General features: G+C 47.7%; 1 long non-coding RNA gene across 4 annotated transcripts; it reads right to left on the reverse strand.

Annotated features, from left to right (window-relative positions):
* Window positions 1-13812: 13812 nt before the first annotated feature.
* Window positions 13813-26144, reverse strand: LOC103650116 (uncharacterized). Of its 4 annotated transcripts, none has more exons than XR_563920.3 (2): window positions 25775-26144; window positions 13813-14115 (listed from the first exon to the last, which is right to left on the reverse strand). It is a non-coding gene; the product is annotated as an uncharacterized lncRNA (long non-coding RNA). The 4 variants fall into 4 exon arrangements; XR_002267999.3 differs by having other exon boundaries at window positions 13813-14124; XR_563921.3 differs by lacking the exon at window positions 13813-14115 and adding an exon at window positions 24362-24646.
* Between the last annotated feature and the right edge of the window lie 45945 nt (window positions 26145-72089).

Raw genomic sequence — 72089 nt, forward strand, 5'->3', positions numbered from 1 at the left:
TCATCCAGAAGCTTATACTTCGATGATCTGGTCCTCCACAAGCTTGCTACAGGCCTTCTTCTTTTTCTCTATAGCAGGAACCTTACTGGAACACTACCCCACTTAAAAAGAATGAGGGTAGAACTCTTGAATCTCGGGGATTTGAACTCCTTGAAGTACCACATAACAAGGGTGTTACGGGGCCTTCTTCTGTTGTTGATGCTGGAGCAGGCTGTGGAGAAATGACTGACACAGGGTTGATTCTAGGAGAACCTTCTTCTTATCTTCTCTTCACTATCTTCTTTTCACTGACCCTTTCTTTCTCTTTGCTCTTCCCACTAGAGGATTCTATCGAAGAGTATTACCATCATACAGATGAGGAAACCGAAGACTATGAACCATGTACAATAGTCTTCAACCCAAGAAACACCAAGCATTGTGATCTTAGGGGCGAGGGAGTGGAAAATGGAGTTCCTTGCTATTTACTAGAGGGGATTTATCAGCTGTGTGCTTTGCTTTGAGCGAGATGGGAGTTGAGGGAGCTGGTGGGGGGAGTTTTATAGGCGAGAGGTGGTGTTTGGTTGTGGAGTGATGATGATGGAGCAGGTGACACGCGACAGCAAACACGACAAGGGGAGGGGGGACGGTGTTGCTGGCGGTGATGGCGGTGGTGGGTGCGCTGCAAAGGGGGGGTGTGGCGATGGTAGTGCGCGTGGAGGCGGGCACGTATGCAGGGGGGCATGGGTGAGTGGTGGGGTCAATGACCCTGATGTTTGTGGTCTCTAGTTCCAATAATCTTTGCCTCTCTGTATGGTAATAACTTCTTCTGTCCTCTTTTCCTGTTTACTTTGACTCAGGGGCAGTGCTTTGATTCTCACGGTCGGTCCTTTTGACTGAGCGGCTGGATAGGTTTCTTCTGTAGCTTATTCCAGGCTTCAAGGGTAAGCTTCCCGGTATCTTCTTGGGTAAGGTGCTTTTCTCTTGAGATGGGTTAAGATGAGAATGGAAGCATAAGGTGAGGATTGGATCTAATTTGTGATCTATGTTTTTAGAGAAAACCTTTCTTAAAAGAAAGAAAACACACAAGCTTAGCAATGATAAGCACAAACAAATCAAATGTTTTGAATAAGGGAAGAATAGAGTTTTTCCAAAGCATGGACTACTCAGATTCGGGGGCTAAGCATAACTACTATTGCTCGACTCCTAAACTGAGAACTATGCTAAATGCGACTTATGAGCACTAACGTTAAAGCATCACATATGCACTCAAAAGGGGAGAAAACATCAAGCGAAATTCATTTTGAAATGCCCTAGAGGGCCACACAATTAGAGTTTTGCAAAACACGAGTCTACACGATTACCTTTCATACATGCAGGGCTCTAGCCAAAGTGAAGAAAAACTTCACTACCCAATGCATGCAGAGGACTGGGCATAACTAACTTCAGACTAGGCAGCTTCTCTTCTGGCAAGGCTTGCACACAACTTCAATCTGAGACATCTCCTGGATGGGTCAAGAGGGAGCTGATGTTGATGACTTCTTCTGGCGGCGACTGATATGGCAGAACGGGATCAAACTCTTCTTCAAGCTGGACTGGCTCTTGTAGCTCCTCAGAGGGCGGCGGGACTGGCGGGGTGCTTGCAGCTTCTTCCTTGACCTCAAGGGATGGTGCCAGAATCTTTTTCATGGTGAGGGGCTCAAACAACTCTGGCGGGGGATCTTGGGAGGACTCGGGGTGCTCTTGCTTATCCATAGTTTGAGGAAAGACTTGAATTCCTTCCAAGACTATGGCTCCTTTCGGGAGTTCCCAAGCCTTCTTTTCTCCTCTGATAGAGACTGGGTGACCTTCAAGAATTTGGGATCTTTGACTCTCATGGGTTGAACTAGGTTGGATGAAGCGGGCTCTTGGACCCGCAAGGATCTATGTTGGTTATGGGTTACCAAGTAGGCCTCCATCAACTTCTAGACATGCTCATCCTTGGCTTGCTTCAGGGCTTGAACAGCAATGACTTCATGACTTTCCAAGGCAGTTGCACGGGCTTGAGCTGAGGTGAGATCAACATGGAGCTGACGGTTGCGCTTCTCTACATCTTCTGCTTGAGCAATCATCTGACGGTGGTGCCGAGCCAAGAAATCATACTGGCCATCCAGGGTGAGCAGGTATGCAGTGAGGTACACGACTGTGGGGTTGTCCTCAAGCAGTTGCTGCCCTCCCAATGCATGCATCCTAGCCATCCAAACAGGACAGTTTCTCCGAAAGGGCGGAAAGAATCTGAGCGGGGTGTTGGCCACTTCTTCATAGATCTGACACAGGGCCCTCAATGCCTTGTGGGCGACGACTTGGCAGGTGTCTTTGAATCTGTGCCCAGCAGCAGTGACACTCCATTCCACATTGTGCGGACTGGATCCAATGTATACAGTCACGACACACTTCTCTGTGCCATGCTTGATGAATTCACGACCATCATACTCTGGCTGGCTCCTGATTCTGAGGCAGACTGTGCATGCTATCAGCAACTTGGGGAAACCATCTTCATTCTGGCAAAAGCTGGTTTGGCAACGAACCTCCATCTGACTTCTGAGAGAAGGAAAGGGGGAAAGCATTTTTGAAATGGAGGGATGAGAGCAAGAACTTTTTTTTGAAAATAGTTTTGACTCAAAAACTTTTTGGATCAGGCTAAGGGTTACGTCCTGCGGCCAACCTAACAGCTCTGATACCACCTGAAGCGCCCCAATCCTCTAGGACTCAAATGTGATACACTTACTAGTCCCAGGAGGCTAGTAAACACATTTATACATTAGATTGTTTCAGATCTGCTTAAACGAGACAAACCTATAAAGGTGGTGATCAACTTTAAGAGTTGGTCCACAACTCGGGACATATCATCAGAGTGGGGCTGAAGAAGTCCGATATACGCAGCGAAGCAAATGAGCGGTCCAACAGCCATAGGCAAGGATGGGAACAGGCGTAACTCTTACCCGATCTCCTTTTCTGAAAAACAACAAATAAGCAAGGGTGAGTACAAACATACTCAGCAGCCCACCTTCACCCGCGGAATGGGGAAATTAGATATAATGCATGGAATATGTGGAGCTCAGGATATTTTGCAGAAACATCAATATTTTATGCAGGGTTGTTTTGTAAAACATTTTGTATTTTTCAAAGCGCATCCTCTCCCAAAGGAGCAGGAAGTTTTTCAATATAGAATAAAATCCCCTGGACTAAACCATCCAGGTATCTCAGCAGTATCCCACTGGTTTTTATTTTCAAAAACAGCAACTGGACTTCCCGTCCACCATAGCTCACGGCTCAACCGCCGGACCTTTTTAAAAACCACTTTTCTCAAACGCACCCTTTTTTTTTAAAACAAAACACTAATTGCCATACCACACCAGACTTGTCCATTCCTATGGACACAGACTATTCGAATAGGTTTGAACTCTGCGCAGAGGGGTACACTTTACCCACTAGTCCAGTTTCTGCGATCTCACCATCGTGAGATCCGAATGCTGAATCTCTTTCTTTCCTCGCACGTCCTTACCTTAATGGTTATACTAGAAGGAGTCAGGCCACCGCCATGTCCAAACCGGACAAAACATTCCCCCTCCTTATCCTCCCGGTGCTCCCCAGCCTTCATAACCCTGGGGTTTGGACCGTACGAGTTCAGATTGAGTGACTGCCCATACAGTCTCGAGTGGTTGTACTTATCATGAGTACAGGTAGTGAAGGATGACAAACCGGTCCTTATGTGAAGGGACAATCCTTCTGCTCACACCTAAACCAGTTGAGCCATCACCTTAGGCCCTCCCCTAAACTAGGGAGTCCCTGATCATCCCTGCTCAATGGTGATAAGGGTGAAAACCCTTCATCATACACATTTTGAAAAGCATTTTCTTTTGAAAACTCACACCTTTTCTCAAATCATTTGTAACAAATATATTAAGGATTGATTGCGGCAAGCGGCTGGGTGGCCATAATAACTTGTCTCAAAATCATATCATGCATAAAATAACAGGCTGAGGGTTATGGTTGAAAAATCATAGGTAATTTATGCATCAAAGGGATCCAGTGAGCTTGTCGTGCTTATCCGGCGAAGGGGGAGGAAAGCTCGCGGAACTGGGTTCTGGCTCCACTGCCTGGCGTAGACTTGTAGATCTGGCTTCCACGAGACGGCATGAACGCTCCGATAACTATGCAACTGAATAAGCAAACATACAACCAACAAGTATATCAACAGATATTTAGTATAGTGGTCAGAATAGCGATATATGGATGGGTAGAGTCTTGAGTAGAATCTGTGTCATGTGGTGTTGAGATACTACTAGTGGTGGAGCGGAGGTGCTTACCAGGAGGGTGGACTGAAGCGACACTATGAGTGTAGCCGGCAGAGAGGAGTAACTGAGTGGGTGGGGTGTTTGCCTTGGCTGAGAGTGTTGAGTGTGTGTGGAGAGGGAGAGGGTAACTGGGTGTATTTATAGCTGGGTGTATGTGGTGTAGCACAATGAAGTTCACTGTTGGTGAGAATAGTGACCAATGAATCGTCTGACTTAGTATGAACAAGAGAGTTATAGGCAGAATATGGGACAAGAGTATTTTGGGAGTTTTTTGGAATATGAACCATGCTTAAGGGATGACATGGTTGGATAGGGAATAGTTTTATAAGAATTTAGAAACAAGATTTATTGGAATCGTAGTTTGGAAGCCTGGTTCGAAGGAATCTCAAAGTTAAGCGTGCTCAACATGGAGAAACCTGGAATGGGTGACCAGATGGGAAGTTCCCTAATGGAAGGAAAATCATAGTCACTGGAGTTCGTATGACTGGAATATGGGCCTGGCTGGTCTTAGGTGGACTGGATAGCATGATGGATGAGTAGTTGAAATTTAGGGTGATCGGATGATTGATGAATAGTAACGATGAATAGTAACGGTGAATAGTGATGACGAAAAGTTACCATAGATATCATCGATGAATAGTAACGATGATGAATAGTAATGATGATGAATAGTGTCGCCGAATAGTAACGATGAATAGTAACGATCGTGAATAGTGTCGATGAACGAAAAACTAAGAACAGGGGGACGAACGATCGAAGAACGACCGAACGATCCTTGTGCTAGTGTGTGCTTGTGTGGGAGGTGGAGTGGGCGTGTGTGTGGGGGGGGGGGAGGAGAGTTGCCATGAAATGGCTTGGGGTGGGATGAGACGAGGCCCTTGCCCCTCTATTTATAGCCATGGTGGGGGGATTAGGGGGAGGGATGAGAGGATTAGTGGGAGGATGAGAGGATTAGTGGGAGATTAGCATGGATTTGTCTTGTATAAGTGAGATTAGCTTGTAGAGCTCACCGTATGACACCGGAGGCATACGTATACGTATGAGCATGAGGAAAGTTATGAAGAAAATATTTGTGCGGACTTCAAAAATGATTCTAAAGGTATTTCTCAAGAAGAAAATACTTGGAGATATGTCGGTGGAATATTTGGGCAATATTTCTGGAAAGAATCAGAGAGGATCACTGGGGAAATATCCGGGCAGCATTTCTGGAAAGAATTTGAGGGGGATCACTAGGGAAATATTTGTAGGATATTTTGAGGAGGATTTTAGAGAGAATATAGACAACTATACTTTATTTGTTGATATCAACTCGCAAACAAACATTTTGAAATGAAATTTGAAATTCATTTTGAATTTAGAGCAAGTTTGAGAAAATTTCAAGATTTGAATTTTTGGGATGCTACACACAGCGATTACATAATTGGACATCATCACACATTGCTCAAAGTAAATAGCGGAATGGTACTTTATTACATCAAGATGTCCAAGACATCCATAGAGTCTTTAACAAAGTCATTTAACATTATCAAAGTGCGGAATACAAAACGTAGAAGATAAGGCCTTCATAGGCAGCTGACTGGGGGTTTGCCACTAAGATAACTAGAACTCGTCGTAGTCCTGGAACTCCTCAAAGTCCTCCATGTTGCCAGCATCTCCTCCTGAGCACTGAATACAGTGGGGACAACCTGGGGTGGGGTGGTTTTTAAAAGCAAGAGTGAGTACACATCAACGTACTTAGAAAATGTCCCGTTTGGCTAAAGTGGACTAGCTGTATGTAGAGTTAAGGTTAGTTGCTTTTAGTTGGTCAAGTATTAATTACTAATGGTAGAGCCAAATCTAAGTAATAAACCTAGTTATTACCCAAATGTACTCCCTCCAAGAGGAAATACCAGAGATCATTATAATAACCATCATCATTAAACATCATCATAAAAGTATCCAAAGTTCTTCTAATCGAAGAGGATCCCAAGGCCACTCTTAACCGTGAGCTCGGCTGATATACTAGTTTCTAACACTCTGCAGAGGTTGCACACTTTACCCACGAGTCGTGATTCCCATTCTGCCCGGAGAACATGACTCCCCATTAATCACTACCAAGGTGACCTGACAGGGTCTCACTACGTAGCCTTTACAAAGACTCCCTGGTGCATAGCTGCTCGTTAGGTTTCGCTAGTCGTACAAACGCAGTACACCTCCCCAATGTGGGCGACTAACAAAACCAAATCGAATGAACCTCTGCACCCCCTTGGCAGAGCGAGCACTATGCCCCGGTCCCCATTGACGGCCCTCCAGCAAAGCTAACTACACCCCAGGTTCATCTAATTATTTAGCTAAGGGCGACCCATTCCACCCTCATGGTTGCACTGTTATCCCGGGTGGTCACTCAACGAACAGGTCCTTACGGTGAGGTACTCAGGTAAATGGCCCGAGTCCCCTAAAATATCACAAGATCATCATCGGGATAACATCATTGTATCATAAATATTCACATCATGTTCATTGATTAAGTTAAAGCAATAGCATAACGCTAACCATGATAACCCAAAAGGTAAACAAGGATAAGGTAAATACAGACTAGTCAATCCTTAGGTTCCATAAAGTAATGCAGGAAGGTGAATTATAAAGTAATTAGGACATAATAGGTTAGAGGACACTTGCCTTCACCAGGTTGTTGCTCAGGAAGATCTTCGGCCACTCACTCAGGAACCACGGGCGGCTCGTCGTCTAAATAAAGCGATCATACATTCAATACATTTGGAAAATGACAAATGAACAACACACCAATCATGCACAAACAATGGAACACATCTCAAAAGGAAAACTATAAATCAAAAGGGAGTTTAGGTTATAAGGTGAACTAATCACATTTAGTAGTTTGTTATTCTCTAAGTGTTGTCTATTTCCATGATTACATAATCTGATTCTACTCCTTTTAATGAGACATAAAAGTTAAACCAGGGATAAATCCTTATACTACATATTATTAATCTCACAAGGTTAAATATCCATTTACTACTAGGGTTTCCTTTTATTTAACTTATTAAACAAATAAATTATCACATAAATTAACCTATAGCCTAGGCATAAAATTAGAATACACATACATTGAATGATCATAATTTATTTGGACAGAGAATAATCATATGAACATTTTGCAATTTGAATCACTAAATTTGGAGTTCATATGCAAAAGATATGAAATAAACAAGTTTCGAAGCTTAAAATACAAACTTAGGCCTAAATCTGTGATTAAACAGAAGTCCAGGGATCTGTTTGCAAGAAACCAGGGGTCTGCGCGTAAAACTAAAGGACGACATGTTGATTCCTACAAAACCGAGGGCTTCTTTAGCAAAACTGTCGTGCGGAGGGTTATGGGGTCCCCTCAACCGTCAGATCCACGATCAACGGCCGAGATATAGATCGGTGGGCAAGCGCGCGGACGTGGGCAAGCGAGCGCATCTAGCAAGTGGGGTGGGTGTCAGCGACCTGAGGAGGGAGGAGGGATGACCAGTCGAGCCCAGCGCTAGGGGGCGCAGGCACTGACCGGTGGGGCCCAGGGGCAGAGCGCGCGGGTGCGAACCGTTGCCCATAGATCTGAATCGTTGGATCGGGGACAGACAGTTGCGATCGGGCGCGTGGGGCTTTACAGCTCGGTGACCGACGTTGCTCCCTCCGCGGCGGCGAGGTCATCGGACACGAGGTAGACGCGGTCACCGGGGGGGTCTGGGGTCGCCGGTGAGGGCTGGAATGGGTGAAGAAGGATCGGCAAACTCACTAGCAGGGTCCCGGCTACAAGAACGGGACGAGACATGAGAGCACGACGAAGGGGAGGTGCTCCGGGTGGGTTGGGCAACTCCGGCAAGGAATTCTCGCGGGGGAGAGGGGGTCTAAGGCACGCTAAGACCTAGACTAGCTATGATAGGGTAAGGGGAACACTACAGACCAAAAGCAGGGGCACAAGGTCGGGCTAATTCAGCCAGTCACCGCGCGGGTGCGCCGAACCGGCACGGCCGAACTCCGGCGAAGCCGACTTGGCCAAGACAAAGCGGAATTGGGGAGAACCGAGCATGGTAACAGATGTCTCACCTTGGGACAGAGCTCGGGGTGGCTTGGCGTGGCTTCTGGCGAGCTGGACGGTCGGCAGCGCGGTCGCTGAACTCCGGCGAAGCCGAGCGGCGAGAGCAGAGTGCGAGAGAGGGTGAGCTTGTGCGAAATGAGTCAGGGGAGGGAGTGCGGGCGGTGCTCAAAAGGGAGCTGGGGTGCGTGGGCAGGCAACGTGGTCGGGGATCTCGACGTGCGTGCGCGCTGGTCCACGGCGGTTTGCGGGGAAGGCGGAGCTGACAGGGCGGCCCCACGGCGCAGCAAGGGGGAGCGGGCGTGCGGGGGGGTGGGGGGACGACTCATCGCGCTGACGAGACGGGCCTATGAGGCAGAGACAGAAAGGAGGCACGTGGGCGAGGGCAACTGGCACCGACACACTGGCCCCACTGGGCAGAGGGAGGGAGAGAGGGAGAGAGAGCGCGCGGGGGAAAGAAACCGCTGCTGACAGGTGGAGCGGGCTGGCGACACGGGCGCGTGGCCCCGCTGGGTTGGACTGGGCCGGTTTGGGCTGAAATGGGTTTTCTCTTTTTCCAGGGAATTTCTATTGCCTTTTCCTTTTATTTTCTCTAGGGGGTTCAATTCAAATTCAAACCAAGTTTCAAATTGAAACCAAATCAAACATGTGCATCAATTCAAAGAGTATTTTGGGCTCAGATGATGCAACAATTCTTGGCTCACATTAGTTTTGACAAAAATAAATAATAAATCCCTCACTAATTAAGCTAAATCTACTCAAAAGAAAGAGAGAGAGGGACTAAAGAGAGGCAAAGGGTAACACCTGAATTTGGTAGATATTTAGAAAGAAATTTTATACCCCCAAATTCAGGGTGTTACACTCGGCCACTATGTACGTGTCTCCCTTGGGTTATAAAAGGGAAGAGCACACACCCGCCTAGGAGTGAGACTAAGAGAGACCCTTAGAGACTCTCGGAGACTCCCATGCAATACAACTCATAGTGGATATAAGATATTACACTCCAGCGGCCCGAACCACTCTAACCCTAGTGTTCTCATGTTCTTCCTGCGAAACCATGAAAATCCGTAGGCCCCTTCTAGATCTTAGGATTAGGGTGAGTGCAATTCTCTCTAACTCACATTTTAGACCAAGTTTGTGTGGTTTGAGTTAAGTTTTGCATGATCACCTATTAACCCCCCCTCTAGGTCAATTCAATTGGTATCAAAACCAAGTTCTCTTCATCAAGGGACTAACCGCCCAAAGAGATGGATCCTAAAGGCAAGGGGAAGGTGATCGACGAGAAGGAGAACCTCTCCAACGACAAGGAAGGAGAGACTGTCGATCTAGGTCTGGCAAGACCAAGAAGGACAGGAAGAAGAAGAAGAGACACATCAAGAAGAGAGTGTACTATGACAGCGGTGCTTCTTCATCTTCACCAAAGGACGACGATGACATCTAGAAAAAGACGATCAAACAAAATTACTCTAAGACTTCTTTTAATTACTCTCGCATTCCTTATGGTTCAAATGCTCATTTATTATCCATTCCGCTTGGCAAGCCCCCTCACTTTGATGGGGAAGACTATTCTTGGTGGAGTCATAAGATGTGGTCATTTATTTTCACTCCACCCAAGGATTTAAGACATAGTGGAAAATGAAATGCATTATGATGATAATGATGATGTGTGATATCTCCTGGCCCAAGGCTTAATAGAATTAATAGTGTATCCATACCAACAAGGTGCATCTTTTTTTCGGAAGCCTATCTCGAAAGAACCTCCAAGTTAAGTGTGTTTGGCTTGGAGCAATTTGGGATGGGTGACAGACCGGGAAGTTTTCTCGGGTGCGCATGAGTGAGGACAAAGTGCGCACAAAAGACTCGTGTTGGTCTGTGGGGACAATATATGATCCTAGAGAGCTGCCGGGAGTAAGTATCGTCGGTCCAGGGATTGGACGGGGTGTTACAAGTGGTATCAGAGCCGACTTTCGAGGTTTCACGGACGTGTGTTGGCTAAGGGGTTCGGGTATATGGCGCATGGCGCATGTGGGCCTGGAGTGGTCACATGGCATGGCATAGGACGATACTAGACACACAGACGTGGCTAAGAGGGAAGGTTCCTGGATTGGGGTTGACCGACGAGGACGTCGGTCTTCTAACGGGGGTGGATTGTGATATCCTGGCCCCTGGGATGGGATATCCTGGCCCAAGGCTTAAGAGCCGACTTTCGAGGTTTCACGGGCGTGTGTGGGCTAGGGGGTTCGGGTATATGGCGCATGGTGCATGTGGGCCTGGAGTGGTCACATGGCATGGCATATGACGACACTAGACACACATACGTGGCTAAGAGGGAAGGTTCCTGGATTGGGGTTGACCGACGAGGACATCGGTCTTCTAACGGGGGTGGATTGTGATATCCTAGCCCCTGGCATGGGATATCCTGGCCCAAGGCTTAATAGAATTAATAGTGTATCCATACCAACAAGGTGCATCTTCTTTTTTCAGAAGCCTATCTCGAAAGTACCTCCAAGTTAAGCGTGCTTGGCTTGGAGCAATTTGGGATGAGTGACCGACTGGGAAGTTTTCTCGGGTGCGCATGAGTGAGGACAAAGTGCGCACAAAAGACTCGTGTTGATCTGGGGGACAATATATGATCCTAGAGAGCTGCCAGGAGTAAGTACCATCGGTCCAGGGATTAGACGGGGTGTTACATGATGATATTCATATTCATGAGCAAGTTCGTAGAAATTGCCAAGCTACTATTGTGCTTCTAGCATCTCTATGCAGGGATGAATTGTCACACCCGGATTTTAGGGGTCCAAAACCCGGGCGCGAAATAATCGCCAAGTGTGCTAGGACCAAGTCTAACACATATGATGAATCATGGTACATAAACGAATGTCACATCTTTACTATATAATAGAAATTGTGTACAAAATAAATAAATAGTTACATCATAAGGAGACAATGATCCAGCAACCCAAAGTTGACTGGGAGACGATGTCCTAGACCTCTCACGAACTTGCCACACCATCCTCCATGCTCCTCATCATGCGGTACATGTTCTTGACCTGTGGGGGGTGTGAGACAGCAAAAGTGAGCTCACATACATTCATCGCTCAACAAGTTGTGGGGAATAATGTGCATGAACTCGCCAAAGGTGGGTGCTCATGTGAAGTGTAAGGCTTACCAAAGAGGATGGTTAAAGCTGAGCATTGCTTTTAAAGTTGGTCAAAATTTTATTAGCAATTTATAAGTGTAAGTATATACCAACCCAAATAAGTAATAGATCAAAATTTGATAACAACACCTACGATGCAATGCATATGACAAATTGAATTTAGTTCCATAAGTTAATCATGTGAGTGTCCGAGCCGCTCATGACCGTGAGCACGACTGATATACCAGTTTTACACCCTACAGAGGTTGCACATCTTTACCAACAAGTCATGTTACCCATCTGCCAAGGGATCGCGACTTCTCATACACCTCTACCAAGGAAGCGAGGCAGGGTAACACTACAAGGCCTTTACAAAGTTCCACTAGCTTCACAAAACCCGCTACAGTTTCTAGGAAGCTCCAATGTAGGGATCCCTCGCCTGACCGCCATCGTAGCAAAATCAACCCAAGGACCTCCCTACACTAACCACTCCCCTACTACCCTTGCCGCTATCGGGTAAGATAGTCCTCCACTAGCTTTCCTAATTAGTCAGCCAAGGGCGTCCCATACCACCCTTGTGGTAGCACTGTTTTCCCGGGTGGATCTCCATGTTCAAATTAACATAATGATCTTATCATGAACAGTAAATAACAAAGTGATAATAAAAGTATGATCATGAATAATGTGTATCTCCATACCCAAAACCACATAAAGCAATAATAGGTACTACCCAAAAATTCAGTGGTAAACAAGGTATAAAGATAGCCAAACTAGGGTAACCTATTGGGTCCCCTCAAAATTAACCTATGCAGATCATTATGATTAATAAGAACATGATTGGGTAAAAAGAAGTGATCAAGGGCACAACTTTCCTGGGACTTGAGATTCCAGGTATCAGGATGATCTTCAGATGACTCGTAACCTCGCGCTAGTCGTAGAAATACAAACAAACAGTGTATAGGAAAAATTAACATCACACCAAACATAATAAATTCTCCAAGGTTTTCAAAAATTCTAGAAATACTATCATAAATATATCTTTTTCTTTATTTTATTATTCATTTCTTTTTCTACAAATTTTGGGCTTTACAAATCGTACCCCCTTAACAGAAATCTTGTCCTCGAGATTTGTAAGAGAAAGGATGTATACACATATTGTCTTAGAACATATGCACAAACAAGAACCTCATCATGATGCATAACTTATTAGCAACACATAGAGTCAAATAGACCTTATTATTATTCCTAAAATAGTACAATACTAGCTACTAACTAAAGTAATTTTTTAGGTCTTACAAATATTATTCTAAATTTATATATATATATATATATATATTATATAGTTATATGTATTCTACTCCTGTTGTTCATTGCCTTCTTCATCAACTTTTTCACCTTCAACCAACATTTATTCTTGGTTTTCAGGTTAACCAGGTTCAGCTTCTACTTCTGCATGGTTGACCTGACCCCGGTTGACAGATAAGGGCTGACTCTTGCCTGCTGAAGTCTGTCCTTGCTTCATTGGAGCCTGTAACACCCCGTCCAATCCCTGGACCGGCAGTACTTACTCCTGGCAGCTCTCTAGGATTATATATTGTCCCCACAGACCAACACGAGTTTTTTGTGCACACTTTCTCCTCACTCATGCGCACCCGAGAAAACTTACCGGTCGGTCACCCATCCCAAATTGCTCCAAGCCAAGCACGCTTAACTTGGAGATTATTTTGAGATAGGCTTCCGAAAAAGATGCACCTTGTTGGTGTAAATACTCTATTAATTCTATTAAGCCTTGGGCCAGGATATCCCATCCTAGGGGCCAAGATATCACAATCCACCCCTTAGAAGACCGACGTCCTCGTCGGTCAACCCAAATTCAGGAACCTCCCCTCTTAGCTACGTCTGTGTGTCTAGTGTCGTCATATGCCATGCCATGTGACCACTCCGGCCCATATACGTCTGTGTGTCTAGTGTCGTCATATGCCATGCCATGTGACCACTCCGGGCCCATATACGCCATGTGCCATATACTCGAACCCCCTAGCCGACACACGCCTCCTGGCAGCTCTCTAGGATCATATGTTGTCCCCACAGACCAACACGAGTCTTTTGTGCGCACTTTGTCCTGACTCATGCGCACCCGAGAAAACTTCCCAGTCGGTCACCCATCCCGAATTGCTCTAAGCCAAGCACGCTTAACTTGGAGGTTCTTTCGAGATAAGCTTCCGAAAAAGAAGATGCACCTTGTTGATATGATTACTCTATTAATTCTATTAAGCCTTGGGCCAGGATTATAACACCCCGAAAATTCATACTATATTGAGAAGATGAAAACTCCCCACAGTTATTAAGAAAACAACTCTAGGGTGCTACTAGAACTACACTGTTATGCCAAAATAGATTGAATTTTGACACATCACCTCTAAGACAAAGCAAAAGCACTAATTAAAAAAAAGGTAAAACAAGCTAGTTAAAGACTTCTCTTCCATTCACTTAAATTAGTAGCAAGCCAAACGTCGGTTAAAGTGTCATCTATGTGTGTGAAGTGCAGCTACTCCCATCCCTCGAGCAGACATATCCAATTAGCACACCTGAAAAGACTGTGAGGGGTGAGAATAAATCTCAGCAAGTAAATTGTTTCGACAAGTTATTTAAATCACAAGTTAAATTAATCAACAACTTAAAAATATATAATTGATAAGAGGGATACTTCAATATAAATCTGCAAGATAGTACTTCACATTCTGATCAAATCAATATAATATTCCCCTTGCATATTGAAAGGGAAATAGGCTTACACCTTTTCCTAATTGATTTTGCTGGTTGAATTGCCCAACACAAATAATTGGACTAACTAGTTTGCTCTAGATTATATGTTCTACAGGTGCCAAAGGTTCAACTACAACTATACTAAATCGACTGTCCGGAATACCGTAGATTATTCCGGACAGGAGAAGCTTTTTGGAAAGTCAGGCCAAGCGCGGACCGTCCGCGACACCTAAATGACCCTCGGACAGAACCAATGCAAAAACACATGTCTCTACTGCGGACCGTCCGATGGAAGAGCAAGCACCGTCCGAGACCACGCGCGGACCGTCCGGGCTCAGGCGCGGACCGTCCGGTAGGTGAGGAACCGAAAAACCCGAAGGTGACGGGTTTAGCCAAATGAATTATAGCGTCCTCGCGGACCGTCCGGGGTGCACGACCGGACCGTCCGCGACTGGCTTTATTTGACATCTGACATCACATTAAATGCAATATAGCCGTTGATATAGCCGTTACTGCTGACCGTTGCGTTTTCAGCCGTTGATCTGCAGGGGCGGACCGTCCGGTCTAGGCGGGCGGACCGTCCGCGTTTGGCAGAATGGAGCAACGGCTAGGAAGTGGTTGGTGGCTATAAATACAACCCCAACCACCTCCATTCACTTCATCCAAGCATTCCAACCTTCAACATTCAATACAAGAGCTAGCAATCCATTCCAAGACACAATCAAGCCTCCAATCTCTCCAAGTTCCACAATTGAGACAAGTGATCATTAGTGATTAGTGACTTGCGAGAGAGAGTGATCCGTGTGTTATTTGTCGCTCTTGTCGCTTGGCTTTTGCAATCGTGCTTTCTTCCTTCCCATTCTTATTCTCAAGGCACTTGTAATCAAAGCAAGAGGCACTAAGTTTGTAGTGGTCCTTGTGGGGTCTAAGTGACCCGTTTGATTAAGGAGAAAGCTCACTCGGTCTAAGTGACCGTTTGAGAGAGGGAAAGGGTTGAAAGAGACCCGGTCTTTGTGACCACCTCAACGGGGAGTAGGTTTGCTAGAAACGAACCTCGGTAAAACAAATCATCGTGTCTCGTTCTTTATTTGCTCACAATTTGTTTTGCGCCCTCTCTCTCTCGGACTCGTTTACATTTCTAACGCTAACTCGGCTTGTAGTTGTGCTTAAGTTTATAAATTTCATATTTGCCCTATTCACCCCCCACTAGGCGTCTTTCAATTAGTATCAAAGCCCGGTGCTTCATTAGAGCCTAACCGCTCGAAGTGATGTCGGGAACAACCGCCAAGAGGGATCTTGGGATCGGCGACAAGTCCACAAGCTCGGGAAGAACACACTCAAGGGAGTCCGCCCACAAGCACAAGGAGGAATCCTCTTCCTCCATCAAGTCCCATCGGATGGGTGACAAGAAGAAGAAGATGAGAAAGGTGGTCTACTACAAGACCGACTCTTCGTCACCCTCCACCTCCGGCTCGGAATCGGCCTCCACCACTTCAAAGCGCCATGAGCGCAAGAAGTATAGTAAGATGCCCCTTCGCTATCCTCGCATTTCTAGACGCACTCCATTACTCTCCGTTCCATTAGGCAAACCACCTATGTTTGAAGGTGAAGATTATTCAATGTGGAGTGATAAAATGAGGCATCACCTAACCTCACTCCACAAAAGTATATGGGATATTGTTGAGTATGGAGTACAGGTACCAAAGAAGGGAGACAAGGATTACGACTCGGAGGAGGTCGAGCAAATCCAACACTTCAACTCCCAAGCCACAACTATACTCCTCGCCTCTCTAAGTCGAGAGGAGTATAATAAGGTGCACGGGTTGAAGAGCGCAAAGGAGATTTGGGACGTGCTAAAGACCGCACACGAAGGAGACGAGGTGACCAAGATCACCAAGCGGGAGGCGATCGAGGGGGAGCTCAGTCACTTCCGGCTTCGCCAAGGGGAGGAACCACAAGACATGTACAACCGGCTCAAAACCTTGGTGAACCAAGTGCGCAACCTCGAGAGCAAAAAATGGGATGACCACAAAATGGTTAAGGTTATTCTTAGATCACTTGTTTTCCTTAACCCTACTCAAGTTCAATTAATTCGTGGTAATCCTAGATATACACTAATGACTCCCGAGGAAGTTATAGGGAATTTTGTGAGCTTTGAATTGATGATCAAAGGCTCAAAGAAAATCATCGAGCTAGATGGCCCCTCCACGCCCGAAGCACAACCGGTCGCATTCAAGGCGACGGAGGAGAGGAAGGAGGAGTCTACATCAAGTAGACAACCCATCGACGCCTCTAAGCTCGACAACGAGGAAATGGCGCTCATCATCAAGAGCTTCCGCCAAATCCTCAAACAAAGGAAGGGGAAAGATTACAAGCCCCGTTCCAAGAAGGTGTGCTACAAATGTGGTAAGCCCGGTCATTTCATTGCTAAATGTCCTCTATCTAGTGATAGTGACAGGGGCGACGACAAGAAGGGCAAGAGGAGAGAAAAGAGAAGGTATTACAAGAAGAAGGGCGGCAATGCCCATGTGTGCCGCGAGTGGGACTCCGACGAGAGCCCCTCCGACTCCTCATCCGACGAGGACGCCGCCAACATCGCCGTCACCAAAGGGATCCTCTTCCCCAACGTCGGCCACAAATGTCTCATGGCAAAGGACGGCAAAAGGAAGAAGGTAAAATCAAAATCCTCCACTAAATATGAAACCTCTAGTGATGAGGATAATTGTAGTGATGAGGAGGATAACTTACGCACCCTTTTTGCCAACCTAAACATGCAACAAAAGGAAAAACTAAATGAATTAATTAGTGCTATTCATGAGAAGGATGATCTCTTGGACTCTCAAGAGGACTTCCTAATTAAAGAAAACAAGAAGCATGTTAAGGTTAAGAATGCTTATTCTCTAGAAGTAGAAAAATGTGAAAAACTATCTAGTGAGCTAAGCACTTGCCATGATGTTATTACCAACCTTAGAAATCAGAATGCTAATTTAATTGCTAAGGTTGATTCAAATGTTTGTGATGTTTCAATTCCCAATCTTAGAAATGATAATGTTGATTTGCTTGCTAAGATTGAAGAATTGAATATCTCTCTTGCTAGCCTTAGGATTGAAAATGAAAAACTAATTACTAAGGCTAAAGAATTAGATGTTTGCAATGCTTCCATTTCTAACCTTAGAAGTGAAATGACATATTACATGTTAAGGTTGTTGAATTAAAATCTTGCAAACCCTCTACATCTACCGCTGAGCATGTTACTATTTGTACTAGATGTAGAGATATTAACATTGATGCTATTCATGATCATATGGCTTTAATTAAACAACAAAATGATCATATAGCAAAACTAGATGCTAAAATTGCCGAGCATGACTTAGAAAATGAAAAATTTAAATTTGCTCGAAGCATGCTCTATAGTGGGAGACGCCCTGGCATCAAGGATAGCATTGGCTTCCAAAAGAGGGACAATGTCAAACTTAATGCCACTCCTAAAAGATTGTCTAATTTTGTTAAGGGCAAGGCTCCCATGCCTCAGGATAACGAGGGTTACATTTTGTACCCTGCCGGTTATCCCAAGAGCAAAATTAGGAGAATTCATTCTAGGAAGTCTCACTCTGGCCCTAATCATGCTTTTATGTATAAGGGTGAGACATCTAGTTCTAGGCAATCAATCCATGCAAAATTGCCTAAAAAGAAAACTCCTAAGGCATCAAATGATTCTAACATTTCATTTAAGACCTTTGATGCTTATTATGTTTTAACTAACAAATCCGGCAAGATAGTTGCCAAGTATGTTGGGGGCAAGCACAAGGGGTCAAAGACTTGTGTTTGGGTACCCAAAGTTCTTGTGTCTAATGTCAAAGGACCAAAAACCATTTGGGTACCTAAAATCAAGAACTAAATTTGTTTTGTAGGTTTATGCATCCGGGGGCTCAAGTTGGATCATAGATAGCGGATGCACAAACCACATGACAGGGGAGAAGAAGATGTTCTCCTCCTACGAGAAAAACCAAGATCCCCAACGAGCTATCACATTCGGGGATGGAAATCAAGGTTTGGTCAAAGGATTGGGTAAAATTGCTATATCTCCTGACCATTCTATTTCCAATGTTTTTCTTGTAGATTCTTTAGATTACAATTTGCTTTCCGTATCTCAATTATGCAAAATGGGCTACAACTATCTTTTCACAGATGTAGGTGTTACTGTCTTTAGAAGGAGTGATGATTCAATAGCATTTAAGGGAGTGTTAGAGGGTCAGCTATACTTAGTAGATTTTGATAGAGCTGAAATCGACACTTGCTTAATTGCTAAGACTAACATGGGCTGGCTCTGGCATCGCCGACTAGCACATGTTGGAATGAAGAATCTTCACAAACTTCTAAAGGGAGAACACATTTTGGGACTAACAAATGTTCATTTTGAGAAAGACAGGATTTGTAGCGCATGTCAGGCAGGGAAGCAAGTTGGTGTTCATCATCCACACAAGAACATCATGACTACTGACAGGCCACTCGAGCTCCTACACATGGACCTATTCGGCCCGATAGCTTACATAAGCATCGTCGGGAGTAAGTACTGTCTAGTTATTGTGGATGATTATTCTCGCTTCACTTGGGTGTTCTTTTTGCAGGAAAAATCTCATACCCAAGAAACCTTAAAGGGATTCTTGAGACGGGCTCAAAATGAGTTCGGCTTAAGGATCAAGAAAATTAGAAGCGACAATGGGACGGAGTTCAAGAACTCATAAATCGAAGGCTTCCTTGAGGAGGAGGGCATCAAGCATGAGTTCTCTTCTCCCTACACGTACAACAAAATGGTGTAGTGGAGAGGAAGAATCGAACTCTATTGGACATGGCAAGAACCATGCTTGATGAGTACAAGACTTCGGATCGGTTTTGGGCCGAGGCGGTCAACACCGCTTGCTACGCCATCAACCGGTTGTATCTACACCGAATCCTCAAGAAGACATCGTATGAACTCCTAACCGGTAAAAAGCCCAATGTTTCATATTTTAGAGTCTTTGGTAGCAAATGCTTTATTCTTGTTAAAAGAGGTAGAAAATCTAAATTTGCTCCTAAGGCTGTAGAAGGCTTTTTACTAGGATATGATTCAAACACAAGGGCATACAAAGTCTTTAACAAGTCCTCTGGACAAGTTGAAGTTTCTTGTGACATTGTGTTTGATGAGACTAACGGCTCTCAAGTAGAGCAAGTTGATCTTGATGAGATAGGTGATGAAGAGGCTCTGTGCGTCGCGCTAAGGAACATGTCCATAGGGGATGTGTGTCCTAAAGAATCCGAAGAGCCTTCACAAACACAAGATCAACCATCTTCCTCAATGCAAGCATCTCCACCAACTCAAGATGAGGATGAGGCTCAAAATGATGAAGGAGAAGATCAACGAGTTGAGCCACCTCAAGAGGAGAGCAATGATCAAGGGGAAGATGCCCATGATCAAGATGAGGAAGATGAACAAGTTCCAAGACCGCCACACCCAAGAGTCCACCAAGCAATCCAACGAGATCACCCCGTCGACACCATCCTCAGCGACATCCATAAGGGGGTAACCACTAGATCTCGTGTTGCACATTTTTTGTGAGCATTACTCTTTTGTTTCCTCTATTGAGCCACACAGGGTAGAGGAAGCACTTCAAGATTCGGATTGGGTGGTGGCGATGCAAGAGGAGCTCAACAACTTCACTAGGAATGAGGTATGACATTTAGTTCCACGCCCTAATCAAAATGTTGTAGGAACCAAGTGGGTGTTCCGCAACAAGCAAGACGAGCATGGTGTGGTGACAAGGAACAAAGCTTGGTTAGCTCTTCAGAAGCAAGGTATGCCAATTAGTTCAGATGGTGTTCTACCGCCCAGCCCACTTCTTCCATATTTGAAAGCCTTGTCTTCCTATTGATTCCACTCCAATAAATCTATTGCACACCCAGTGGTGAGGTCGGTGATAACCTAGTATTAAAGAGCGGATTCAGCGACTTGTTACACAAATCATTGTAAAGTACAGAGAAAAAGGAGATCTAAATTGGTCAATTTCAAACTCCCGCCACATCCGGGCGAAAGGAGTGGCAGATAAATCGAGAATCCAATTTCGAATGAGCAGAGGAAAGGTGTTTTCCCTCGTTTCTCGCTTTGATTGGCTCATGGGTGGATCGATAGACGGAGCTCTCTCTTTTTCATCTCGTGCCAGATGTAACAAAAGATTAGTCCTTTTTCCTTCTCGCGAACCACGGGAGCGCCCAACGCCCAGAAGAGCAAAGCTCATTTTCAAAACTGGGTCAAGCGGCACATTAAAAAGGGCTGGCCCGTTAAAAGGATGCTTACTTTGCGAACGAAGTTCAGAATCAACAAGGGTTCTCCGAACGAAGGGAGTGAACAACTGGGGCGCAGCTCCACTTTTTTGTTGGAGAGATAGAATGGAGTTCTTCACGAAGTTCGAGACAAAGGAAAAAATAAAAGTTTCTCTATAGCCTCTGCCGACTTGTGGCCAAGGGATATTCACAAGTCGAAGGTTTGGATTTCGGTGAAACCTATGCACCCGTAGCTAGGCTTGAGTCAATTCGTATATTACTTGCCTATGCTACTTACCATGGCTTTAAGCTTTATCAAATGGACGTGAAAAGTGCCTTCCTCAATGGACCAATCAAGGAGGAGGTCTACGTTGAGCAACCTCCCGGCTTTGAAGATAGTGAGTACCCTAATCATGTTTACAAACTCTCTAAGGCGCTTTATGGGCTCAAGCAAGCCCCAAGAGCATGGTATGAATGCCTAAGAGATTTCCTTATCACTAATGGCTTCAAAGTCGGAAAGGTCGATCCTACTTTATTCACTAAAACTCTTGACAATGATTTGTTTGTATGCCAAATTTATGTTGATGATATCATATTTGGGTCTACTAACGAATCTACATGTGGGGAATTTAGTAGGATCATGACACAGAAATTCGAGATGTCTATGATGGGGGAGTTGAAATACTTCTTGGGATTTCAAGTAAAACAACTCCAAGAGGCACCTACATTAGCCAAACGAAGTATATTCAAGACATTCTAAACAAGTTTAGGATGAAGGACGCCAAACCCATCAAGACACCCATGGGAACCAATGGGCATCTCGACCTCGACACGGGAAGTAAATCCGTCGATCAAAAGGTATATCGGTCGATGATAGGTTCTTTACTCTATTTATGTACATCTCGACCGGATATAATGCTTTCCGTATGCATGTGTGCAAGATTCCAAGCCGACCCTAAGGAAGCTCACCTTACGGCCGTAAAACGAATCTTGAGATATTTGGTTTATACTCCTAAGTTTGGGCTTTGGTACCCTCGAGGATCCACATTTGATTTAATTGGTTATTCGAATGCCGATTGGGCGGGGTGTAAGATTAATAGAAAGAGCACATCAGGGACTTGCCAGTTCTTGGGAAGATCCTTGGTGTCTTGGGCTTCAAAGAAGCAAAATTCTGTAGCTCTTTCTACCGCCGAAGCCGAGTATATTGCCGCAGGCCATTGTTGCGCGCAACTACTTTGGATGAGGCAAACCCTTAGGGACTATGGTTACAAATTAACCAAAGTTCCTCTTCTATGTGATAATGAGAGTGCAATCCGCATGGCGGATAATCCTGTTGAGCATAGCCGCACTAAACACATAGCCATTCGGTATCATTTCTTAAGGGATCACCAACAAAAGGGAGATATCGAGATTGCATATATTAACACTAAAGAACAATTAGTCGATATCTTTACCAAGCCACTAGATGAACAAACTTTTAACAAACTTAGGCATGAGCTAAATATTCTTGATTCTAGAAATTTCTTTTGATATTTTGCACACATAGCTTATGAATGTACCTTTGATCATATCTCTTTTATATACTATGACTAATGTGCTTTCAAGTGAATGTCAAAACCCAGTCATAGGTGTATTGAAAGGGAATTGGAGTCTTCGGCGAAGATAAAGGCTTCCACTCCACTCCATAACTCATCTTTCGCCGTCGCTCCGAGCAACTCTCCAACTTTGGTATAATCTTCACTCATATATTGTTTGCCAAAGGAGGAGAAAGTAGTTGAAAGGGCTTATATTTCACTCAAAGTATCCGTTTTTGGTGATTCATGCCAAAGGGGGAGAAAGTATTAGCCCAAAGCAAAAGGACCGCACCACCACCTTATTTGAAAAAGGGAGTTTTTAAAATTGGTATCTTATTATGTTCAAAAGGGAAAGAAAGTAGTGTTTTTCAAAAATGTATCTTAAAACCCTCTTGAACACTAAGAGGAGAATTTTATTGAGGGGGAGTTTTGTTTAGTCAAAAGAAAAGCATTTGAAACAGGGGTAGAAAATTTCAAATCTTAAAAATGCTTCTCAAAATCTTATTCATTTACCTTTGACTATTTGCAAAAGGACTTTGAAAAGAATTTACAAAAGAATTTGCAAAAACAAAACATGTGGTGCAAGCGTGGTCCAAAATGTTGAAAATAAAAGAAACATTCCATGCATATCTTAGGATAATTTATTGGTTCAATTCTTGGTAACCTTTGCACTTACATTATGCAAACTAGTTTAATTGTGCACTTCTATATTTGCTTTGGTTTGTGTTGGCATCAATCACCAAAAAGGGGGAGATTGAAAGGGAAATAGGCTTACACCTTTTCCTAATTGATTTTGGTGGTTGAATTGCCCAACACAAATAATTGGACTAACTAGTTTGCTCTAGATTATATGTTCTACAGGTGCCAAAGGTTCAACTACAACTATATTAAATCGACTGTCCGGAATACCGTAGATTATTCTGGACAGGAGAAGCTTTTTGGAAAGTCAGGCCAAGCGCGGACCGTCCGGGCCTTTGCGGTGGACCGTCCGCGACACTAAATGACCCTCGAACAGAACCAATGCAAAAACACATGTCTCTACTGCGGACCGTCCGATGGAAGAGCAAGCATCGTCCGAGACCACGCGCGGACCGTCCGGGCTCAGGCGCGGACCGTCCGGTAGGTGAGGAACCGAAAAACCCGAAGGTGACGGGTTCGGCCAAATGAATTATAGCGTCCTCGCGGACCATCCAGGGTGCACGACCGGACCGTTCGCGACTGGCTTTATCTGACATCTGACATCGCATTAAATGCAATATAGCCATTGATATAGCCGTTGCTGCTGACCGTTGCGTTTTCAGCCGTTGATCTGCAGGGGCGGACCGTCCGGTCCAGGCGGGCGGACCGTCCGCGGTTGGCAGAATGGAGCAACGGCTAGGAAGTGGTTGGTGGCTATAAATACAACCCCAACCACCTCCATTCACTTCATCCAAGCATTCCAACCTTCAACATTCAATACAAGAGCTAGCAATCCATTCCAAGACACAATCAAGCCTCCAATCTCTCCAAGTTCCACAATTGAGACAAGTGATCATTAGTGATTAGTGACTTGAGAGAGAGAGTGATCCGTGTGTTATTTGTCGCTCTTGTCGCTTGGCTTTTGCAATCGTGCTTTCTTCCTTCCCATTCTTATTCTCAAGGCACTTGTAATCAAAGCAAGAGACACTAAGTTTGTAGTGGTCCTTGTGGGGTCTAAGTGACCTGTTTGATTAAGGAGAAAGCTCACTCGGTCTAAGTGACCGTTTGAGAGAGGGAAAGGGTTGAAAGAGACCCGGTCTTTGTGACCACCTCAACGGGAAGTAGGTTTGCAAGAACCGAACCTCGGTAAAACAAATCATCGTGTCTCGCTCTTTATTTGCTCACGATTTGTTTTGCGCCCTCTCTCTCGGACTCGTTTACATTTCTAACGCTAACCCGGCTTGTAGTTGTGCTTAAGTTTATAAATTTCAGATTCACCCTATTCACCCCCCCTCTAGGTGACTTTCACATATCACTTCACTTTCATAATATAATTTTCATGGATTAATATTCAATGAGTGCATATGAATGCAATGCATACTTCCTTCTGCCTGCTTACCCAACAAGGTATGGAGCTACATCCGAAGATGTTGTACTAGTACGGTTGGACCATAGGTAACGACATAACTTCAATGAAAATGCATTATGATATGCATATGATATGCTACAATTATCATTATATACTTCGATATTACTTTAATTCATTCAAAACGTGATACGAACCACATAAAACATGTGAGAACAATGACAACATAGATTGATATAGGATTACAATAATACTTCATTAAAATTCAAAAGATAATTTAAACCATTCCAATTATTAGTATTTAATGGTAATCTTCAGATTATTAAAGTGTAGGTGATAAAAAAATAACAAGTCAAAACTGTAGCAAACCACCGCTACATTTCCATGCCTTTACCAATAAGGCGACAATGAATTAAGTCTGATACAGAGCACTGCAACCTGCTGAAAAGCATTCAACTCAGTACAAACAATTCACATAATATTTACAAGCAACAAACATAGCTCTTCTACAGTTCAAACCGATAACCCATGAAAACACATAGAAACTCATCTGAACAGCAGCAATTCTGCTTACTTTTTTCTATATCTTTGAAATCATAAATACATTTGCATCAAAAATACGCTACAAGAATTTTTAGTGGCTGAGCTACACCTTTGGTATTCAGAGCATACTCAAATTCTGATATTTACTAGTTCAAAAGCTCCCGAGAATGTAACTATCAAAGTTCTATTCAAAACAACAAACATGCTAGCTTTAAAATTCTGTAACTTCAGAAATACCAAGCCAAATTCAGTGCTCAAGCATTCCACACAAATAGTAACTAGTATACTTCAAAACATTCTATAGATGTCAGTATTAAATCGGCCTCTATGCAAACTGACAATGCATCACAAATCTGAAACTCTTAACTGAACCAGAATCAGCTGAGTCGAATGTCTCACTTCACTCCCATAACTCTCAGCATATTGCAGGAAAACATTCAAATAACCACACTATGGAAAGGTCATAAACTTTATTTCCAATGGTTCCATAGCGATCAGAACAAATTCGATATATAAGATATTCTAAAATGCCACCCAATATTAAAACTTGTAACTGCAATTGTAACCTGATAGATCACAATGGCTAGCTTCATACCTCATAGCTCTTAGAATTCTCATCAGAAAAATGCCAATAAGTACTTGATGGAAAGCTAATAAAGTACTCTAAAACTTATACTATTATGAGTTTCCTTGAGTCGGATACAAGGACCTTCAAAAACATCCTGATCTGCTACTGCAGAAGACTAACGGACAGAACAGACCAACAACAATATTTAGAGATTCAAAACTCTTGAAATACGGAATAGAATTCTGCGAGTAAATACTCGTTGGAAAGAATGTGAAATTATCTAAAACTTTCACTATAACAAGTTCCTCTGAATCGGCCTCAAAAAAACTTAAAAAACGACCCGATCTGCTACTTCTACAAACTGATCATTCTGATCTTGACAGGATTAGGGTTAAACAGGAATGATAAACCACAAAAAAATCATGGGGAAAGAAGTAATCCATCTATGTAAATACCTCAAGGAGACCACGACCTCCTCCCTTCTCTCCTTATTTTCACCTAGCTTTTCCAAAGCCAAGCTGCAGCACAATTCGAATATAAGAACAAGGAGCAGCAATATGAGGGTTGGCCACTCCTCCAGACTTCGGTTTTTGTTGGGCAGACCAGATCTAGCGACAGGAGCAGGCCCCTTCTCTTCTTCTTCATTTGTTTAGATAGATCAGGGAACGGAGGGACATGACGGCTGGGTAGGGAAGGCTCATGTGATACCCAAGATAACAAGAAACGATGGTTGCCTCCTATACCCTAATGCAAATCTAACGGCCCAATAAGAAATACTCATTCCTGACTCGTTTGGACCCCAAATCGTGTGTATGACTAATCAAACGGATTCATATCGACAAGTTCTACATATCTGCGACCTCGGATCGTCCATCTGAAGAACGACTCAAAAAGTCAATTGTTGGTCAACTGTAAGATCTCGAGTAAAACATAATATTTTTTATGTATGTTTTTTGGGATATTACAAGGATATCCCATCCCAGGAGCCAGGATATCACAGAGTCGGGATAGTATAAGCAGCCCTGTTGGGACAGTAGTTGGCATAGTGTCCCGACTGACCACACTTGAAGCATGACCTATTTGTAGATGTATTAGGTACAACAGGTCCCACTGGGGTGCTTGCTTGAGGAGGAGCAGTTGGTGTTTGTTGAGTTTGCTACCCGAAACTGCCACGAACAGGTGTACTTTGAGTAGTATTATATCGGGGACGGGAACTACTTCCATCCTGTCCCTGGTTAGCAGCCCTTCTCTTCTCTCCAAACTCAAACGACTTGTTTTTCACAGCAATGGCTTTGTCAAGTAGTCTCTGGAAGGACAGAAATGTGTGTGATACCAGTTGGTATTTGTTGGGGGCCTTTCTCTTCCGAAGGTCCTAAAAAATGTGACTAACCATATGTTTTCTGCATGATTATGAATAGTTACAGGAAGCTTCGACTTTAGGATGAAGAACTTCTCTTATGACGGAATAAAGTGAGCTAAAAGAATGGGCGACGAAGCTAGAAGCCAAGGACCTTCGACTTAACATATTGACGAAGTTCAAGCATGAAGATGACTGAAAGAGGCTAAAGACCTTACAGTCCCGAATAGTTTATGTTAAGATTATAGGCAGTTACAAGAGATATATATGTACTTTTATCCGGGCTGCGTCCCATGCCTATAAATAGATGAACAGTAACACCATACTGTTCACGCTAGATTGTAATCGCTCTCGCACCATTCTCGCTCTCTCACCTTTTGGCAAGCCGAAGGTACCATTGTAATATGAATATTGTTAATGTTTATTCATGTTTGATGAAGATAGTAATAAATGGATCATTGATATATAACAATTATTATCTTAATTTATATGTATTCCTTCATTTTTCCTATTTATGTTCATGTTTATATGATAAAATGATGAAGGTGTGTCCTTCATGACCTTCGTCTGAAGATCATTACATCCGAGAGGAAATAATGCTTCGAAGCACAAAGGTCTTTAACCATTAACAATTGTGTTGCCTTGTTCTTGACTTATAGCATTTGAGAACAAGTGACCAACATTGGCGCCCACCTCCGGTGAACTCATTTCCACAACCTTCGGAAGAGCATCCATCTTCGACATGCCACCGAAGAAGGCAACGGTGCTAGGGGCTGCCCTACAACCACTAGACACAAACCAAGATGCTCTCTCTCTGTGAGAGGCCAGGAACCAAAAGAGAAAGGCCACCAGCCCAACTCTTCAGGAGGAGCAAATTGATCAGGAAATCAGGGACCTAGAAGCCATCCATCAGCAAGTGCAAAGGAAAAAGGAGAAGATGGCCCGGCTGGCCGACCTTCAGAAAAAGATTGACGAAGCCACTGAAGAAATGTGTCATCTTACTCAAGATGACCAGGACCGAAGGCCTCAGCAAAGGGAGCTTCGTCAGGAGAGCTCATTCAACGAAGATGAATGGTACGATGACTTCCATCATGGTAACTTTACTTTTGATGATGCTTCTCCTCTGGCAGCAGAATTGCAGGCTATTCCATGGCCACAATCCTACAAGCCACCCAGTTGCCCATGTATGATGGGCACTCGGATCCAAAGCAATTCTTGATGAGCTACAAGGCAACAATATCCTCGTATGGAGGCAACGCCGCTGTCATGGCAAAGTCCTTCGTCATGGCAGTCCAAAGCGTGGCCCAGACATGGTACTCCTCTCTTCGGCTAGGAACAATTACATCATGGCAGAAGCTCAAGTACATGCTAGTCACCAGTTTCCAAGGTTTTCAGACGAAGCCAGTTACTGCTCAGGCCTTGTTTCAATGCACGCAAGACCATGAGGAATATCTTTAGGTGTATGTCCGAAGGTTTTTGCGCCTAAGAGCACAAGCGCCCACAGTGCCCAATGAAATTGTCATTGAGGCCATGATCAAGGGACTTCGGCCAGGACCTATAGCCTAATATTTTGTTAGGAAGCCTCCACAAACCCTGGAGAAGCTCCTTCAGAAGATGGATGAGTACATCCGAGCTGATAATGATTTTCACCAAAGAAGGGAGGAAGCCTAAAGGTTTTCTGAAATGACCAGGGGCTTCGGTGGGAGACTTCATCCCAGGCATGTCCGATCAATTCATAACTCCAATGCCAATGATGAAAGGGCCAGCAAAGTTCAGCATAGCCATCACAGTTATCAGTCTTCGAGCATGCAACAGACTTCTTTCAGACCACCAGCTCTGAGAGGCAGAGGAGGAAGAAGTTTCAGTGGAGGAAGGTTCGGCAATCAACCCAGAAAGTTGTACTGTCTTTTTTGTGGAGAGGACAAGGGCCACACAACAAGGACATGCTAGGTCACAATTCAGAAGCAGAAGGAAATTGCTGAAGCCGAGGCGTGGCAGAGTCAGTCGAAGCAAGTCCTCCACACTGCTTCGTGTTATTCTCCATACATCCTAGAATACGTAGGCAATCAACAACCTACGGCTTCTGTTGCTTCTGCAAGCCATTCACGAGCTTTCTGGCCTCAGCTGCCACCTGTAGGATTACGGGGAGGCTACACTAGCGCAAAACAAAATTTTCAACCCCATAATACCAAGAACGACTGCGGTTATAGGTCATGGAATTACCACTAGACGCGCAGAGCAGCGGAAGACGTCTCGATGTAGACGAACGCGTCGAGCAGTGCCGTGCAGTCGCCGGCGTCCTTCACGTCCTCGCACGGTTCGTCCAAGTGCTCCAGATGCAGCACCTCCGAAGTATCCACACGTACAGGGAGGAAGCGCCGCGTACCGAACTGCTAGGTTCGCGATGGCGGCTTGGCGAGGGCGAGAGGCGAGCGGCGACTGCTGGTTTGCAGGTGGCGAATTAGGTTATCACTTAACCGCGCCCCCGCCCCTCATTATATAGGCGATATGGTGGGCTTCTGACGCCGAGGCCCATCATTAACCCTAAAGCCCAGTCTAATTTCGGATCTAATCCGAATTAGGCTTCCTTCCCCTTAAGTGTGTGACCCTATAGGTTCACGTACAAATAGACATAGCCCGAGTACTCTTACTTGGCCCAATAATTGACAGCGGCCTCTAGCAAGACATGTCAACTCCTATGTGTACGTAAAGATCATATTAGACGAACCATTGCGACATTACGTACATGCTATTCCCTTTGTCTCACGATATTTGGTCTGGCTCTAAGCTGACCTCTCTTTCTCGATACTGTGAATTGGAATCCTTTCAATGGTTAACTCTTAACCCTAGCACGGTCATGCATTTCTTGATCCAATCACTCGAGGGGCCCAGAGATATCTCTCTCACAAAGAGAGGGACAAATTCCATCTTGACTGACCATGCCTCACAGCATGCTTCCTGACAAACCCAAAACTACCTTTATAACTTCCCAGTTACGGGATAGCGTTTGATAGTCCCTAAGTAAGTCAATTCACATCTTGAGAACATGCGACAATCTCAGGTCTAAGGATACAGTATTCATGTTGCAAGAAGAGAACTATATTACAATATCTCACGTTGGGTCGGTCCAGCCTCATGTCATACATGCGCCCACATTATTAGTTTAACATCTCCATGTTCATGACTTGTGAAATGTAGTCATCAACTAATACATGTGCTAGTCATCGACTCTGACTAGGGACATCATTTAGAATGACCATATAAGTAAAGAATCTCACAAACAATTCACATAATTGCTAATCAATACAAGGTGCCTTCCATGGATATTCAATTAAGCAATATATATATCATGGATACAAAGAAATATGCTCATCTCTATGATTATCTCTAGGGCATATTTCTAACAGTCTCCCACTTGCACTAGAGTTAATCTAGAAGATATCTAATACCCATAGATCTCACGTGTGCCTCATGCTTAGGTTGTGGAAGAGGTTTTGTCAAAGGATCAGCAACATTCAAATCCGTATGTATTTTGCATATCTTTATCTCACCCCGCCTAATGAATTCCCGTATGAGGTGAAACTTCTGTAGTACGTGTTTGTTTTTCTGGTGGTTCCTTGGCTCCTTAGCTTGCGCAATAGCCCCATTGTTGTCACAGTAGAGGTTCAATGGGCTAGATGCATTAGGAAACACACCAAGCTCGATGAGGAACTTTCTTATCCAAACACCTTCCTTCGCAGATTCAGAAGCTGCAATGTACTCGGCTTCTGTTGTAGAATCAGTCACAGTCTCCTGTTTGGAACTCTTCCAACTAACAGCACCACCATTTATTGTGAACACAAAACCTGATTGCGATTTTAACTCGTCTGGGTCAGTTTGGAAGCTAGCATCGGTGTAACCAGTTACAACGAGCTCCTCCTTACCCCCATATACCAGGAACATATCTTTAGTCCTTCTTAAGTACTTAAGAATGCCTTTTACCGCTGTCCAGTGATCCTCACCTGGATCAGCCTGGTATCTACTCGTAGCACTTATAGCGTATGAAACATCTGGGCGTGTACTTATCATGGCATACATGATTGATCCAATCGCTGAGGCGTATGGTACCTTACTCATGTGCTCCCGCTCATTAGCCGTCGCAGGACATTGCATCTGGCTAAGGTGTTTACCATGTGACATAGGTATGAAACCTTTCTTGGACTGTTCCATGTTGAACCGTTTCAAAACCTTGTCAATGTACGTATCTTGACTTAATCCTATAAGCCTCTTCGACCTATCTCTATAGATCCTTATGCCCAAAATATATGCTGCTTCCCCTAAGTCCTTCATAGAAAAACTCTTTTTCAGTGAAGCCTTGACGGACTCCAGCATAGGAATGTCATTCCCAATCAATAATATGTCATCCACATACAAGATCAGAAATACAACAGCGCTCCCACTTTCCTTCTTGTAAACACAAGCTTCTTCTTCATTCTGATGAAAACCAAGCCCTTTGATCACTTCATCAAAACGAATGTTCCAACTCCGAGATGCTTGCTTCAACCCATAAATGGATTTCTGAAGTTTGCATATCTTTCCAGCATTGATCGGATCGACAAAACCCTCGGGCTGTATCATATACACGTCCTCATCTAGGTTTCCATTAAGGAAAGCTGTTTTGACATCCATCTGCCAAATCTCATAATCGAAATATGCGGCAATAGCTAGAATGATCCGAATAGATTTAAGCATCGCTACTGGCGAGAATGTCTCGTCATAGTCAACTCCTTGAACTTGTCGAAAACCCTTTGCAACAAGTCGAGCCTTATAGATGTGAACATTTCCATCCATGTCTTTCTTCTTCTTATAGATCCATTTGCATTCTATAGGTCTAACACCATCAGGCGGGTCAACCAAGTTCCAAACTTGATTTTCTCCCATGGAATCTATCTCGGATCTCATGGCGACATGCCATTTCTCGGAATCTGGGTCCATCATCGCTTCTGAATATGTTGCAGGTTCGTCGTTGTCTAACAACAACACTTCCCCATTGCCCAACAATAGCACTTCTCCTCGTGCCTCGCGAAGCCTTGCTGACCTTCGTGGTTGTGGTGGTGATTCTCTTGCCATAGACGTCTCAACTTGTTCTGCTACATTAGCATCACTTGTTGAATCTTGTCCCACTGGCTCATCCTGAACTTCTTCAAGATACACCTTTTGTTTACTTTTCTCTCTTTTGAGAAACTCTTTCTCTAAGAACACACCGTTCCGGGCGACAAACACTTTGCCCTCTGACCGGTGGTAAAAGTAATATCCTAAAGTTTCCTTTGGATAACCCACGAACATGCACTTGTCCGATTTTGGAGTGAGTTTATCCGACTGTAGTCGCTTGACGTAAACCTCACAACCCCAAATCTTCAGAAAAGACAAACTGGGAGTCTTCCTAGTCCACATCTCATATGGTGTCTTAACTACGGACTTAGACGGTACCCTATTTAGTGTGAAAGCTGCTGTTTCTAGAGCGTATCCCCAAAACGACAAAGGTAGGTCCGACTGGCTCATCATTGATCGAACCATATCCAATAAAGTCCGATTACGTCGCTCAGACACGCCATTCCTCTGAGGCGTTCCAGGCGGCGTAAGCTGTGGAACAATTCCACAACTCTTTAGATGATTGCTAAACTCATGACTCAAATATTCACCACCACGATCTGATCGCAGTGCTTTAATTTTCTTGCCACGCTGATTTTCTACTTCATTCTGAAACTCTTTGAACTTTTCTAAGGATTCAGACTTGTGTTTCATTAAGTAGACATACCCATATCTACTAAAATCATCAGTGAAGGTTATGAAGTATTGGAATCCTCCCCTAGCTGTCGTACTCATTGGTCCGCACACATCAGTATGTATGAGTTCCAATAAATCTAATGTCCTCTCCGGTAAACCCGTGAAAGGCGCCTTGGTCATCTTACCAAGTAAGCAAGCTTCACATGTCTCGTATGATTCAAAATCAAACGAAGTTAAAAGCCCATCAGAATGAAGCTTCTTCATGCGATTCTCACTTATATGACCCAAACGACAATGCCACATGTAGGTAGGACTTAAATCATTAGGCCGAGGCCTTTTAGCACTAATATTACAGATAGGTGCATCATCAAGATTTAAAATGAATAACCCATTCATAATGGATGCAAAAGCCACAAACATGCCATTCTTAGAGATCACACAACCATTGTTTTCACTCGCAAATGAATAACCATCCTTCATCAAACATGAAGGAGACATAATGTTTCGACTCATACTAGGAACTAGATAACAATTATTTAACTCCAAAATAAATCCTGATGGGAGGTGGAGTTGCATCGTCCCGACGGTCAACGCAGCAACTCTTGCATTATTGCCTACCCGGAAATCAACTTCTCCTCTTTTCACGCTTCTACTTCTTATCATTCCCTGCATCGAATTGCAAATATGGGCAACCGATCCGGTATCAAATACCCAAGAATTAATATAAGAATCAGCAAGAAAAATTTCTGTAATGTGAATAGCAAGTGTACCTGCTGCGGTTGTACCCTTACCGCCGCGATCCTTAATAGAGGCCAAGTACTGCTTGCAATTCCTTTTCCAGTGACCAAGTTCTTTGCAATAAAAGCACTCTGCATCTGCAGCTGGTCCAGCCTTGGGCTTTTGATTTGGCTTGGATACTGTATCCTTTGCCTTGCCTTCTTCTTTTGATTTTTACCCTTCTTCTTAAAGTTGGGTTTGTTTTGGACCGCCATCACATGGCCGCTACTGCCAGCGCTTTTCTTTATGTCCCCCTCTGCTGTTTTCAACATGCCACATAGTTCATTGAGGCCCCTCTCCGCCCCATGCATATGGTAGTTCGTGATGAAGTTTCCATAGCTAGGCGGAAGAGATGCCAAAATGAAGTCAGTGGCCAACTCTTGGCTTATTGGGAAGCCTAGCTTCTCCAACCTCTGACTGTAACCAACCATTTTGATTACGTGTGGCCCAACTGCTGCGCCTTCTGCTAGCTTGCATTCCAGAAAGGCTTTGGACACATTGAACCTTTCAGTCCTAGCCTGAGTCTGGAACATATCTTTAAGCGCCACGATCATATCGTGCACCTCATGGTTTGTCTCAAACTGCATCTGCAGCTCAGGCTCCATGCAAGCAAGCATTAGGCAACTCACTTCAAGATTAGTATCCATTGCTTTCTTGTAAGCGGTTTTATCTGCAGCAGTTGCATTTTCACCAGGATCCTCTGGTAGTGGGGTGTCTAGAACGTCTTCCTTTTTTTCAGCCCTGAGAACAATTCTCAGGTTACGGATCCAATCCGTATAGTTTGTTCCATTTAACTTATCCTTTTCAAGAATCGATCGCAAAGTAAATGTTGGTGTGCTAGGTGCCATTTATCTACAACAAAATAATGCAAAATACTAAGACAAAAATATCCATGACAGAGTAAATCATATTAAACATTTAATAGTCTACTCCCACTAAAATCAATATCCCTCTATTGATACTTAGTGATTCAGAACCCACAACTAACAAGTCTACTAGTGAGCTTTAGCATCACCGCTAGAAGACAAGGTAGATCGGTAAGCAACTCCTTGCTAATCATATCATATATATGACTTCTGTTGTTGGGTGACATCTCTATGTCTCGGCTCCCAACCTTATGCCTCAAAGTCCTTAACCATTAAGCTGACTTTGTTTAAGTTAACCAACCCTTTCTGCAATTCGTATCCGATACAAACCTATCTAGTCAAGGAAAACTGGTGGCACCCTAATTTCATAGACCCACCACCAATTGTACAAGACTTATGATAGTGCAAGGTTTGGAGAGGCATTAAAGCTTAAACATTTATGAGGGATCGTCCTACTTATAACATCGCACGCAAGGACATATATGCAATATAAACAAGTAGAACAATAAGAATGGCATTCACACAACAGTTGTGATTCGGTATGGCTTGCTGTCACATGGTGATCCCCATCTCCATTAATCTGTCCATCACGATGATCTCCATCTCCATGATATAGGTATGCCATCCTCCAGGTGATGAGTCCTTCAAGACCTATCTAACGTATGCTGGTAAACAAATTACATATACGCTTTGGATCATCACATGTTGACACGCAGGTCATTACATTAAATTTGGACAATACATGTGGCTCCAGCCGTATTGCCCTGGTCACGACACGCAGGTCATGAATAATTTATTAACATGCATCATATACACAATAGCCATACCGATCACAAGATGTCCTGCAAAAACAGGTTAGACAAACACGTTTCTATACGTTCGCCACTTCAACAGATAGCCACGGCGGTCCCGCTGGCCGGTCAGCGGGCGGGGGGTCGAGGGGGGAGCCGCCCCCCGCGGGTCTCAGGGACTTTCGACCCGAAGAAGATTACACTCATGACGTCGATCTGTTACGTCAATCTGCTGGTTGTGTGCGCAGTTAGCCCCGATGGTGATTCCAGCCGGTAGGGGCAAGTCGCGCATACAACAGAGAAGGACGAACTGATCTCTCTAGTCATATCCGATGTAATCTACTTCAACCCTTTATTACCAATTGATCTAATCAAACCGTGCATCAAGTAGATCCATCTCATGAACCTAGATCCAGACCTAAAACTACGCAGAACCTGGCTCCGATACCACTGTAGGATTACGGGGAGGCTACACTAGCGCAAAACAAAATTTTCAACCCCATAATACCAAGAACGACTGCGGTTATAGGTCATGGAATTACCACTAGACGCGCAGAGCAGCGGAAGATGTCTCGATGTAGACGAACGCGTTGAGCAGTGTCGTGCAGTCGCCGGCGTCCTTCACGTCCTCGCACGGTTCGTCCAAGTGCTCCAGATGTAGCACCTCCGAGGTATCCACACGTACAGGGAGGAAGCGCCGCGTACCGAACTGCTAGGTTCGCGATGGTGGCTTGGCGAGGGCGAGAGGCGAGCGGCGGCTGCTGGTTTGCAGGTGGCGAATTAGGTTATCACTTAACCGTGCCCCCGCCCCTCATTATATAGGCGTTATGGTGGGCTTCTGACGCCGAGGCCCATCATTAACCCTAAAGCCCAGTCTAATTTTGGATCTAATCCGAATTAGGCTTCCTTCCCCTTAAGTGTGTGACCCTATAGGTTCACGTACAAATAGACATAGCCCGAGTACTCTTACTTGGCCCAATAATTGACAGCGGCCTCTAGCAAGACATGTCAACTCCTATGTGTACGTAAAGATCATATCAGACGAACCATTGCGACATTACGTACATGTTGTTCCCTTTGTCTCACGATATTTGGTCTGGCTCTAAGCTGACCTCTCTTTCTCGATACTGTGAATTGGAATCCTTTCAATGGTTAACTCTTAACCCTAGCACGGCCATGCATTTCTTGATCCAATCACTCGAGGGGCCCAGAGATATCTCTCTCACAAAGAGAGGGACAAATTCCATCTTGACTGACCATGCCTCACAGCATGCTTCCTGACAAACCCAAAACTACCTTTATAACTTCCCAGTTACGGGATAGCGTTTGATAGTCCCTAAGTAAGTCAATTCACATCTTGAGAACATGCGACAATCTCAGGTCTAAGGATACAGTATTCATGTTGCAAGAAGAGAACTATATTACAATATCTCACGTTGGGTCGGTCCAGCCTCATGTCATACATGCGCCCACATTATTAGTTTAACATCTCCATGTTCATGACTTGTGAAATGTAGTCATCAACTAATACATGTGCTAGTCATCGACTCTGACTAGGGACATCATTTAGAATAACCATATAAGTAAAGAATCTCACAAACAATTCACATAATTGCTAATCAATACAAGGTGCCTTCCATGGATATTCAATTAAGCAATATATATATCATGGATACAAAGAAATATGCTCATCTCTATGATTATCTCTAGGGCATATTTCTAACACCACCACCACCACCGCTGGTCCACAATCAGCAACCAGAAGGGTGCAATCGTACTCAGCAACAGCGCGACCCTTCAAAGGAGTTCGAAGCTCGCACAGTCAATAACACTGTGCCTGAATCGAAGCATATTTACTAAAAGAACTACAGTGGCTCGGCCAAGGAATATGTTGATCTGATGTATCTTAACTCTTTCTGGCTTTTATATTTTCTTGAAAGAAAAACAATACAGGAGGGATAAAATTTCAACTTGATGTAATAATATGTCGTTACATCATCGAGTATGACAAAATTAAGTTCCGAAGCTACAAAGTCGTTCCTAAGGGAGCGCAGAGTAAGTTCCGGAGCTCAAAAGTTGTTCCTAAGGGAATGCAGAGCCAAAATACCACCTAAATTAAAGGTGAAGAAGCTCCAAAGTCGTTCCAAAGGGGTTGCAGAGCTTAAATACCACCTAAATCAGAGGTGAAGAAGCTCCAAAGTCGTTCCTAAGGGGATGCAGAGCTAAAATACCACCTAAGTAAAAGGTGAAGAGACTCCAAAGTCGTTCCTAAGGGAATGCAGAATCTGGATGTGTTTTCGTGTGGGTGCCCATCTTCGACATAAACATCATATTGCATCATATCATCACATCATTTCGCATAGCATTACATCATACATCATATCGCATCAGCAAGAAAATTGTGGAGAAGGAAAAATGCTCCTCCGAAAATATTTGATGGATTATGAAATAATGTGCTGAAGCACAAAGTATACCTTCGGCAGACACAATTTTACACAACATGGAAATCTTCGTCAGCAATGTTATTATACAACAGCCGTGGCAAAGAATGAGGTATTCAATCGATAGAGGGGGCAATTTTTATTTGCGAAGTATGAAAAGAAGGGAAGGTGTTTTTTCGCCGAAGGCTCAAAAATGGTATGTACACAAATTTCATGAATCACAAAGAAACATAATTACATTAATATACATATAAATATCTAATGTTTGACCCATACACAAATATTACATTTCCTAGTATACAAGAATTTAGTCTTCCTTCAGAATTCTTTCAGCAGCTTCATGTAAAAGTCTGTCGACAACTTCGTCAACAACTTCGTTAGCAATCTTCATAACATCTAAAGCCTCTTTCATAATTGGATCCGACTCAGGGTTGTTGTAACACCCCGTCCAATCCCTGGACCGGTGGTACTTACTCCTGGCAGCTCTCTAGGATCATATATTGTCCCCACAGACCAACACGAGTCTTTTGTGCGCACTTTGTCCTCACTCATGCGCACCCGAGAAAACTTCCTGGTCGGTCACCCATCCTAAATTGCTCCAAGCCAAGCACGCTTAACTTGGAGGTTCTTTCGAGATAGGCTTCCGAAAAAGAAGATGCACCTTGTTGGTATGATTACACTATTAATTCTATTAAGCCTTGGGCCAGGACATCCCATCCCAAGGGCCAGGATATCACAATCCACCCCCCTTAGAAGACCGACGTCCTCGTCGGTCAACCCCAATCCAGGAACCTCCTCTCTTAGCCACGTCTGTGTGTCTAGTGTCGTCATATGCCATGCCATGTGACCACTCCGGGCCCACATGCGCCATGCGCCATATACCCGAACCCCCTAGCCCACACACGCCCATGAAACCTCGAGAGTCGGCTCTGATACCACTTGTAACACCCCGTCCAATCCCTGGACCGGTGGTACTTACTCCTGGCAGCTCTCTAGGATCATATATTGTCCCCACAGACCAACACGAGTCTTTTGTGCGCACTTTTTCCTCACTCATGCGCACCCGAGAAAACTTCCCGGTCGGTCACCCATCCTAAATTGCTCCAAGCCAAGCACGCTTAACTTGGAGGTTCTTTCGAGATAGGCTTCCGAAAAAGAAGATGCACCTTGTTGGTATGATTACACTATTAATTCTATTAAGCCTTGGGCCAGGACATCCCATCCCAGGGGCCAGGATATCACAGTTGTATGGCTCCGGTGGTGGCGAAAGGTCGGCTGTAATAAAGAGCATAATAGTGAATTTTGAAGCTATAAACAAACAATGAGACAACAAAGTTTTTAAAAGGATACCTATAATCATTGTGCGTTCAGCAGCTTCTTCAGCTTCCTTTGCCTCCACTCGGGCATCGTGAGATTATTTTTCACTCTTTTTTATAGCTTCATCGGCCATCTCACGACCGCCCTTCATCCAAACATCGGAATAGAACTTCCCGACCATCAAAGTAGCTTCGGTTGAAGGTTCCTTCGTATCGTCTACAGAGAAAATGGCTTCTGCCTGGGCTGCAGCATTAACATGTTCACAGCCAGTCTTCTCCAAAACTGCTGCAACCCCTCGGGCACCGGCGAAGGCACAAAAATCCCCATGGTCGCTGATAATTTCTTCAAAATCTTTGACCTCTTTGCCGGTCCATTGAATAACTCCTTGGGGATCACCTCAGATAAATTTTTGCTCTGATGAGTATGCACCCACCTTTGCAAAGCTATCTTTTAGTTTCCTTGCACAATCCATGGATACTTCGTAGCATTTTTCTCTGGAATCCCGAAGTTCTTCAATATTTTTCTGCTCCCTTGTTGTTTCCATTTCACTTATTTATTTTTTTGCTTTCGCAACTTCGAAATCTTCATTCATTTCAGCAAGTTTTTTCTTTAAACCTTCAACTTCGGCTTTGTGAGCTTCGGCTTGTGCGTTAAGCTGGGCTTCGCTGGTTTTAAGCCTATCCACTAAGGAGAGCAGTATTTTGTCTTTTTCAAGAGCTTCATTCCTTAGTGTAATGACTTTTGATCGAAGATTTCCGAGCGCTAGCTGGCAGCTTTCATATTTTGCTTTCTTCTGGGCCTTTAAAGCCTTGCTCAGAATTAATCCCTACAAAAATAAACGATGAGCACGTACTGAAAAGGAAATAAACTACAAAAATAATCTGCTTTCTAACAAGTTAAAGTGTTCCCACCTTCAGACTGTTATAGGCAAGGCTATCTGCGAGTTGGTCCTTCGTCATTACAGACAAACCTAAATCAAGCTTCGGATATCCTATATTGTCTGCCATCTCCCGACAGACATGAATCTCTTTATTGTCAGGCAGACAATAAAGGAAGTCATCTTCATCATCTCCATTAAACACCAAGGACCCTCGAGGGTACTGCAGATCCCTGACGTAATGCTGCGCTTCGACAATTTGCTCATTTGATAATTTTGTCCCTGAAGCATGACGCATTATGAAATCCAATTCCTCGGCAGGGGCTCCGGGGGCAGGGAACTCAGATCTTCGGTAGCACCCTCTTTTATTAACATTGATGGTCCCTCAACAGCTTCCGAAGGACTTGCTTCAGCACCCTCCTCAGCGGCCCCTGAAGGTCCCGCTTCGGCGGGGGTTGAGGGCCCAGCTTCAACCGCAGCCTGCGTTGTGCTAGCTTCGGCAGATCCCTTTACAATCTTCTCCTCTGCAGCAGGCGCTGAGGCAGGAGTAGACACCTTTACTGATTATATAACAGCGTCCAATACGCTGGCCATACTCCTCCTTTTTGGAGTTACTGAAGCAATCTTTTGTACCTTCGGTGGTACTGTTCCTTTCAATGGACTCAAGGCTTTCAGCTGCTCCACTGCTATCTTCGGTTTTGACTCTTCGGTCAACTCTCTCTTAGCTTCGGCAGGAGCAGGGTAACTTGACTCAAAAGCAGAAGACCCTTCAGCAGGCCTCGGCTCTTCGACTGTGTCAGTGCGTTTGGGGCGATGTGTCAAAACTTTAACCTTTTTTGGCTTCAGCGTTGTAACACCCCTGGAGTTATTAACACTAAAACTTGAGCATGACATCATGTGCATTGAAATTTCGTATGTTTGTTACACCTAGAGTGCATTCACTAGGTAAAAATTTCAAACAAGTTGTGATGATAGGACTTGAGGTATGCTTAAACCTAGGGTAGGGTACTTAACCCTGAATTAGGACTTATGGGTGAAAGTGAAGCTTAAATGAGTAAAAATCTCATGAGACATGATAAATGATCACAAGGTATCACATTTGATGGACTTTTGTGGCACCAAAACCCGAATGTGCCTAAAACCATAAAAACAAACTTTAGAAACCCTAATTAAAACCCTAGGGGGGTAGATGCAAATTTTGTGCACTTTTGGACCAAAGTGCAAATACCAAAGTAATAGAACACCACAAATCATGTGTTTTTCACATTTGAGGATTTCCAAGTTAAATAGTGGGATTTGTACTTATTTGCAAAAAGTACCCCATGAACCCCATATGTTGAAGTCTAAATTCAGTTTAATGGGGTCAACTTTGGAGCTCTACATCTCAGAATTCTTGAGGATTTTGCTCTTGGTCAATATAGAAAACTTGTAGAGCTATGTAAGGAGAACAAATTTGATTAAGTGAGTAAGTCCTAGTGCTACATGAAAGTGGGAGAAAAATAGACCTGAAGTTGGTCTGTCAGTCGAGTGTAACTCTGAAACTGGACTGACACGGAACTAGGAGCAAGTTTGGGAGCTATTTTGAGTATGATTCAGTGAGAATTTAAGTATGGTTGCTATAGCAAGATTAAAGTTGGATTATAGGACAAGAGCTTTGTTACAGAGGGATTAACGAGTTGCCACATAGAAATCGGAGATTAATGCCCTGCAAATTGCTCTGTCAGATAGACTGAATGGAATTTTGATTATACAATAACTGAAGATCTTTGGTGCATTGCACCTTGCAACCGGCGACCCCCATGTCTGGATTCGCGTCGGCGATATGATTCGTGCCTGTTGGCGCACGAATAACGCCTATGGGTGAAAAGATCTTCACCACAGATGAGACCGTGTAGCATCCCAAAAATTCAAATCTTGGAATTTTCTCAAACTCGCTCTAAATTCAAAATGAATTTCAAATTTCGTTTCAAAATGTTTGTTTGCAAGTTGATATCAACAAATAAATTATAGTGGTCTATATTTTCTCCAAAATCCTCCTCAAAATATCCTACAAATATTTCCTCAGTGACCCCCTCAAATTCTTTCCAGAAATACTGCCCAGATATTTCCCCAGTAATCCCCCTGAAGTTCTTTCCAGAAATATTGCCCAGATATTCCATCGATATATCTCCAAGTATTTTCCTCTTGAGAAATACCTTCAGAATCATTTTTCAAGTCCCTACAAATATTTTCTTCATAACTTTTCTCATGCTCATATGTATACGTATGCCTCCAGTGTCATACGGTGAGCTCTACAAGCTAATCTCACTTATACAAGACAAATACATGCTAATCTCCCACTAATCCTCTCATCCTCCCACTAATCCTCTCATCCCTCCCCCTAATCCCCCCACCATGGCTATAAATAGAGTGGCAAGGGCCTCCTCTCATCCCACCTCAAGCCATTTCATGGCAACTCTCTTCCCCCCCCACACACACCCACTCCATGTTCCACACAAGCACACACTAGCACAAGGATCGTTCGATCGTTCTTCGATCGTTCGTCCCCTGTTCTTAGTTTGTTCGTTCGTTCGTCCGATCGTTCATGGTTCGTTCGTCCGTTCGTCCGATCGTTCGATCGTTCGTTCGTCCAAATAATCTTTTTCCTACCGTTATGCTCCCGAAATTTCGATCGTTCGTTCGTTCATAGTCCCTATTCATCGTTCTTCCAGATAATCTTTGTCCTGCCATTATGCTGCCGAAATTCCGATCGTTCGTTCGTCCGATCATTCGATCGTTCGTCCGTTCGTTCATCCAAATAATCTTTTTCCTGCCGTTATGTTGCCGAAATTCCGATCGTTCGTTCGTTCGATCATTCGATCGTTCATCGTTAGTTCATAGTTCCTATTCATCGTTCATCGTTCGTTCATAGTCCCTATTCATCGTTCTTCCAGATAATCTTTGTCCTGCCGTTATGCTGCCGAAATTACGATCGTTCGTTCGATCATTCGATCGTTCGTTCGTTCGTTCATAGTTCCTATTCATCGTTCGTTCATACGAACTATTCACCATCACTATTCACCGTTACTATTCATCGTTACTATTCACCGACACTATTCACTATCGTTACTATTCATTGTTACTATTCATCATCATTATTATTTATCATCGTTACTACTCATCGATGATATCTATAGTAACTTTTTCGTCGTCACTATTCATCGTTACTATTCATCGATTAGCTGATCGCCCCAAATTTCAACTACTCATACATCACGCTGTCCAGTCCACCTCAGACCAGCCAGACCCATATTCCAGTCATACGAACTTCGGTGACTGTGATTTTCCTTCCAGTGGGAACTTCCCATCTGGTCACCCATCCCAGGTTTCTCCAAGTTGAGCACGCTTAACTTTGAGATTTCTTCGAACCAGGCTCCCAAACTCAGATTCCAATAATTCTCATTTCTAAATTCTTATCAAACTATTCTGTATCCAACCATGTCATCCCTTAAGCATGGTCCATATTCCAGAAAACTCCCAAAATACTCTTGTCCCATATTCTGCCTATAACTCTCCTGTTCATACTAAGTCAGACGATTCATTCGTCACTGTTCTCACCAACAGTGAACTTCACTGTGCTACACCACATACACCCAGCTATAAATACACCCAGCTACCCTATCCCTCTCCACACACACTCAACACCCTCAGCCAAGGCAAACACCCCACCCACTCAGTTACTCTGCTCTGCCGGCTACACGCATAGTGTCGCTTCGCCTCCAGTCCACCCTCCTGGTAAGCACCTCCGCTCCACCACTAGTAGTATCTCAACACCACATGACACATATTCTACTCAAGACTCTACCCATCCATGTATCGCTATTTTGACCACTATACTAAATATTTGTTGGTATACTTGCTGGTTTGTATGTTTGCTTGTTCATGTTGCATAGTTATCGGAGTGTTCGTGCCATCTCGTGGAGGCCAGATCTGCAAGTCTACGCCAGGCGGTGGAGCCAGAAGCCAGTTCCGCGAGCTCTCCTTCCCCCTTCGCCGAATAAGCACGGCAAGCTCACTGGATCCCTTTGATGCATAAATTACCTATGATTTTTCAACCATAACCCTTAGCCTGTTATTTTATGCATGATATGATTTTGAAACAAGTTATTATGGCCACCCAAGCCGCTTGCCGCAATCAATCCTTAATATATTTGTTACAAATGATTTGAGAAAAGGTGTGAGTTTTTCAAAAGAAAATACTTTTCAAAATGTGTATGATGAAGGGTTTTCACCCTTATCACCTTTGAGTAGGGATGATCAGGGACTCCCTGGTTTAGGGGAGGGCCTAAGGTGAAGGCTCAACTGGTTTAGGCGTGAGCAGAAGGATTGTCCCCACATATAAGGACCGGTTTGTCATCATTCACTACCTATACTCATGATAAGTACAACCACTCGAGACTATGTGGGCAGTCACTCAATCTGAACTCGTACGGTCCAACCCCAGGGTTATGAAGGCTGGGGAGCACTAGGAGGATAAGGAGGGGGAATGTTTTGTCTGGTTTCGACATGGTGGTGGCCTAACTTCTTCCGGTATAACCGTTAAGGTTAGGACGTGCGGGGAAAGAAAGAGATTCGGATTCGGATCTCATTGATCATGAGATCGCAGAGCCGGACTAGTGGGTGAAGTGTACACCTCTGCGCAGAGTTTGAAAACCTATTCGAATAGTCTGTGTCCATAGGAATGGACGAGTCTGGTATGGTATGGCAATTAATGTTATGTTTTAAAAAAGTGCGTTTGAGAAAAGTGGTTTTTAAAAAGGTTCGGCGGTTGAGCCGTGAGCTATGGTGGACGGGAAGTCCAGTAGCTGTTTTTGAAAAAGGAAAAACCAGTGAGAAACTGCTGAGATACCTGGATGGTTTAGTCCAGGGGATTTTGTTCTAATATTGAAAAACTTCCTGCTCCTTTGGGAGAGGATGCGCCTAGAAAAATACAAAATGTTTTACAAAATAACCCTGCATAAAATACTGTTGTTTCTGCAAAGTATCCTGAGCTCCACATATTCCATGCATTATATCTGATTTCCCCATTCCGTGGGTGAAGGTGGGCTGCTGAGTACGTTTGTACTCACCCTTGCTTATTTGTTGTTTTTCAGAAAAAGAAGATCGGGTAAGAGTTACGACTGTTCCCAACCTTGTCTGTGGCTGTTGGACCGCTGATTTGCTTCGCTGCGTATATCGGGCTGCTTCAGCCCCACTCTGATGATATGTCCCGAGTTGTGGACCAACTCTTAAAGTTGTTCGCCACCTTTATAGGTTTGTCTCGTTTAAGCAGATCTGTAATCATCTGATGTATAAATGTGTTTACTAGCCTCCTAGGACTAGTAATTGTATCACATTTGAGTCCCAGAGGATTGGGACGCTTTAGGTGGTATCAGAGCTGTTAGGTTGGCCGCAGGACGTAACCCTTAGCCTGATCAAAAGTTTTTGAGTCCAAACTATTTTCTTAAAAAAATCTTGCTCTCATCCCTTCATTTCAAAAATGCTTTCCCCCTTTCCTTCTCTCAGAAGTCAGATGGAGGTTCGCTGCTGTCGGGGACCATAATTAGGGGTACCCTCAAGACGCCTAATTCTCAGCTGGTAACCCCCATCAGCATAAAGCTGCAGAGGCCTGATGGGTGCGATTAAGTCAGGGATCAGTCCATACGAGCGACTCGATCACGCCTCGCCCGAGCCTAGCCTCGGGCAAGGGCAGCCGACTCCGAGGGATTTCCGTCTCGCCCGAGGCCCCCCTTTAACGGCGGACACATCTCCGGCTCGCCCGAGGCCTTGCCTTCGCTAAGAAGCAACCCTGACTAAATCGCCGCGCCGACCGACCGAGTCGCAGGAGCATTTAACGCAAAGGTAGCCTGACACCTTTATCCTGACGCGCGCCCCCCGGCAGAGCCGAAGTGACCGTTGTCACTTCGCCGCTCCACTGACCGGTCTGACAGAAGGACAGCGCCGCCTGCGCCACTCCGACTGCAGTGCCACTTGACAGAGTGAGACTGACAGGCAGTCAGGCCTTGCCAAAGGCACCATAGGAAACTCCGCTCCGCCCGACCCAGGGCTTGGACTCGGGCTAAGCCCCGGAAGACGGCAAACTCCGCTCCGCCCGACCCAGGGCACGTACTCGGGCTAAGCCCCGGAAGACGGCGAACTCCACTCCGCCCGACCCAGGGCTCGGACTCGGGCTAAGCCCTGGAAGACGGCGAACTCCGCTCCGCCCGACCCAGGGCTCGGACTCGGGCTAAGCCCCGGAAGACGGCGAACTCCGCTCCGCCCGACCTAGGGCACGGACTCGGGCTCAGCCCCAAAAGACGACGAACTCCGCTCCGCCCGACCTAGGGCTCGGACTCGGGCTCAGCCCCAGAAGACGACGAACTCCGCTTCGCCCGACCCCAGGGCTCGGACTCCGCCCTGGCCTCTGCCGAACAACCTCCGCCTCGCCCGACCCAGGGGCTCGGGCTCGGCCTCGGCCATGGAAGACAGACTCGACCTCGGCTTCGGAGGAGCCTCCACGTCGCCCGACCTAGGGCACAGGCCAGCCACGTCAACAGGAAGCGCCATCATCACCCTACCCCGAGCCGACTCGGGCCGCAGAGAACAAGACCGGTGTCCCATCTGGCTAGCTCTGCCAGATAGGCAATGATGGCGCCCCGCTAGCCCTGTGACGACGGCGGCTCTCAGCTCCCTTACGGAAGCAGGGGGACGTCAGCAAAGACTCAACCGCTCCGACAGCTGTCCATCCGCCAGGCTCCGTTGCTCCTCCGACAGCCACGACATCACACCAGCAGGGTGCCAAGATCTCTCCGGCTGCCACATTGGCATGTACTTAGGGCGCTAGCTCTCCCCCCGCTAGACACGTAGCACTCTGCTACATCCCCATTGTACACCTGGATCCTCTCCTTACGCCTATAAAAGGAAGGACCAGGGCCTTCTTAGAGAAGGTTGGCCGCGCGGGGACGAGGACGGGACAGGCGCTCTCTTGGGGCCGCTCGCTTCCCTCACCCGCATGGACGCTTGTAACCCCCTACTGCAAGCGCACCCGACCTGGGCGCGGGACGAACACGAAGGCCGCGGGATTTCCACCTCTCTCACGCCCGTCTCCGGCCACCTCGCTTCCCCCCTTCGCGCTCGCCCACGCGCTCGACCCATCTGGGCTGGGGCACGCGGCACACTCACTCGTCGGCTTAGGGACCCCCCGGTCTCGAGACGCCGACAGTTGGCGCACCAGGTAGGGGCCTGCTGCGTGCTGACGAACAGCTTCCCGTCAAGCTCCAGATGGGCAGCCTCCAGCAACCTCTCCGGCCCGGGACGGTGCTCAGTTTCGGGAGTCTTGAGTTCATGTCCTTCGAAGGCAGCTACGACATGATACTCCTTCCACCGCCGCGCGACAACGACAATGGCGGTCGACAACCCGCCCGCCGGCGGCAGAATCGACGACATCTTCCTCGCGTGGTGGAAGAACAACATTCGAGCTCGCCCCGTCCTCTCCCCCGCCAACGGAGGAGGAGGCGGGGCAACCAAGGCCAAGCGGGAGGCCGCGCTTCGTCGGCTGTCGAGCGAATCGACGTCCCCAGCGCCCCAACGAGGGGCGCGTCGGGCGTCGACCTCGCGTTTGAGACGAAGGCGAGCGCCGTCCCTCCGCGACACACCAATCCCGAGCAAGTGGACGACGCCAGCGCGCTCGCGGAGGGCTTGCAGGACGTCGCCCTCGTACCTAAGACGACGGTGCAATCAGTCCCCGACGTGACCATGTCGCTCCTCGTCGACCAAAAGGTACTGATTGATTCCCATCTTGCGTCATTTCGACTCGGCCTCAACCCGCCTAGCGACCTCGCTTTGGCGGGCGCTCTCGTTGAGGCGAGTGCAACCCCTCTGGGGTTTCGTATGCGGTCGCCTTGGGACCGATTGACGGACGTCTCGACCTACGGGCCCTCTGGGTCCGAGGAAGATGACGTTCCCAGCATCTGTTGGGATTTCTCTGGATTTGGCAACCCCGGTGCCATGAGGGACTTTATGAACGCATGTGACTACTGCCCCTCCGACTGTTCCGACGATAGCCGCAGCCTTGACGACGAGGACTGCGGCCCAAGCCGCGAATGTTTCCACGTCGAGCTAGGGGATCCCTCCGAAGGCAACCATCTCGGCATGCCAGAGGACGGTGATCTCCCTAGGCCGGTGCCTCGCGCTGACATCCCGCGGGAGCTAGCTGTGGTCCCCGTTCCGGCGGGGGGTCACGACCCACAGCTCGAGCAAGTCCGCGGGGCGCAGGCCAGGCTCGACGAGGGAGAAGGAGCGCTTGAGTCGATCCGCCGGGACGTCGGGCAAGTATGGGCAGGCCAACCCCCGGCCGGAGAAATACGTCACCTGCCCCAGGGTCTCCAGCACCGCGTCACCAACGACGTCAGGGTCAGGCCGCCACCCGCATCCAGTGGGGTCGGTCAGAACCTGGCAGCCGCAGCGATGCTCCTCCGCGTGATGCCGGAGCCATCAACCACCGAGGGTCGGCGAATCTAGGGAGAGCTCAAGAATCTCCTGAAAGGCGCTGCGGTCCGACGGGCCGAGAGCTCTGCCTCCCGAAGGCAGGGATACCCCTCTGAACCTCATGCCGCGACTTCCCGATTCATGCGGGAAGCCTCGGTCTACACCGGGCGTACGCGCAACACCGCGCCTGCGGCCCCGGGCCACCTCGGCAACGAGCACCATCGTCGCGACCGTCGGGCCCACCTCGACGAAAGGGTGCGCCGAGGCTACCACCCCAGGCGTGGGGGACTCTACGACAGCGGGGAGGATCGGAGTCCCTCGCCCGAACCACCCGGTCCGCAGGCCTTCAGTCGGGCCATCCGACGGGCGCCGTTCCCGACCCGGTTCCGACCCCCGACTACTATCACAAAGTACTCGGGGGAAACGAGACCGGAACTATGGCTCGCAGACTACCGCCTGCCAACTGGGTGGAACGGACGACGACAACCTCATCGTCCGCAACCTCCCCCTGTTCCTCTCCGACACTGCTCGCGCCTGGTTGGAGCACCTTCCTCCGGGGCAGATCTCCAACTGGGATGACTTGGTCCAAGCCTTCGCCGGCAATTTCCAGGGCACGTACGTGCGCCCCGGGAATTCCTGGGACCTCCGAAGCTGCCGGCAACAGCCGGGAGAGTCTCTTCGGGACTACATCCGGTGATTCTCGAAGCAGCGCACCGAGCTGCCCAACATCACTGACTCGGATGTCATCGGCGCGTTCCTTGCCGACACCACCTGCCGCGACCTGGTGAGTAAGTTGGGTCGCAAGACCCCCACCAGGGCGAGAGAGCTGATGGACATCGCCACCAAGTTCGCCTCTGGCCAGGAGGCGGTCGAGGCTATCTTCCGAAAGGACAGGCAGCCCCAGGGCCGCCCATCGGAAGAGGCTCCCGAGGCGTCTACTCCGCGCGGCGCCAAGAAGAAAGGCAAGAAGAAGTCGCAAGCGAAACGTGACGCCGCCGACGCGGACCTTGTCGCCGCCGCCGAGTACAAGAACCCTCGGAAGCCCCCCGGAGGTGCTAACATCTTCGACAAGATGCTCAAGGAGCCGTGCCCCTACCATCAGGGGCCCGTCAAGCACACCCTTGAGGAGTGCGTCATGCTTCGGCACCACTTCCACAGGGCCGGGCCACCCGCAGAAGGTGGCAGGGCCCACGACGACGACAAAAAGGACAATCACCAAGCAGGAGAGTTCCCCGAGGTCCGCGACTGCTTCATGATCTACGGTGGGCATGCGGCGAATGCCTCGGCTCGGCATCGCAAGCAAGAGCGCCGGGAGGTCTGCTCGGTGAAGGTGGCGATGCCAGTCTACCTAGACTGGTCCGAGAAGCCCATCACCTTCGACCAAGCTGACCACCCCGACCACGTGCCGAGCCCGGGGAAATACCCGCTCGTCGTCGACCCCATCATCGGCGACGTCAGGCTCACCAAGGTCCTGATGGACGGGGGCAGCTGCCTCAACATCATCTACGCCGAGACCCTCAGGCTCCTGCGCGTCGATCTGTCCTCCGTCCGAGCAGACGCTGCGCCCTTCCACGGGATCATTCCTGGGAAGCGCGTCCAGCCCCTCGGACGACTCGACCTTCCCGTCTGCTTCGGAACGCCCTCAAACTTCCGAAGGGAGACTTTGACGTTCGAGGTGGTCGGGTTCCGAGGAACCTACCACGCGGTACTGGGGAGGCCATGCTACGTGAAGTTCATGGCCGTCCCCAACTACACCTACCTGAAGCTCAAGATGCCGGGCCCCAACGGGGTCATCACCATCGGCCCCACGTACAAACACGCGTTCGAATGCGACGTGGAGTGCGTGGAGTACGCCGAGGCCCTCGCCGAGTCCGAGGCCCTCATCGCCGACCTGGAGAACCTCTCCAAAGAGGTGCCAGACGTGAAGCGTCATGCCGGCAACTTCGAGCCAGCGGAGACGGTTAAGGCCGTCCCTCTCGACCCCAGTGGCGACACCTCCAAGCAGATTCGGATCGGTTCCGGGCTCGACTCCAAATAGGAAGCAGTGCTCGTCGACTTTCTCCACGCAAACGCCGACGTCTTTGCGTGGAGTCCCTCGGACATGCCCGGCATACCGAGGGATGTCGCCGAGCACTCGCTGGATATTCGGGCTGGAGCCCGACCCGTCAGGCAGCCTATGCGCCGATTCGACGAGGAGAAGCGCAGAGTGATAGGCGAGGAGATCCACAAGCTAATGGCAGCAGGGTTCATCAAAGAGGTATTCCATCCCGAATGGCTTGCCAACCCTGTGCTTGTGAGAAAGAAAGGGGGGAAATGGCGGATGTGTGTAGACTACACTGGTCTCAACAAAGCATGTCCGAAGGTTCCCTACCCTCTGCCTCGCATCGATCAAATCGTGGATTCCACTGCTGGGTGCGAAACCCTGTCCTTCCTCGATGCCTACTCAGGGTATCACCAAATCCGGATGAAAGAGTCCGACCAGCTCGCGACTTCTTTCATCACGCCCTTCGGCATGTACTGCTATGTCACCATGCCGTTCAGTTTGAGGAATGCGGGCGCGACGTACCAACGGTGCATGAACCATGTGTTCGGCGAACACATTGGTCGCACAGTCGAGGCCTACGTCGATGACATCGTAGTCAAGACAAGGAAGGCTTCCGACCTCCTCTCCGACCTTGAAGTGACATTCCGATGTCTCAAAGCGAAAGGCGTCAAGCTCAATCCCGAGAAGTGTGTCTTCGGGGTGCCCCGGGGCATGCTCTTGGGGTTCATCGTCTTCGAGCGAGGCATCGAAGCCAACCCGGAGAAGATCGCAGCTATCACCAGCATGGGGCCCATCAAGGACTTAAAAGGCGTACAGAGGGTCATGGGATGTCTCGCGGCCCTGAGCCGCTTCATCTCACGCCTCGGCGAAAGAGGTCTGCCTCTGTACCGCCTCTTAAGGAAGGCCGAGTGTTTCGCTTGGACCCCTGAGGCTGAGGAAGCTCTCATGAACCTGAAGGCGCTCCTTACAAAGGCGCCTATCTTGGTGCCCCCAGCTGATGGAAAAGCCCTCTTGGTCTACGTCGCCGCGACCACTCAGGTGGTTAGCGCCGCGATTGTGGTCGAGAGGCAAGAAGAGGGGCATGCATTGCCCATTCAGAGGCCAGTTTACTTCGTCAGCGAGGTACTATCCGAAACCAAGATCCGCTACCCACAAGTTCAGAAGCTGCTATATGCAGTGATCCTGACAAGGCGAAAGTTGCGACATTACTTCGAGTCTCATCCGGTAACTGTGGTGTCATCCTCCCCCTGGGGGAGATCATCCAGTGCCGAGAGGCCTCGGGCAGGATCGCAAAGTGGGCGGTGGAAATCATGGGCGAGACAATCTCGTTCGCCCCTCGGAAGGCCATCAAGTCCCAGGTATTGGCGGACTTCGTAGCCGAATGGGTCGACACCCAGCTGCCGACGGCTCCGATCCAACCGGAGCTCTGGACCATGTTTTTCGACGGGTCGCTGATGAAGACGGGAGCCGGCGCGGGCCTGCTCTTCATCTCGCCCCTCGGGAAACACCTACGCTACGTGCTACGCCTCCATTTCCCGGCGTCCAACAATGTGGCTGAATACGAGGCTCTGGTCAACGGGTTGCGGATCGCCATCGAGCTAGGGGTCAGACGCCTCGACGCCCGAGGTGACTCGCAGCTCGTCATCGACCAAGTCATGAAGAACTCCCACTGCCGCGACCCGAAGATGGAGGCCTACTGCGATGAGGTTCGGCGCCTGGAAGACAAGTTCTACGGGCTCGAGCTTAACCACATCGCTCGGCGCTACAACGAGACTGCGGACGAGCTGGCAAAAATAGCCTCGGGGCGAACGACAGTTCCCCCGGACGTCTTCTCCCAGGATCTGCATCAACCCTCCGTCAAGATCAATGACACGCCCGAGCCCGAGGCACCCTCGGTCCAGCCCGAGGTACCCTCGGCTCAGCCCGAGGCGTCCTCGGTTCAGCCCGAGGTACCCTCGGCCCCCGAGGGCGAGGCACTGCACGTCGAGGAGGAGCAGAACGGGGCCACGCCTGATCGAAATTGGCAGACCCCGTACCTGCAATATCTCCACCAAGGAGAGCTACCCCTCGACCAAGCCGAGGCTCGGCGGGTAGCGCGACGCGCCAAGTCGTTCGTCTTGCTGGGCGATGAGGAGGAGCTCTACCACCGCAGCCCCTCGGGCATCCTCCAACGATGCATCTCCATCGCCGAAGGTCAGGAACTCCTGCAAGAAATACACTCGGGGGCTTGCGGCCATCATGCAGCGCCTCGAGCCCTTGTGGGGAATGCTTTCCGGCAAGGCTTCTACTGGCCAACGGCGGTGGCTGACGCCACTAGAATTGTCCGCACCTGCGAAGGGTGCCAATTCTATGCGAAGCGGACCCACCTGCCCGCTCAGGCTCTGCAGACGATACCCATCACCTGGCCCTTTGCTGTGTGGGGTCTGGACCTCGTCGGTCCCTTGCAGAAGGCGCCCGGGGGCTACACGCACCTGCTGGTCGCCATCGACAAATTCTCCAAGTGGATCGAGGTCCGACCCCTGAACAGCATCAGGTCCGAGCAGGCGGTGGCGTTCTTCACCAACATCATCCATCGCTTCGGGGTCCCAAATTCCATCATCACCGACAACGGTACCCAGTTCACCGGCAGAAAATTCTTGGATTTTTGCGAGGATCACCACATCCGGGTGGACTGGGCCGCCGTGGCTCATCCCATGTCGAATGGGCAAGTGGAGCGTGCCAACGGCATGATTCTACAAGGGCTCAAGCCCCGGATTTATAACGACCTCAACAAGTTCGACAAGCGATGGATGAAGGAACTCCCCTCGGTGGTCTGGAGCCTGAGGACAACGCCGAGCCGAGCCACGGGTTTCACGCCGTTCCTCCTGGTCTACGGGGCCGAAGCCATCTTGCCCACTGACCTGGAATACGGCTCCCCGAGGACGAGGGCCTACAACGATCAAAGCAACCAAGCTAGCTGAGAAGAATTGCTAGACCAGCTGGAAGAGGCTCGGGACAAGGCCTTACTACACTCGGCGCGGTACCAGCAGTCCCTGCGACGCTACCACGCCCGAGGGGTCCGGCCCCGAGACCTCCAGGTGGGCGACCTGGTGCTTCGGCTGCGGCAAGACGCCCGAGGGAGCCACAAGCTCACGCCCCCCTGGGAGGGGCCATTCGTCATCGCCAAAGTTCTGAAGCCCGGAACGTACAAGCTGCCCAACAATCAAGGCGAGATCTACGGCAACGCTTGGAACATCCAACAGCTACGTCGCTTCTACCCTTAAGATGTTTTCAAGTTGTTCATATACCTCGCACCCACGCAAAGTTTAGTCATCAAGGAAGGGTCGGCCTCGCCTCGGCAAAGCCCGACCCTCCCTCGGGGGCTAAAAGGGGGGGACCCCCTCTGCGTCGAAATTTTCCTCGAAAAAAGATCCCTTTTAGCAGAATATCTTTCGTGCTTTTTGACTACTTCGAAAAGCGGATCCTGAAAACGACGGAGTACACGTAAGCAGCCAAGGCTGACCGAGCCGAGGGACTCCTACGCCTCCGGGATACGGATACCTCACTCATCACCTTCTGCGATAAGTAACTCGCGTTTGGATAAAGTGATTCCGCAAACCGAACAAGTCTTTACGTTCGGAAGCTCTTCTGCCGAAGCGGTCCTTCGAGCCTTCTCGACTGAATCGGTGACAGGGCCTCATGGACGGGTGAAAGTACGCGTAAGCGGCAAGGCCGACTGAGCCGAGGGACTCCCACGCCTCCGGGATACGGATACCTCACTCATCACCTTCCGCGAGAAGCAACTCTCGCTCGCACAAACATCCCTGTTACCGACAAAAAAGTCCAGATGCTCGAAATAAGAGGAAAGGAGACGCAGCTTTACAACACAGCGTGGGTGTGTTTTCTGGCCTCAGCGGCCGCAGAAGGCACACGCTACAAGACAATCTGATCCTGCAGGCTCGGGTCTTCACGCTGGAAGGGGGCTGTAGCACCCTCGGCATCGACGACACCTTCAGCGAGGTCCGACCCAGCCTCGGACGACGACGCGGTCCAGGGACTTCTCCGGGAATCCGGCCCGAGCAGGCAGCTCGGCCGGTTACCCCAGGGGCCTCGGCCAACCATCTTCTAAGGGCGCCAGCCCGGTCCGAGGCCTCGGCTGATCAACTCCGGCATCGGTCCCGCTGACGGACAACCCGGCTAGGCTCCGGCCAACCAGGTTTTCATTTTCGAGCCAACTCCGCCTCTGTTCGTGCTGATATCGCTACCCCTGGCCTCGGCTCATCGAAGAGCGGCCAAGGGGTCTCTTTAACTAAGCTAGAGGAGCCTCAGACAACAAGGTCGATCGAGCCAAGGGACTCCTACGCCTCCGGGATACGGATACCTCACTCGTCACCTTGACACGTGGCGACTCATGCTTGGTGAAGCGGTTCAGATAATCAACAGGCGAGACTTAGTGCTCGAAAATGAGGAAAAGACACGGCTCCGTGCCAAAATTACATACATGTTCAGGCCTCGACAGCCACAATGAACAAAGACACCGGCATTCAAGGTGCCATTACAAACGGAACTCCGGTTCCCCCTCCGCAGGTACGAACAACCCCACTCCATGGGGGAAGGCCTGCGGAGCAACGGAAGACCGACGAACGGCGCGCCGCCACCTGCTCCAGCAGCGGCGACGACGACGACTTCTGCTCCGGGGGGCCGAACAGCGGCAGCACTGACCTCAGGGCGGATGCTGCTGCCAAGAGGCCCCCGCCCATGCCAAAACTCGTAAGGCAAGGACGGGCAGAAGGTCGTAGAGTTGGAGGTCGGTCCGTGGCCAGCCTTGGCTATCACGCTGGCGGAAGAACCTCTTCCAGCTGCCGTGGCAGACGCCGGCGCCGCGAGCGGCTCCGAAGCCACTCGCGTCCGAAAGCCGGGCACGCTGCAGCTGCCAGCGCCACGGACGACAACCGCTCCTCCCCCCCATCACTGAGTGAAGGAGCGGGCCACCGCCCACGCAGGGGCCAACCCCAACATGGCACACTCCCCTCCCCAGCCTTGGTGATGAAAATCCTTGAGGCTGAGGGAGGGGGAGGGGCCGCAGCCCGGCTCGCTTTCCCCCACCATCAAGCTGGAGGTCACCATCTTGGGTGATCGCCGGTGGAGGGGTGCAGCCAGGCTGCATGATGAAAATCCTTGAATCCGAACGATGGCTGAAAGGTACCAACTCCCACGGAGTTGCGTTCCTCCAACGATGAGGCGAAAAGACGGCGGGTACCCCCCATCCGGGGGCTTGGAAGGTGGAAAGACGCGACGCATAAGGGAGCGAGAAGACATGGTCGCCTTCCGAAAGGGGTCGCCCTCCTTTTAAAGGCAACTCTCCCTACGTGCGCCCCCAAACGTCACGGGCTGAGTCTTCTCCAACACGCTCCAAGGCCCTCCCCTGTGGCGCGGGGGCTGGGTCCCGCGTGTCATGCAAACCGGCTCAGAGCAGAAAAAGCCAAACCGCCGCGCGTGGTGCACACAACCGCCCAGCAGTTACAAGCGACCCCCCACTTTTGCCCAGACCAACGGGCGGAAGGGGCGGGCAGCCATGCAGGCGGCATGCAATCGCGCCAGGTGGACGCGCTTCTCCGACTCCCAACACGCCAGCATGGAGGCCCAGGCCCACGCGTCACGCAACCGGCGCGCCAGATGCTGCATGCAAGCAACTGCACCGCCACTTGCGCCACCACCGCGCCTCTTCGGTTGCGGAACCAATACCGCGACTCGAGGCGGCCCAGCGCACGACCCAGCAGCGCCAGCCTGGTGCGACGGTCAATACGGCCGAAAGTGGGCCGGCAGTAATGACGGTGGCAGGCGGGCGGGAGCAGCGGTCACGTCGTCGGCCAGACTCACGTCCCGTCCGGGGGCAACAAGAGAACCCCCTCTCACGGCGTGAAGACAGGGCGCCCGTGATCCGTTCCTCGAACGTCTCGCGCACACGCAACGGCCGCCCTACCAACAACTCACCCCGTCGCATTAACTCCACGGCGGGACAGGCGGCGCTTCTGGCAGGAGAAGCGGGCGACGCTTCGCCTTCGCCGTAATAACCGCGCCAAAAAAGGTACGCCATGTCATTCGATTTCGTATCCTTTTCCTTTTTTCCTCTTTCTCTATCTCTTGCAACAGGGACCGGGAAAGGGGGATACCCCGAAAAGGATCCTTCCCTGTGAAGGAACCGGGCTCCGAGCCCCCCTACTGATCAGAGGTTCGAAGGCTGGCCCTCCGAGGGGTTCAACAGTCGCCTCAGATCGCGTGGGCCCTACACCCACTACTGGTCAGAGGTTCGAAGGTCGGCCCCCCGAAGGGCTCCACGGCCGCCTCAGGCTACTCGGGCTCCACGCCCATTACTGATCAGGGGTTCGAAGGCTGGCCCCCGAAGGGTTCACAATCGCCTCAGACGACGAGCGAGGGATGACCAGGGGTACGTTCGATACATAACCAAGGCTCGGGCTGCGCTCCCGAGGTACCCTAGGACATTTCCGAGACCAGCGGGAGTGATCTTGTAACGGAATCCCATCGGAGGGAGGCATCGAGCCCTCGGACCCCGTCGCCAGGGGACCGGGTCCGGCAGATCACCCGCAGGTACTTTTGGGCGTGCCTCTGGGCCCCTAGCCGACCCCCAACGAACGGGGCACGGACGTCCACTCGGATTACCCGCTTGCAGCTCACCGGAGACACCATGTTCGGTGCCCATCGAGGGTAACATGGCGCTCTCCCCCCCTCCTCCTTGCGGAAAGGCGACGTAGGGGCGTATGTAAAAAAGCCGAGTCTGTCCCTGATCGCCCTCTCGCCCTGTGCGGAGGCTCGGGGGCTGCTCTCGCAAACCCGGCTCCGGCCGAACCGTTGACAGCGTCAACATACCAGCCCGAGAACTTGGGCCCCGACCGTGCACCCGGGCTACGGCCAGTTCGCATGAGGGAACAACCAGACCAGTCGAAGCATTACGCAAGGCATTAAGACCTCGGGGGAGTGAAACCACTCCTCCGAGGCCTCGGGGGCTACACCCGGCGGGTGCGCTCGCGCGCACCCACCGGAACAAAATGCAACCGAGAAAGGCTGGTCCCCTTGCAAAAAAGTGCGACGAAAGCCTCCAAGCGAGTGCTAACTCTCCCTTCGAGGCTCGGGGGCTACTGTCGGGGACCATAATTAGGGGTACCCTCAAGACGCCTAATTCTCAGCTGGTAACCCCCATCAGCATAAAGCTGCAGAGGCCTGATGGGTGCGATTAAGTCAGGGATCAGTCCATATGAGCGACTCGATCACGCCTCGCCCGAGCCTAGCCTCGGGCAAGGGCAGCCGACCCCGAGGGATTTCCGTCTCGCCCGAGGCCCCCCTTTAACGGCGGACACATCTCCGGCTCGCCCGAGGCCTTGCCTTCGCTAAGAAGCAACCCTGACTAAATCGCCGCGCCGACCGACCGAGTCGCAGGAGCATTTCACGCAAAGGTAGCCTGACACCTTTATCCTGACGCGCGCCCCCCGGCAGAGCCGAAGTGACCGCTGTCACTTCGCCGCTCCACTGACTGGTCTGACAGAAGGACAGCGCCGCCTGCGCCACTCCGACTGCAGTGCCACTTGACAGAGTGAGACTGACAGGCAGTCAGGCCTTGCCAAAGGCGCCATAGGAAACTCCGCTCCGCCCGACCCAGGGCTCGGACTCGGGCTAAGCCCCGGAAGATGGCGAACTCCGCTCCGCCCGACCTAGGGCACGGACTCGGGCTAAGCCCCTGAAGACGGCGAACTCCACTCCGCCCGACCCAGGGCTCGGACTCGGGCTAAGCCCCGGAAGACGCCGAACTCCGCTCCGCCCGACCCAGGGCTCGGACTCGGGCTAAGCCCCGGAAGACGGCGAACTCCGCTCCACCCGACCCAGGGCATGGACTCGGGCTCAGCCCCAAAAGATGACGAACTCCGCTCCGCCCGACCCAGGGCTCGGACTCGGGCTCAGCCCCAGAAGACGACGAACTCCGCTTCGCCCGACCCCAGGGCTCGGACTCCGCCCTGGCCTCTGCCGAACAACCTCCGCCTCACCCGACCCAGGGGCTCGGGCTCGGCCTCGGCCTCGGCCATGGAAGACAGACTCGACCTCGGCTTCGGAGGAGCCTCCACGTCGCCCGACCTAGGGCACAGGCCAGCCACGTCAACAGGAAGCGCCATCATCACCCTACCCCGAGCCGACTCGGGCCACAGAGAACAAGACCGGTGTCCCATCTGGCTAGCTCTGCCAGATAGGCAATGATGGCGCCCCGCTAGCCCTGTGACGACGGCGGCTCTCAGCTCCCTTACGGAAGCAGGGGGACGTCAGCAAAGACTCAACCGCTCCGACAGCTGTCCCTCCACCAGGCTCCGTTGCTCCTCCGACAGCCACGACATCACACCAGTAGGGTGCCAAGATCTCTCCGGCTGCCACATTGGCATGTACTTAGGGCGCTAGCTCTCCCCCCGCTAGACACGTAGCACTCTACTACATCCCCATTGTACACCTGGATCCTCTCCTTACGCCTATAAAAGGAAGGACCAGGGCCTTCTTAGAGAAGGTTGGCCGCGCGGGGACGAGGACGGGACAGGCGCTCTCTTGGGGCCGCTCGCTTCCCTCACCCACGTGGACGCTTGTAACCCCCTACTGCAAGCGCACCCGACCTGGGCGCGGGACGAACACGAAGGCCGCGGGATTTCCACCTCTCTCACGCTCGTCTCCGGCCACCTCGCTTCCCCCTTCGCGCTCGCCCATGCGCTCGACCCATCTGGGCTGGGGCACGCGGCACACTCACTCGTCGGCTTAGGGACCCCCCGGTCTCGAGACGCCGACAGCTGCCAAACCAGCTTTTGCCAGAATGAAGATGGTTTCCCCAAGTTGCTGAGAGCATGCACAGTTCGCCTCGGAATCAGGAGCCAGCCAGAGTATGATGGTCGTGAATTCGTCGAGCATGGCACAGAGAAGTGTGTCGTGACTGTATACATTGGATCCAGTCCGCACCATGTGGAATGGAGTGTCACTGCTGCTAGGCACAGATTTAGGGACACCTGCCAAGTCGTCGCCCGCAAGGCATTGAGGGCACTGTGTCAGGTTTATGAAGAAGAAGTGGCCGACACACCACTCAGATTCTTATCGCCCTTTCAGAGAGACCGTCCAGTTTGGATGGCCAGGATGCGTACATTGGAAGGACGACAGCTGGTTGAGGACGACCCCTCAGTCGTGTACCTCATTGCCTACCTGCTCACCTTGATGCCCAATATGATTTCTTGGCTCGGCACCACCGTCAAATGATTGCCCGAGCAGAAGATGCAGAGAAGCGAAACCGTCAGCTCCATGTGGATCTCACCACAGCTCAAGCCTGTGTAGCTGCCTTGGAAAGTCGTGAAGTCATTGCTGTTGAAGCCCTGAAGCAAGCCAAGGATGAGCACGTCCAGAAGTTGATGGAGACCTACTTGGTAACCCATAACCAACGTAGAGCCCTGCGGATACAAGAGCCCGCTCCATCCAACCCAGTTCAACCCATGAGAGCTGAAGATCCCCAGATTCTTGAAGGTCACCCGGTCTCTATCAGAGGAGAAAAGAAGGCTTGGGAACTACTGGAAGGAGCCATAGTCTTGGAAGGAATTCTAGTCTTCCTCAGGCTATGAATAAGCAAGAGCACCCCGAGTCCTCCCAAGATCCCCCACCAGAGTTGTTTGAGCCCCTCAGCATGAAGAAGATTCTAGCACCATCCCTTGAAGTCAAGGAAGAAGCTGCAAGCACCCCGCCAGCACCGCCGCCCTCTGAGGAGCTACAAGAGCCAGTCCAGCTTGAAGAAGAGTTCAACCCCGTGTTTCCATCTCAGTCGCCGCTGGAAGAAGTCATCAACATCAGCTCCCTCTTGACCCATCCAGGAGATGTCTCAGATTGAAGTTGTGTGTCAGGCTCGCTAGAAAAGAAGCTGCCAGATCTGAGTTAGTTATGCCCAGTCCTCTGCATGCATTGGGTAGTGAAGTTTTTCTTCACTTTGGTAGAGCCCTGCATGTATGAGAGGTAACCGTGTAGACTCGTGTTTTGCAAAACTCTAATTGTGTGGCCCCCTAGGGCATTTCAAAATGAATTTCGCTTGATGTTTTCTCCTCTTTTGAGTGCATATGTGATGCTTTAACGTTAGTGCTCATAAGTTGCATTTAGCATAGTTCTCAGTTCAGGAGCCGAGCAATAGTTGTTATGCTTAGCCCTCGAATCTGAGTAGTCCGTACTTTGGAAAAACTCTATTCTTCCCTTATTCAAAACATTTGATTTGTTTGTGCTTATCATTGCTGAGCTTGTGTGTTCTCTTTCTTTTTAAAAAAGGTTTTTTTTTCTAAAAACATAGATCACAAATTAGATCTAATCCTCACCTTATGCTTCCATTCTCATCTTAACCCATCTCAAGAGAAAAGCACCTTACCCAAGAAGATACCGGGAAGCTTACCCTTGAAGCCTGGAATAAGCTACAGAAGAAACCAGTCTAGCTGCTCAGTCAAAAGGACCGACCGTGAGAACCAAAGCACTGCCCCTGAGTCAAAGTAAATAGGAAAAGAGAACAAAAGGAGTTATTACCATACAGAGAGGCAAAGATTCTTGGAACCAGAGACCATAAACATCAGGGTCATCGACCCCACCACTCACCCGTGCCCCCGCACGCATGCCCGCCTCCAAGCGCACTACCACCGCCCCACGCCCCCTTTCCAGCACCCACGCCCCCTTTGGAGTGCACTACCGCCGCCCACACCCCTTTTGCAGTGCACCCACCGCCTCCATCATCGCCGGCAACACCAGGCCCCCTCCCCTTGTCGCACCCGCTGCCGCGTAGCACCTACTCCATCACCACTACTCCGCAACCGAACACCCCCGCTCGCCTATAAAGCACCCCACCAGCTCCCTCAGTTCCCGTCCAAATCAAAGCACACTCCCGATAAAATCCCCTCTGCCAAATCGCAAGCAACTCCATTTTTCCACTCCCTCGCCCCTAAGATCATAATGCTTGGTGATTCTTGGGTTGAAGACTGTTGCACATGGTTCATAGTCTTCAGTTTCCTCCTCTGTATGATGGTAATACTCTTTGATAGAATCCTCCAGTGGGAAGAGCAAAGAGAAAGAAAGGGGCAGTGAAAAGAAGATAGTGAAGAGAAGATGAGAAGAGGGTTCTCCCAGAAATCAACCCTGTGTTAGCCATTTCTCCGCAGCCTGGTCAAGCAGCAACAGCAGAATAAGGCCCCGTAACACCCTTGTTATGAGGTACTTCAAGGAGTTCAAATCCCCAAGATTCAAGAGTTATACCCTCATTCTTTTTAAGTGGGGTAGTGTTCCAGTAAGGTTCCTGCTATGGAGAAAAAGAAGAAGGCCTGTAGCAAGCTTTTGGAGGACCAGATCATCGAAGCATATAAGTTTCTGGATGAGAAGTGGTCACCCAAGTTTTGTTGATGAAGCACCAGAAGACTAATCAAGGAAGGAATCCATGTGGGACTTCACAAGAGGAAGGTTTGCGTGTTGGCATCGATGCTTCTTCAATAAGCTAGCTGCCAAGCGAAACCTAGAAGCCTGAAGATGATCCTTGAGTAGCCAGAATCAGCGTTTGCAATCGGCAACCAGATGCTCCTCAAGGCCAGATCTTGTTGAAGTTCCGTCTCCTCGAAGAGTTGCAAAGTGAAGATATGTAGCTGAAGTAAAGCTATACCCATAATCCTTCTAAGCCGAATCTCGAGGACGAGATTCCTTTTAAGTGGGGTAGATTTGTAGCATCCCAAAAATTCAAATCTTGGAATTTTTTCAAACTCGCTCTAAATTCAAAATGAATTTCAAATTTCGTTTCAAAATGTTTGTTTGCAAGTTGATACCAACAAATAAATTATAGTGGTCTATATTTTCTCCAAAATCCTCCTCAAAATATCCTACAAATATTTCCTCAGTGACCCCCCTCAAATTCTTTCCAGAAATACTGCCCAGATATTTCCCCAGTAATCCCCCTCAAGTTCTTTCCAGAAATATTGCCCAGATATTCCACCGATATATCTCCAAGTATTTTCCTCTTGAAAAATACCTTCAGAATCATTTTTCAAGTCCCTACAAATATTTTCTTCATAACTTTTCTCATGCTCATACGTATACGTATGCCTCCAGTGTCATACAGTGAGCTCTACAAGCTAATCTCACTTATACAAGACAAATACATGCTAATCTCCCACTAATCCTCTCATCCTCCCACTAATCCTCTCATCCCTCCCCCTAATCCCCCCACCATGGCTATAAATAGACGGGCAAGGGCATCCTCTCATCCCAGCCCAAGCCATTTCATGGCAACTCTCTTCCCCCCCACACACACCCACTCCATGTTCCACACAAGCACACACTAGCACAAGGATCGTTCGATCGTTCTTAGATCGTTCGTCCCCTGTTCTTAGTTTGTTCGTTCGTTCGTCCGATCGTTCGTTCGTCCGATCGTTCGATCGTTCGTCCGATCGTTCATGGTTCGTTCGTCCGTTCGTCCGATCGTTCGATCGTTCGTCCGTTCGTTCGTCCAAATAATCTTTTTTCCTACCGTTATGCTGCCGAAATTCCGATCGTTCGTTTGTTCGATCATTCGATCGTTCATCGTTCGTTCATAGTCCCTATTCATCGTTCTTCCAGATAATCTTTGTCCTGCCGTTATGCTGCCGAAATTCCGATCGTTCGTTCGTCCGATCATTCGATCGTTCGCCCGTTCGTTCATCCAAATAATCTTTTTCCTGTCGTTATGCTGCCGAAATTCCGATCGTTCGTTCGTTCGATCATTCGATCGTTCATCGTTCGTTCATAGTTCCTATTCATCGTTCATCGTTCGTTCATAGTCCCTATTTATCGTTCTTCCAGATAATCTTTGTCCTGCCGTTATGCTGCCGAAATTCCGATCGTTCGTTCGATCATTCGATCATTCGTTCGTTCATAGTTCCTATTCATCGTTCATCGGTCGTTCATCGTTCCTATTCATCATTCATCGTTCGTTCATACGAACTATTCACCATCACTATTCACTATCACTATTCACCGTTACTATTCACCGACACTATTCACCATCGTTACTATTCATCATCGTTACTACTCATCGATGATGTCTATAGTAACTTTTTCGTCGTCACTATTCATCGTTACTATTCATCGTTACTATTCATCGATTAGCCGATCGCCCCAAATTTCAACTACTCATACATCATGCTGTCCAGTCCACCTCAGACCAGCCAGACCCATATTCCAGTCATACGAACTTCGATGACTGTGATTTTCCTTCCAGTGGGAACTTCCCATCTGGTCACCCATCCCAGGTTTCTCCAAGTTGAGCACGCTTAACTTTGAGATTCCTTCGAACTAGGCTCCCAAACTCAGATTCCAATAATTCTTGTTTCTAAATTCTTATCAAGCTATTCCCTATCCAACCATGTCATCCCTTAAGCATGGTCCATATTCCAGAAAACTCCCAAAATACTCTTGTCCCATATTCTGCCTATAACTCTCCTGTTCATACTAAGTCAGACGATTCATTCGTCACTATTCTCACCAACAGTGAACTTCACTGTGCTACACCACATACACCCAGCTATAAATACACCCAGCTACCCTCTCCCTCTCCACACACACTCAACACCCTCAGCCAAGGCAAACACCCCACCCACTTAGTTACTCTGCTCTGCCGGCTACACGCATAGTGTCGCTTCGCCTCCAGTCCACCCTCCTGGTAAGCACCTCCGCTCCACCACTAGTAGTATCTCAACACCACATGACACATATTCTACTCAAGACTCTACCCATCCATGTATCGCTATTTTGACCACTATACTAAATATTTGTTGGTATACTTGCTGGTTTGTATGTTTGCTTGTTCATGTTGCATAGTTATCGGAGCGTTCGTGCCATCTCGTGGAGGCCAGATATGCAAGTCTACGCCAGGCGGTGGAGCCAGAAGCCAGTTCCGCGAGCTCTCCTTCCCCCTTCGCCGAATAAGCACGGCAAGCTCACTGGATCCCTTTGATGCATAAATTACCTATGATTTTTCAACCACAACCCTTAGCCTGTTATTTTATGCATGATATGATTTTGAGACAAGTTATTATGGCCACCCAAGCCGCTTGCTGCAATCAATCCTTAATATATTTGTTACAAATGATTTGAGAAAAGGTGTGAGTTTTTCAAAAGAAAATGCTTTTCAAAATGTGTATGATGAAGAGTTTTCACCCTTATCACCTTTGAGTAGGGATGATCAGGGACTCCCTAGTTTAGGGGAGGGCCTAAGGTGAAGGCTCAGCTGGTTTAGGTGTGAGCAGAAGGATTGTCCCCTCATATAAGGACCGATTTGTCATCATTCACTACATGTACTCATGATAAGTACAACCACTCAAGACTGTGTGGGCAGTCACTCAATCTGAACTCGTACGGTCCAACCCCAGGGTTATGAAGGCTGGGGAGCACTGGGAGGATGAGGAGGGGGAATGTTTTGTCCAGTTTGGACATGGTGGTGGCCTGACTTCTTCCGGTATAACCGTTAAGGTTAGGACGTGCGGGGAAAGAAAGAGATTCGGATTCGGATCTCATTGATCATGAGATCGCAGAGCTAGACTAGTGGGTAAAGTGTACACCTCTGCGCAGAGTTTGAAAACCTATTCGAATAGTCTGTGTCCACAGGAATGGACGAGTCTGGTATGGTATGGCAATTAATGTTTTGTTTTCAAAAAAAAGTGCGTTTGAGAAAAGTGGTTTTTAAAAAGGTTCGGCGGTTGAGCCGTGAGCTATGGTGGACGGGAAGTCCAGTAGCTGTTTTTGAAAAAGGAAAAACCAGTGAGAAACTGCTGAGATACCTGGATGGTTTAGTCCAGGGGATTTTGTTCTAATATTGAAAAACTTCCTCCTCCTTTGGGAGAGGATGCGCCTAGAAAAATACAAAATGTTTTACAAAATAACCCTGCATAAAATACTGCTATTTCTGCAAAGTATCCTGAGCTCCACATATTCCATGCATTATATCTGATTTCCCCATTCCGCGGGTGAAGGTGGGCTGCTGAGTACGTTTGTACTCACCCTTGCTTATTTGTTGTTTTTCAGAAAAAGAAGATCGGGTAAGAGTTACGACTGTTCCCAAACTTGCCTGTGGCTGTTGGACCGCTGATTTGCTTCGCTGCGTATATCGGGCTGCTTCAGCCCCACTCTGATGATATGTCCCGAGTTGTGGACCAACTCTTAAAGTTGTTCGCCACCTTTATAGGTTTGTCTCGTTTAAGCAGATCTGTAATCATCTGATGTATAAATGTGTTTACTAGCCTCCTGGGACTAGTAATTGTATCACATTTGAGTCCCAGAGGATTGGGACGCTTCAGACCGGGAGCTGGCCGCCATACCCACTTGCCTTATCGCCGGTCTAGATTGCCTCACCGGAGTTTGCCGCCCGCCGCTCGGGTGCCACGTGCCTGTGAGGGTTAACACGTCGCAGTAAACCTGTGTTGCAAGCCCGTCCATCGCTGGAGGCCTTGCCACGGTGACTTCCATGATAACCTTACTCCAGTGACTCTTCCTCCTCTCTGACCGCCAGCACGCCATTCCAAAATTAGGAGCCACCGCCCTTGGACACTATAAATTGAGCATACCACTAGCTCCGTTAGGTAATCACGAAGCCAGAGCACCCGCTCCTGCCTCCGATTAGCCACCATAGCCCTCTAATTCCTCTTTCCCCCCAAATCGGTTTTCCGCACCCCGTGAACAACTCGCTGTGACCAGCCTTCTGCAGGTTAGTTCAAGCCTCCTTGATTAATGTTCTAGCCTCCCTCAAGTCCCCTGGTACTCATAGACTCATTGGATTGAACTAGACCGCCCTGGATCACTAAGAACACGTCTGTTTGTTCTCGGTTTTCGCTGTTGTCGTGGACAGAGTGTTCCCAACCTGGAATTGTGCAATTAGTTGAGGGATTCGTGTCGCCGGGGGTTGAATTAGGGGTCGAGCAAGGGAGGGGCCGAGCCGTTGCGTTTTCCGGCCGAGATAAGCTCGCCGGAGCCACTGCTCCGCCGTCCGTGGTCGGGGATCTCACCTTGCGAAGAAATAGAAAGGGAAGGGCCTTAGTGCAGATGTCAGTGAAACAGGGAAATAGTGGAAAGGATTCTTTACGGGTTTTTCAAACAGCCAAGGGCCTCTGTGCAAAGATGACACCGCGGGCGCGCGTTTCCCTGGACGTGGGCCGACTTGGGCCGGTTTCAACCCATTACTATTCATCTTTTTCCCTTTTCTTTTCCTACCAGACTTAGAAAATTCATAGGAAATTTTAGAAAAATGAAAAAAATATGAGACCAACTTTGCTGAACTCCTAAATTTCTCTAGTATTTAATAAAAATAGTTCCAAGATTTTTAGTCCAAACTAGGAATTATTTAGTATATAAGTAGGCCTAAACCTAGACTTTTGGAATTTTAGAAATTACTTGATGACTCCAAAAATCATAAAACTTTTTGGATAAACTTAATTTAATAATTAGAACCCATGGGTAAAGTTTGACATATTTTGGACATTTGTTTATCTCAAAACCTAAAACCCTAGCTCCTTAGAATAAAATTGTCTGACCCTACTAAGGTGTTAACCTAGAAGACCCTAGTTTCCCTGGTACACCGTGAAGGAAAGTCGTATTCAAAATACAACTTGATGTACCTTTATTATAATTGCATATTCATAACATCACATGAACATTCATGTTTATATATATGGTTATGTATAGAGAACGAGGAAGAAGTAGTGGTTGAAGAAGAAGAGACTGCACCACCAGCTGAAAATCCACCTGCCGGGAACTACTTTTATTTTGATATCTGTGGGATAGAGCCTGACTCCCCTACAAAACAAGGCAAACCCTAGTGCATTTGCCACCTCCTTGCTTTTAAAATCTTTATCACCTTGTTTGATGCATTAGGTGATAGGAGTTGTGTGCTAAACAATTGATGCATTTCCTTTCTTGGAAATTTAATTACCCTTCCTTGATACCCTTTTATGAAAAGGATTTTTGATGCTTAGCCTTGCTTTAGAAAAACAAAATGTTTTGTTTTAAAAACAAAAGGTGATGCTTCATAGTGGATGAGAATGTTTTCAAAAATAAAACTTGATCATGGATCCATCATGGCCGTGATGGGTTCAACATCGAAAAAGATGTACCTCTGCCAGGTACCAAACTTTGGGTTGAAACTAATAAAGCAGAGACCGGGCGGGTGACTTGCACGAGAAGAGAGTCTCGGTGTAGTATCTCCGTCTAAGTCGATTAAGGACCGTGTCGATGTAGGCTTGATGATTTAGAACCTTTTAATTGGTCACATGCCTCGTCATGGGTAAGCTTTGCCTCGGGCAGACTAATACCATAAAGGCCACCACGCAATGGGAGTGGAGAGATGGCGAGAGTATCATGTACCCTCCGTGGCAAGAGGCTGGACGGTGGTGTATCTGTGCTCTCGGTTGGCGTGAACCCGGTCTGGTCTTAAGAAACCCGGTGGAGAGTTGACATATGCAAGGGTTAAGTGCTACATTTGTCGTGTGATTGGAGATCCCCAGCTGGGTATTAATCGATTTGGATCGCCATTTACTTCTCGGACATGAAGACTTGGTCACTGCCCTACACGTAGAATTCCAGTGAACTGGAAGGGTTGATAAAAGACAGCTAGTGTAGGCCAAGCGCTTGAACTAGGATAGAAAGAATCCTAGATGCAGGTAATTTTACTTAACCTGACAATAAAAATGGATTTTTTAAGGAACCACTATTAGTAAGCATTTCTGCAAAACAGAGTCTTTGATACTTGAACAGCCTTACCTTGATTTCCTCAAGCCAGCATAACCTTGAGAGTCTTTTCTTTTGACGGGTAAGACTTGTGAAAGTACACTCCGTACTCAGGGTTTTCGAACCCATGTTGTTGTAGGTGAGGAAACAGCAGACTTTTGTTGCTTTTGTTCTAAGGTGGTGCCCAATGAAGAACCTCAGCAGTGAAGTCGCGGGCCTCCCACTCGAAAAACAATATACTTTTATGCGGGAGGGGTTTTTGCCTCCCAAGTCTGTAATAATAATACTTTATGCACTCGTACACCCTTGTTTTGTAATAACAATAATCCTCTTTCTCTATATTTGAATGAATGTAAATTAAGTTATTGTAATTGCTTCCGCTATTCTTTCCTCCGATGTGATGTAATATCTGCGTGACGTGTGAAACGCTCTTGGGCGAGGAAATGAGGATACAGTTACCGAACTTTTCGAGTAATTATGTGCATCTACAGGGTTGTCCAAGGTCCGTTGGACAAGGACAACTATAGGTGGGTCTAATAACTTGGGAAATTCCGTCACACGCGTAGTAGAAATCACCAAAGCAGCAGCTCTTCTTTTCTTTCCTTGCTTTCGCGAAGGATAGCAGTAATCTGGGTATACAAAACCAATAACATAAAAAACCATATTCAACCTTTTCTTGCCTAAACCTCTGAAGGCCGCTGTCATGGCATCATCTTTGGCCCTTGAGTAAGCACCAAGCAACTCATCGCTGGTTGCGTCAATGGCATCTAGCCAGTCGTCGTTTGGTTCATCAAATTGGCTCCTGTATTTGAATGTATACTTCAAGTAAATCAAGCCACCTTGGCTAGACCCAGCAGTAGCCTCCTTCGGCATTTCCCACCCACTCCCGAGTGGCCACACTTTGTAGGCAATGTGCTCCTGGACTAAGTCCCTGGTGCCTATGTAAGTGCATACTGTGTTATAAGCAGCTTGGCACGCTTGTATGTCGTTCCCAAGGGCAAGGGATGGTCTCCTAATGCCGAAATGAGACCATATAGGACGTTGGATAATCCCCTTGATGTCTTCTCTCTCAACCAGATTATTCTTCACATAGAACCATTCTTGCATCCAGGCTCTCGGCCATCTCTTGCGGAATGTTGGAACTAGATTACTTACATCAGAACGGGTTATGAAGCCATAACAACCAAAGTTGTTGTGATATTGTTCTTTTCTGGTGGCCTTCGTCTCATAAGACAATTCATGCATATTGCAGAAGCATTTTGCATTTGGTTCTTGTCCTTGGCTCCTCATGGCCCAAATATAAACTCCCATCTTGATGATGGCTTCGGGAGTAAGCTGATGAAGATAAATCTCGAAGGTTTTCAGGACGTTGACCAACATCTTATCTAGAGGAAATCGAAGCCCTGCTTTCATGAAGATTCTATAGACGACCACCTCGTCAGTTTCCAGCAGAGGGATATTATTCTCCCCTCCAGCCCTCACAATAGAAATGTCACGAAAGTATCTTCCCCTCATGGCATCAATTTGTCCTTGCTTCATCGTCGATTTCCCAAAGACAACATGGCTTGGCCTCCAGGGCCGATCTTCGGCACCCTCATTCTCACTTTCTGCATCAAAGTCTTCACTGTCACTGGAACCCTCAGACATCCCAGCTAATGTCTCATGTGTAATCTTTTCTGCATTGGTTCTCTCCATAGCTTCGTAAAACTCGAACATCGTCGGGTTGACAGTTTTCTTCTCACCAGCCATCAAATTGAAACTTGTTGAAATGTCGAAGCTTAAAATCTCGACAAAACAAGAAAGTTTAAAATGGCAAGCACAATATAAACAACTGAAATAGCATGAGAAATGCTTTCAATATGAGCTCATATTTATATTCATAGCGCCCCACGACTTGGTTGGTCTAGCTTGTCAGTGTCGTTCGCTATTCTAGAGAAGGGAAGGTGTTTTTTCGGACCTTCGGCTGAAGGCCTTCATCCACGTCGCAATCTAAATTTGTTACAAGGAAACAAATTAATACCGCGAGGGGCTACTGTTGGGGGCCTTCCTCTTCCGAAGGTCCTCAAAAAATGTGACTAACCATATGTTTTCAGCATGACTATGAATAGTTACAAAAAGCTTCCGCTTTGGGATGAAGAACTTCTCTTATGAAGGAATAAAGTGAGATAAAAGAATGGGCGATGAAGCTAGAAGCCAAGGACCTTCGGCTTAACATATTGATGAAGTTCAAGCATGAAGATGACTGAAAGAGGCTAAATACCTTACAGTCCCCAATAGTTTATGTTAAGATTATAGGCAGTTACCAGGGATATATATGTACTTTTATCCGGGCTGCGTCCCGTGCCTATAAATAGATGAACAGTAACACCGTACTGTTCACGCTGGATTGTAATCGCTCTTGCGCCATTCTCGCTCTCTCACCTTTTGGCAAGACGAAGGTACCATTGTTATATGAATATTGTTAATGTTTATTCATGTTTGATGAAGATAATCATAAATGCATCATTGATATATAACAATTATTATCTTCATTTATATGCATTCCTTCATTGTTCTATTTATGTTAATGTTTATATGATAAAATGATGAAGGTGTGTCCTTCATGACCTTCATCTGAAGATCATTATATCCGAGAGGAAATAATGCTTCGAAGGACGAAGGTCTTTAACAATTAACAATTGTGTTGCCTTGTTCTTGACTTATAGCATTCGAAAACAAGTGACCAACAGTATTGCAGCGGTCCAATCAAGCCTTCCAGGAAGAGCTCCTGCTTCTTCTCATCATCTTCAACATCCCTAGGAGCATATCGGGATAATTGAATAAATTTGTCCCTATACTCGCTCTTGGACATACCTCCCTACTTAAGGGATAGAAACTCCTTCCTTTTAATCTTCATGAGTCCAGCAGGAATATGGTAATTCCTGAATTGAGTGGAGAATTTTGCCCAGGTGATTGTGTTGACGGCAGCTTGAGCAGCGCAGTACGCATCCCACCAATCCGCAGCAGGGCCAGTAAGACGACCCGGTGCAAGAGCACTTTCTCTCTGTCCGAGCACTGAGCTATGTTGAGCATTTTATCCACATACTTTAGCTAGCCATCTGCTTGCAGTGGGTCCACGGAGTTGGAAAATGTCGGTGGTTTGTGACTCATAAACTCTCGGTGCTTATCCCTGGGTGGAGCTGGTGGTGGTGGAGGTAATGGTGGTTGTTGTTGTATTTCCTACTATTCTTGTCCTATCACTTGACGCATCTCCAGCCGTTCCTGACGCATCTCCTGGCGTTCTTGCCTCATCTGATTTTGCATTTCGTTCGTCGTGTTTGCCATTTGTTGTAGTACCTGCATTTAGGCGGCAACCACAGGATCTATCCCAGCCGGCAGAGGATTTGGAGGATTCATTTCTATTTGTTGTTGTCTGATAATCCTCCTGTTGTGGGGGTTGGCTGGTAGATCGATTGCTCCTCCCTTCCTGGTATTGACCATATGAGTTAGAAGCATATGGTAAGATAGTTTTGCAAGGGAAATTATTTGGTAGGCAGAATAGATAGGCTAGTAGCTGGTTATGAACTGAAGATTCTTTGGAAGTGCTTGAGCTGTTGTTTTATGTTAAGATTGGGGTAACTAGTCGTATAAGGTGAATGTCCAAAGGTAAGATAGAGTCTGTCAAGACGAGATAGATATGTGATACTAGTTGTATTCTAATGGAGAGATAATATAGGTTGTCTAACTATCTTATAAACATTTTTTGCCTTTGTGTATATGCAGATGCAGTTGTGGACATTACTCCACAACTCATCACACTCAATCAAATATCCAAATCAGACAAGCATCATAAGAACAAACATTCAAGTTCATGGATAAAAAATAATAATTTTGTTTTTGTTCCTAAGAGTAGGTCTCCTATTCTTAAAGGTCACTTTAGGTACAGGATTTCAAAGTGTGAAATCCACTTTTGTCTTTAGAAAAGAAAAGATAAGAGCAAGCAGAGTAAAGCAGCAGTGGATGAGAAAAGGATTAAGGAAAGTTTAGAAAGAATCAGAGTAGCAAAGGTAAGTGGATAATGGTTATCCAGTTCTATCTAGGTTTCGTCCTACAGTCAACATCCGCTCTGATACCACTTCTGTCACATCCAGATTTTAGGGGTCCAAAACCCGGGCGTGAAATAATCACCAAGTGTGCTGGGACCAAGTCTCACACATATGATGAATCATGGTACAGAAACGAATGTCACATCTTTACTATATAATAGGAGTTCTGTACAAA

Source organism: Zea mays, chromosome 3 (assembly GCF_902167145.1).
Source record: "Zea mays cultivar B73 chromosome 3, Zm-B73-REFERENCE-NAM-5.0, whole genome shotgun sequence".
NCBI classification, from domain to species: Eukaryota; Viridiplantae; Streptophyta; class Magnoliopsida; order Poales; family Poaceae; genus Zea; species Zea mays.